Source organism: Pelophylax lessonae (genome assembly GCF_965119305.1).
Source record: "Pelophylax lessonae genome assembly, chromosome: 4".
NCBI lineage: Eukaryota > Metazoa > Chordata > Amphibia > Anura > Ranidae > Pelophylax > Pelophylax lessonae.
In genome coordinates, this window is record NC_138771.1 from 610,667,427 (window position 1) to 610,739,515 (window position 72,089).

The 72,089-nt window shown below is 44.1% G+C and overlaps 2 protein-coding genes across 2 annotated transcripts in view; one reads left to right on the top strand and one right to left on the bottom strand.

Moving 5' to 3' along the window:
* The first annotated feature begins 2,404 nt into the window (after positions 1–2,404).
* Positions 2,405–53,685, top strand: CRB3 (crumbs cell polarity complex component 3). The gene is made up of 3 exons (XM_082254859.1): positions 2,405–2,474; positions 48,598–48,665; positions 52,814–53,685. Exons 1-3 carry the CDS (start codon positions 2,420–2,422, stop codon positions 53,015–53,017), a joined length of 327 nt encoding a protein of 108 aa, XP_082110985.1. The 5' UTR covers positions 2,405–2,419; the 3' UTR covers positions 53,018–53,685.
* A 14,715-nt stretch (positions 53,686–68,400) lies between these two features.
* Positions 68,401–72,089, bottom strand: part of LOC309553575 (DENN domain-containing protein 1B-like) — a 156,409-nt gene continuing 152,720 nt past the window's right edge. The window contains exon 22 of the mRNA XM_082254847.1: positions 68,401–69,479. Coding sequence (XP_082110973.1) covers positions 68,550–69,479 — 930 coding nt within the window. The 3' untranslated portion in view covers positions 68,401–68,549. The remainder of the gene's footprint in view (positions 69,480–72,089) is intronic.

Consider the following 72,089-nt stretch of genomic DNA (forward strand, 5'->3'; position numbering starts at 1 on the left):
CAAACGCGGGGAACATCTGGAAACAGCAGATGTGGAGGAAAGAGAGGCAAAAGTGGAGGGGAAACAAGAGAGACAAAGAGAAGGGGGGAAGTGAAGAAAAAAGGGGGGGGGATAGAGATGGAAAAAAAAAAAAAAAAAAAAAAAAAAAGGGGGGGGGGGTGGTAGCCTTCATCTTTTTACATATATGAGAGGGCTTCAAAAAGTTTCTGCACATTTGTAGTTATTATATTCTATAGTTAAAATAAGTGCAGAAACTCTTTTTGAGGGGTGTGTGTATATGTGTATATAGTATTTCACAAACAAAAGTGAGTACACCCCTCACATTTTTGTAAATATTTTATTATATCTTTTCATGTGACAACACTGAAGAAATGACACTTTGCTACAATGTAAAGTGGTGAGTGTACAACTTATATAACAGTGTAAATTTGCTGTCCCCTCAAAATAACTCAACACACAGCCAATAATGTCTAAATGGCTGGCAACAAAAGTGAGTACACCCCTAAGTGAAAATGTCCAAATTGGGCCCAAAGTGTCAATATTTTGTGTGGCCACCATTATTTTCCGGCACTGTCTTAACCCTCTTGGGCATGGAGTTCACCACAGCTTCACAGGTTGCCACTGGAGTCCTCTTCCACTCCTCCATGACGACATCACGGAGCTGGTGGATGTTAGAGACCTTGCGCTCCTCCAACTTCTGTTTTGCGGATGCCCCACTGATGCTCAATAGGGTTTAGATCTGGAGATATGCTTGGCCAGTCCATTACCTTTACCCTCAGCTTCTTTAGCAAGGCAGTGGTTGTTTTGGAGGTGTGTTTGGCGTTATGTTGGAATACTGCCCTGCGGCCCAGTCTCCGAAGGGAGGGGATCATGCTCTGCTTCAGTATATCACAGTACATGTTGGCATTCATGGTTCCCTCAATGAACTGTAGCTCCCCAGTGCCGGCAGCACTCATGCAGCCCCAGACCATGACACTCCCACCACCATGCTTGACTGTAGGCAAGACACACTTGTCTTTGTACTCCTCACCTGGTTGCCTCCACACAAGCTTGACACCATCTGAACCAAATAGGTTTTTCTTGGTCTCATCAGACCACAGGACATGGTTCCAGTAATCCATGTCCTTAGTCTGCTTGTCTTCAGCAAACTGTTTGCTAGATTTCTTGTGCATCATCTTTAGAAGAGGCTTCCTTCTGGGATGACAGCCCTGCAGACCAATTTGATGCAGTTTGCGGCGTATTGTCTGAGAACTGACAGGCTGACCCCCCCCCCCCCCTCCCACCTCACCCTTTCAGAGTCTGCAGCAATGCTGGCAGCACTCATATATGTTTATTTCCCAAAGACAATTTGGACATTTTCACCTAGGGGGTGTACTCACTTTTGTTGCCAGCGGTTTAGATATTAAAGGCTGTGTGTTGAGTTATTTTGAGGGGACAGCAAATATACACTGTTATACCAGCTGTACACTCACCACTTTACATTGTAGCAAAGAGTAATTTATTCAGTGTCATCACATGAAAAGATAGAATAAAATATTTCCAAAAATGTGAGGGGTGTACTCACGTGTGTGTATGTGTTTATATATATATATATATATATATATTTTTTTTTTTCGTTCACCCCCACAAACCGTATATGCAAGCTGTACTTGGAATCGCATGCTCTAATCCTTAGTACTCAGTGATAAGACCATTTACATAAGCTTATCAAACTCCTATGTACAGCAAAGAAGTGGAAAAGAATGATAAATATTCTTTTAAACTGGCAGGTTGTACACAGTTATTGTTCCAACTTCAATGTGAGACTAAACCCATCGACTTAAAGGTTAAAGTGATTGTAAAGTCTTGTGTGTGTGTGTGTGTTTTTTTTTCTGCTCTGCGCAGTTGGTTTTGCACAGAGTGGCCCCGATCCTCCTCCTCTCGGGTCCCTCTTCTGTGCTCCTGGCTCCCCCGCAGCACCCGAGCCAAGTCCTAGCTCTCTGTGTACATTCAGATGCAGAGCCGTGATCCGCCCCCCTCTCTCTCCTGATTGGCTGACTGACTGGCTTTGACAGCAGTGGGAGCCAATAGCGTTTTATATTGAACCAGCCGATGCTGCCCGGCATTTGGCCCGTGTGTACAGGGCTTTAGAGTTGCTTCACCCTGTGGTCATGTAGTGGAATGACTGGAGGCATAGAATGCTGAGCCTTGTAGTTCTACAAAAGTCAGATCCTTGATTCACTCAATCCAGATATACATAAACTGGTCTGGCTGGGTGTGGTGGAGGTTGCTGTAACTTCTGTTCCTCAGATGAGTGACGGCCAACTATCATTTAGTTCTTATTTGTATTACAAGTGCCTGTAATAAAGTCATACTTAATAGCTCTTCTCCTTTTCCAGCAGCTGCACCCGTTGGCTCAGTTTGTGAACGTCTGTCACTGATGGATCCTCTTCCACTACTGCTTACCGCTGTCACCTACCTGTCTCTGGTCCTCGGTGAGTAATGCAGAGATTACAGACCATTCATTTACCTTTCACTAACCTGGCCTGAAGTGCTGTTGTATTCCCCTCATTTGTTATGAGTGTCATAGGACATCCATCTGTGCTGGGTTTACCTTTCTCACTCATGGCTGTCTGTGTGGCTGCAGTGCTAGAACCAGGGAACGCTTGACTTTTATTATATTACTGGATCGGGTTCAGTACTAAAGTGTTTTTTAAAGATACATTATTTAGGGATCCCTTTTGATCCTTGTTCTACTGCTTAGGGTGTGGAACATGCATGGAAGATGGGGGTGCAGGTATGTCACTAGCTGTAAATGACTGCGTGCTTCTGCACAGGTCCACATTATCTGCGGTGACCTGCATTTTCCACACTGGATAAACGTGGGTCCTGGTTAGGACACATAGAAAACAATTATTTTTGATGTTCGCTGTTTCCACCACAGTGCTGGTGTGATATGGGGAGCACTGCGGAAAAATGCAACACATTTGGATGGCGCAGCACAAGGCATCGCTCTGCTGTGGGAGGACATGAATGAAGTGTCACTATGACACTTCAAATCAAGGTGACAAAACCTTATATGAAAATCGATAAACATAAATTACAAAAAAAGTGACAACGTATGTAGTAGGGCTGTTGAAAATAATCGTTGCATCAATGCATCGCGATGCGGCCACCCGCGATTCTGCATCGATGCGGACCCCCCGAATAATCGATTTCTGGCTCCTCCCCCTCCCTCCCTCTTCTGTCATTGCTGGATAAGACGCATGTAGGCGTCCGCTTCCCGCCTAGCTCTCCTGCGCAACAGCTCTGCTAACTTTCGTTAATCGTGATGCATCGCGGTATCGAATCGTGACCCTAATAATCATATTTGAATCGAATCGTGAGGTAAGTGAAGATGCGCAGCCCTAGTATGTAGTATAGTGTTCCCTACCAGCGCCAACACTGATGCTCTCCTGCATGGTGAAAGGCTTCATTTTACCGTACCGTTGTGTGATCCTAGCCCTATTGATATCTCCACTCCCGCCATCTCACTTTAACCTTTAGGCCTCTTTCACATGGGTCGAACTTCATTATGATCAGCAGAGCAAGGGGATCTGTGCACTGATCCCCCTGCTTAACGGAGCAGAGTGGGTGAATGACAGGACTGAGCCTGATCACACGGACACAGCCCACGCGACTCCATGGGTGGCTGGGAGTAAAGGGACACCTCTGTCTGTTTACACCTGACTGCCCTTTGATCCAGTTTGCCTAGACAGAAAAAGATGGATCATCTTTTGTGATTTATTTATTTTTTAAGTACAGTAAACCCCCCTCCATTGCGGGGGTTACGTTCCGGACCCAGCCGCGAAAAGTGAAAATCCGTGAAATAGAAAAACCCTATTAAAATGCATTGTAGGCATGATTTTTTTACTGTCACTGTACGTGTAAAAGCATTTTAAGGTCTTTAAACACACTTTTAAAACAATAGAAACTAATTTAAACACATAAAAGATACTTAGAGACAGAGCAAGAGTTATGGAAAACACAAAAATATTTCATTTTTAATGATTTATATAGTAAAATAACATTACAAAAAAAACCGCAATATCCCGGGACCGCAAAAACTGAACCGTGATGGAGCGGGGGTTTACTGTATACCCAATCAGATCCAGAGGCAGACACAAGTCCGTTTACACCCAACTCTCTATAGGAATGCATGAACCTTCCAATCACGTCCACCTAAAAAACTGATTGGAGGACCTAATTGGATCGCCCGTGTGGATGGAGCTAAAATCATGGCCTTGGCTATCATTGTAATATTTCCTGTAATTCTACAGTCTCCTGTAGACCTACAGTCAACAGCAGGAAGATCATTGTGGTTCCCTGACATATCGTGGACGTTTGTTCAAGCAGTGAGGAGATTAAAATATCACCCAGTACACACCACACTAGTTGATTGACAGCAATCTATCCGCAGTGAATACAGAAATGTAATTCTACTACATGTCCAAACATGAGGACCTACAAGTGCAGTTCAAACCCACCCACATAGGAATGCTTGAGCAAGGCAGAAAGAGGTAGCCGTGGTCACATGGCTGCTGCTCTTTGTGTAGTTTTTAGGCTGTTTAGTTAATTATTTGGGATAAAGAAGGAAGTGGGTAGCTCTGCAGAGAAGGTAATGTAAGCATGCTGTGGCTTGTGGAATTAATTCCCAGAATTGGACTTTAGCCTGTTGTCATGGCCGTATGCATATATATGGTAGTGGGCTTTAACGCCATGCTGCCATATGTACTGTATACACACAACTGATGTGGCTGTTTTATGCTGGGAGCAAGCTCGGCGGCCAAGCTATCCCCAACAGCTCCCAGTCACTATTTTTATTGGGAGCGAGAACATTAAACCAATAGAAAGTATACTCACTCCAGTGTCTTCACTCTCTTCTGGAGCCACAGCCACCCCTGGAATTTTGCACTTCTGGGTGTGTCGGATGCGGTGTTCCTTGCTGTGCACAGTGGCTTCAGCTGTGGGATGCTATGTACCTAGAGCAGTGGTTCTTTTTTTAAGACTAGATCCCAGTAAGTTCTTAGAAAAAAACAGAAAAAAAAAAAGTTTATACCCCCCACAATAAACTTTGCATTATGGGAATGCAAAATATGTCACACACAGGACACCAGTTTACTGTGACCAGATTCCTCAGACGCATTTAATCCCCTAGTGAGCCTTAACGATTAGGCTCACTAGGGGGGCGAAACGCACCTGAGGGACATCTGCTGTGGGTGGAAAGCAGAGCTGAAACCATCTTGCATTACTGGTTTCGTTTTGGTCCCAGTGAGTCGGTGTCCTGTGTGCGATTGGTTGCCATTTTTGTGTAGCATATTGTAGCCTTTTTTTTTTTTTTTTTGTTTGACTACAAATGGAAGATATGTATTGAAATGCTCTAAGGCACTGGATAGGACTGGGTTTCACTGTGGGGAATATTGAGGTTCTGGAGGGATTTGGAGACCCTGCAGCAGACTTGGTGGCCCAGTAGGGGATGACGTTTTGAGACCGGAGGACCCTTCAGCAGCTAGGAGACACTGGTGGAAGTTGGGGGGGGGGGGGGCTCTACAGCAGGCTGGGTTGCACTGTGGGAGCTGAGGGCTCTCAGGGGGTCTGGGGGCATTGCAGGCAATTATTGAAGGTTGGGGGTACTATAGGAGCTGGGAGATACTGTGGTAGGTTCGGAGATCTGCAGTAAAAGCCCAGGATGCCGGAAACCATGTCCACACCTGGTCCACAGCCTGGTGGTTGAGAACTGACCTAGAGGTAGTGACAAAGAGTTGACCGGTGTACCTACAGCGAAGAGTGGTTGACCAGCCATAATGACGCATGTAGAAGTATTGGAAGCCAACAGCGGCTGTAGCTCCTGAAAAGAACGAATATTGGAGTCTCACCTCCCGGACATGCAAATATAACAAGTACTCTTGTACGGGAATCGAAGGTGATTGGAATGTCTTGTCTTTCCTCTTGGTGGTTTCTGTTTAATGGAAGGTTTGAAGAGTAATTTGTACATGAGTCATTGTAGGGGAGGAGGACTGTAACCCCTTCCCTGACTCTGTGTGTAGGAGTTTTAACAAAACCAGTTGTGTAATCTCCAAATGTTGATGTTGCATATATTTGGCTTTATCGGATCATGACGTCCTCCTAGATGTTGTTGTGTTTTTAAAATGAACCTGCCCTGGCCTAAAAAGTTTCTAGAAGAACAGTGCTGAAGTGTTGCAACTTGTGATATCCATCATATTTAGTCTCTATAGAGACGTAATGCACACTGTGAGCTTCTCATAGTGTGCATTAGAAGCTGCAGCAAGTCAAATAGAGCCCACTTCATTTCCAGACTGGAGGATACCAAGCTTTGTCTAGCCCCTTCATTCTCGGCTTTACTGTCTCTGGCCCACTCCTTTAAATAATTGGATTTCAGTTCTTTCAATCAATCAGAGGCTCAGTGTCACATGTGGGTGGTTCATAGGATGGTCTTCATGCAGATACAGCCTGCCCAGGAATGCCCACTCCTCCAGACTGACATCCACCCATCAAGTGGCCATATTTGAGCAATGTTATATCCCTTTCATTCATTGGGTTTTAATTCTTTCATTCATGGAGGCTGAGCACTTCATGTCACCTAGAGCAGCCTGCTTAGAAATGTTCACTCCTCCAGACCATCAAGGCATTTTGATATTTGCATAATGTTTACCAAGATCCAGCCCACTGCTTGTATGAGGTCTGAGGGCTCATGAGAAGAATACTTTCAGAATCTGTACAGCAGTAGTCGCCAACCCGTGGTCCGTGGACCACTGATGGTCCACGAGAAAAGTTTGGTGGTCCCCAGGGGTTCTGCCGCAAATCAACATTGTGGTGGATGCATACCGCCCAATGTTGTTTCCAGTGTTCTCAGTGCGTACTGATACCTGATGCCTCTTCTGTAGTTCCTGTGAACTTAGAGGGAGGCGCTGGGAGTAGTGCAGAGAGCGGGAGGTGAAAGAGGGGACTTGCAATGGCGGCGCTGATCAGACTGTGGGAGGGAGCCTGGAGCTCAAGCACATAGCTGGTTAAGGAGGTGAGATCCAATGATGAATCTGTGTAAGGCAGCAGTGTGATCCTGGGGGAGTGGGACAGAGAGCCGGAGCATTGTGTGTGTGTGTGTGTGTGTGTGTGTATATAAGGAAGCAGTGTGATCCTGGAGGAGTGGGACAGAGAGCCGGAGCATTGTGTGTGTGTGTATAAGGAAGCAGTGTGATCCTGGGGTAGGGGGGCAGAGAGCTGGAGCATTGTGTGTGTATATAAGGAAGCAGTATGATCCTGGGGTAGGGGGGCAGAGAGCCTGAGCATTGTGAGTATAAAGCAGCAGTGTGATCCCAGGGGAGGGTGCAGAGAGCCAGAGCATTACGTGTAGAACGCCAGTTAGGGCAGAGGGAGCTATACAAGATCCGGCGGATCCCGCTGGATAATCGGGGGACAACCCCGCGGTTATGCCAAATTGTATGAGCCCACGCGATTTTGATACTGGATGTCTGGGATCTGTGCACCAAGTACTGAGGCAATGTTGTATTCTGAAATTGAGATACCTCAATCGACATAGGGGAAGGCTCTGTAGCGGGGCCACGGCTTATCTTTTTTATTTGAGGCAATAGTATTCTGCTAGAGAGCTATTCCACTACCAAGATCTCTAATACGCATCAGGCCATAATTTTGTTTGGACATATATGGGAGGATAATAAACTACCAACATTAGATGGTTGTCCCTTAATATGGTCCTGGCGCCTGCCCAGGGAACACTCTCTGCGTGTGCACCACTCTAGATGGCTACTGTATGGTCTTTGTAGCCCTGAGGAAGCAATTGGTGAAACGTGTTGGCACCGAAGACCTGCACAATATATAGTACTCATTTAATCAGTTACAACAATTCCTTTCAGAGCCGGTTCAAGTCGCCGTGGGTTGTCTGCCATAGATTAGCACAGGACCCGTTCTAATAGGAGCGACACAAGTCGCTCCAACTTAGAAAAAGGGTCCTGTACTACTTTGGGGCGACCTGCATTGACTTCAATGATATGAAGTCCGTGCATGCTGCTCCGAGGTCGCGGTGCGAGCTGCGCACCGCGACTTCACAGGTCGCCCGGCAAAGTCGGGTCGCGCCTATGTGAACCGGCTCTCAAGGAATTGCTTTTTATTCACCTGTCATTTGTGTATCTATTTGTCATTGCGTATTGTTATTTTGATACTTTTTTGATATAATAAAAACATGTATTTTTATCTGATTTTGGAAATCCCTCTATTTGGCCTCTACAGTCCGTTTTTTCCACTTTTTTTTCATATTTATACAATTATGGATGATGGCCACATGTGTCACAGTTATCTTCAATTTAAATTTATATGTGTATAAGGAAGCAGGGTGATCCTGGAAGAGGGGGGGCAGAGAGCCAGAGCATTAAGTGTATAAGGAAGGAGGGTGATCCTGGAGAAGGGGGGCAGAGAGCCAGTACATTACATGTATAAGAAAGCAGGGTGATCCTGGAGGGGGGCAGAGAGCCAGAACATTACGTGTATAAGGAAGCAGGGTGATCCTGGAGGATGGGGGCAGAGAGCCAGAACATTACATGTATAAAGAAGCAGGGTGAGCCTGGAGGAGGGGGGCAGAGAGTCCGAGCATTACATGTATAAGGAAGCAGGGTGAGCCTGGAGGAGGGGGGCAGAGAGCCAGAACATTACATGTATAAGGAAGCAGGGTGATCCTGGAGGAGGGGGCAGAGAGCCAGAACATTACATGTATAAGGAAGCAGGGTGATCCTGGAGGAGGGGGCAGAGAGCCAGAGCATTACATGTATAAGGAAGCAGGGTGATCCTGGAGGAGGGGGGCAGAGAGCCAGAACATTACCTGTATAAGGAAGCAGGGTGATCCTGGAGGAGGGAGCAGAGAGCCAGATCATTGTGTGTGTATAAGGCATGTAAAATTCATATTTGTGGTTCATGGGATTCAAAATTGAGTGTAGTGGTCCATGAGGTCAGAAAGGATGGCGACCATTCATGTACAGCACCCTGCTGGCTCCTCCCGCCAGCATTGATCTGCCTGCATTGCATAAAGAAGCCCTGAGATCGAGTCATGTCACTGGGCCTAAAATAAGGTATGTAATGAAGATAGGTTGTAACTAAGAATGTCATTAGCATGAGGAAGTAGGGGAACCCAGGGAAGTCAAAATGTAAGAAGATAAAACTGCAGCTTGAAAATGTTTTAGGCCAGGTTTGTTATTACTGACTTGTAGTGATACAGGGACTGCTGGAAGGGAGGATGATTAGGAGGAAACGCTGTGTATTTGTTCTGATGATGAGTCCTGAGTCATTTGGAAGTGTCCTATTTTGGTAACCTGTCATCAGAATAATACTGATCTCCATATAATGGAGCTAGCTGCCTGGGGGACGCATTGATCCATTACTGCAGTGTTCTCTGAGTCACTGTCATTGAGGAAGTATGCAGATCAGGAGCTCTGGGTTGTGTGATTTGCATGCTTGTTCCTGTCAGTGTCTCGGAAAGCCCAGAAACCAGCGATGGAGTGAATCATTTCAGAGGGTTACCAATGGCAGCCGCCATGTTTCTAATGGCACTTTTGCACTGCAAGTACCGGCTCGGCTCTACTCGGCCCTGCTCGGCCCGGTTTGCTTTTCCACTGCTGGTACCGCATGGTACGGTGTTGGAACGGTTCGGTACGGTACGGTACGGTACGGTATGGTTTGCTTTTCCACTAAAGTAGTACTAAAGTTAAGTGGGTGGGATAACAATGATTCTCTGACCAATCAGTGGCTAGTAGTGACTGCATGCAAAGGATTGTGGGATATGGTACCAGTATGGTACCTCTTGGAACCACAATCGAGGTGGTACTGTTTTTGAGAGCCGTACCGTTCGGTTCCATGCAGTGGAAAAGCGCCGCCATACCGTACCGTACCTAACCGTTCCTACACAGTACCATGCGGTACCAGCAGTGGAAAAGCACAAAAGCGAGCCGAACCGTGGAAAAGCGCCATTAGTATGTGTTTTATTTAGAAAAGTCTTCTGAAGATAAACCCCTACCCACCCTGACTTGTGCTGTGTACTAGGCACCCTCTGTTATCTTTAATTACCTTCCCCAATGCAGTCCCCAGTCAAGGTGCATATCCAATCGTATATTGCCGTCACACCATGGATCTTCAAAATGGCATCCACGTTTTTAGAGAAAAGGAAACATCCTACACCCCACCGCTTTACCTACCTCCATGGGGGATGGTCTATAGCTGATGTAGCGATCTAGGGATTCCCTTGGCCTGTATCTTTTTTAAATTTGGTCCTAAACCTCAGACATAAAATATGAAAAAACATATCCCTCTATAGTGTGTACTTGTCTCTGTCCAGAGCACTAGGTGTAATTTCTGTCTGTTGCATCATTCCTCTGCTATCAGCATGAAAGGACACGTTTTTCTGACACCAAGAGAAAAAATGGTGAAAGGTGAGTGAGCTCCAGCACACAGCCTACACAAAACTTCAGAACATAATATTGTAGCACTGGTTTCCCTCATTTGGGGTGTATGTTAGCACGCGGCCTGTGATTGACAGCCTCAGCTCTGTTCGTGTGCTCATCTCACTGAGCTATGCAGAGTGTAATTTCTGCTCTCTGCTCCCCCCCCCCCCCCTTTTCTTTTTTTTTTTTTTTTTTTTTGATCAAACAAGTTTTATAAATTCACTCTGAATGGATGTAGAGACGAGTTTACTGTTAGGGTTACAAGATTGTGGAATTCTCTACCACAAGAGGTGGTTTCTGCGGGAAGTATGGCTACTTTCAAAAGACTCTTAGACGTACATCTCAAGAATCAGAGCATTCAGGGGTACGAGAGATGATTACAGCCACACACACCTACACAGGTTGAACTGGATGGACTATTGTCTTTATTCAACCTCATCTACTATGTAACTTATACCTATAGGTATGAGTTATAAGTAAGGGTTTACACTCTCTTTAAGGGATGGCTAGACTGTTCTCAGAGTGGAGAAGTGACCTTTATTCTGAGTCCCGTAGTTTGTAGTAGGATTGGCCTCTGTAGGGTTTCAGTTCTGAGCAGTGATGAGCGGAGTGTTGGGAAATGTGTTTTTAAGTGTCAGATGGTTTATTAATGAACATAAACCAGTCCGCCAGTCTTCCCTCTGAAAGGCTTGGCAGACAGAATTCCACAACGTGGGGGGCTGCCAAGCTCCCAGCGGGCCTATATAAAGCATGGGGCAGGCTGCCACTAAATGACCTCTCTATATATCTGACCCTCTGGGTGCTATAGGAGGACATAGTGAGAGCTCAGGACCCGGGCTGGGACTCAGCATTCATTAATTAAAACCTGCTCAGAGGGAAGAGACGGTGTGATCCTGAGCAGCTATTCACAGTCTTAGTGTTAATCCAGGACTAAAGAACATTGTGGGGGTGGAGGAATTATTCTTCTGCTTGCTGTGGGACGCAGTGCTGCTTCAATTGAAGTCGCTGTAATGGCTTGCATGAAAAAGCATGTCAGGGTTGTGAATGGTGAGCACTACACACTGCACTGAAATCCTGCCAAGTCTATAAAATGATGGCTGTCAGGACCAATCTTCTCCGTTCTCTTCCAGTGACTGGTGGTGTGTACTAGGGATCGACCGATATCGTATAATTGCCGATACCGATATTTTGGTCATCGCGTATTGGTATCGGCTGATATTTTCGTACATTTAAAAAAAAAAACTCCTTTTACAGGTACTGTTGTGGAGGGATCTGGGGGTCTAAAAGACCCCAAAACCCCTCCTCTGCACTTAAAAGCATTAAAAACGCCAAGTTTGGCTGTTTTGAATGCTGTCATTTTTTTAAAATTTGGCGCCGAGTACCCGGAAGGGATGTCATGACGTCTCTTCCGGGTTTTTACATGGAGACCCGATCAGAGCCGAATGCGGCTTTGATCGGGTCTTCGGTGGCGGTGCAGGCAGGTTGCCTCGGTCTCCCGCTGGGACCCAGGCGAGCCGCGGAAGGCAGCGGGAGGGGGGGGGGCGTCCCCTCCCGCTCCTTGTAATGACAGCCGAGTGGCTTCTCAGCCGCATCAGTTGTCATTACAAGACAGCCCACCGTGGGCTATGGACGCTGGTACCGGGGTGATGCCCTCTAGCTGCAGGCATCACTCCGGTATAAGCACTTACTGAAATGTCGGTAATATCGGCCACCTTGGTGGCCGATTCTAATATATCGGGGAAAGTGCATATCGGCCCTCGATATATCGGCCTTGCCGATAATCGGTCAATCCCTAGTGTGTACTATAGAATGTGGCCACCCTGCATTCTCCACCAATCACAGCGTTGTTGGCACTCCCTGTAGGCTGATAAAGGCTGTGCACCAGCGTGCCTACGCTGCCATAGAAGGGTGACAACGCTGCTAGATTTTTAGAAGTGATCTTGAAGCGTTGTCAGCCCTCTCCTGGAAATTACCCAGACTGCTTGAAACCAGCAGGATCATGAGATTGAAATGCAGGATGCCACCCCAAAAAGGTAGGGATCATTAAAAAAGATGCAGGATGGTCATTTTGCTCTGGTTCACAGCGTTCCAGATCATGTGGAATTGCATGTCAAGTAAAATGAGTTTTTATGGAGGCCGTTCACATACTGTATATGCAGTGCAATTCCGATGCGACTTTAAAAAGGGTCCTGTGCCAGTTTAGTGCGGTGTGATTTGTAGCTACATAGAGTTGAATGGAAATCGCACTCAGATCGCTTATCTGTCATAAAATAACAGGATTTCAGTACATTTTCTGCAAGGCTTTGTTTTGTTCCATGTTGGGGAGAGATAAAGACTGACTATCCTAATCACATCTAAAAAACATTAGAATCTATTCTGAAGCGCATCCACTCATGCTGGAGCTGCTCCTTGAAATCGCACTGCAAAGCGGATTCAGCTCACACCACATCAGTATGAATCTAGGCTAAAGTACCACTTCAGGATTGGTTTCACTCGCCACCCCGCTCCCATCCTCCTCCCATCCCCCTCTATATAATCGCCGCAAAGAAAAAAACATTCCTGATCTAAAAGCCTTTATAACACATGCAGTCCACTGCGTTTTTTTTTTTTGCATGAGAAATGCATGGAAAGTAGGTTATATGGTTTTCAATGGCATAGTTCAGACCAGTGTGATCGGTTCTAGTGCGTTACAGTTCCAGAAAAAACAGTACAACATGCTGCTTTTTTTTCTGCACTGAACTGTACTAGAATGCGGTAAAATGCATCAAAAACGCACTGAAATGCAGCAGAATGTACATGTCCCTATTTAAGATGAAGGAAAAGAGGGGAAAATATGCCTGAAAGGCATTAAAAATGCACTGGAAACGCATCAAAAACACGCATTCAGAAATGCATCTGGAACACATCCGGACTGCGTTTCTATGGTGTGAACTGGCCCTAAAGTGGAACTAAACCCATTGATTTAACAGTTTAAAAAAACAGTTACATTTCTGGCATATTTCGGGAATGTACCTCTCACATTTGCTTGTTCTGTCAACCAAACTGTGAAGCCATCCAATGGCTGGTGTCCTAAATGATCACATGTGCAGCTCCATGGCAGTTGAACCCAAGGCCAAGATGGCAGATTCCTTGGCTGAAAATGATAGGAGGGTTTAGTCCTGCTTTAAGTGGCAGTCATGTGACGCTGCAGTCTGATCTTTTTCTTCTACTTAAAGCGGAGTTCCACCCAAAAGTGGAACTTCCGCTTTAGGTATTCTAACCCCCTGACATGCCACATTTGGCATGTCATTTTTTTTGGGGGGGGGGGGGGAGCGGGTACCTAGTTTTGACAGGTACCCGCTCCCACTTCCGCTCGGAGTGCCGCGGCGCCCTGAACGGAAGTTCTCCTCTCCCCCTCCCTCCCTGCAATCTTCTGGGACACGTCAGAGGTCCCAGAAGATTGCCGGCCAATCAAGACGCGCAGCGCGACTCGCGCATGCGCAGTGGGTACCCGGCTGTGAAGCCGCAAACTGTCACAGCCGCGTGCCCACAGCAGTGATGCAGGCGCCGCCGAGACCAGAGGGAGAGGATCGAGGCTTCGGGCGGCCGCATCGCTGGACCATTGGACAGGTGAGTGAAAAGGCTGGAACTCCGCTTTAAATTGTGGAGGGGTCCTTCTTCAGGTATCCACATCAGTGCCTGCATCCTGCATGACATGGACACTTCCTATTGGATGTCCAGAGACTGGGTCCTCTCAGGTTCCAGAATAGGATGACATCATTGGGGACCAGAAATTTATGGAGAGGCATTGCAGCGCTGGCTCACCCCCCCCCCCCCCCGGAATGCGCAGCGGGGGACTTGGGTAAGTGTAGCCGCCTTCAAAACAATGCTTAGTACCATGGTTTACAATGTCCTTTTCCTGCTTGCCATTTTTAGTGAGATACTCCCAAAGGGAAATCAAGTCCAAAGGGATGCAAACTCTGCTGCTTTCCTTATTAGAACCCTGTAGATGCAGCAGGTGATGTGTAAATAATAGTCTGATTGATCATTATGAAGTCATTCACATTCACTTTGCACATGGACACAAACCGCTATTTCTTCAGAATACCAAAAGTAAGAATCTTCAATAAATTTTGTTAAAATCCTTGAAAAGTACATAGATCACCCACAGGGGAATGTTTTTTTACTTCAACAGAAGTGGAGTTACTCTTTAAAGTAGAACTCCAGTTTTGCATGGGCTAGAACCTCTGCCAGTTTCTTGTTGCTGTCTGTAAATTCCTGCACTTGCTATCCTGGTGTCACAACAAGGAGGAAATTTCCTTAAGGAAACCAAAATCAGACAGGGCTTCTAACCCTTCTTCGCTCCTCGAAAACCCTTCTTCGCTCCTCGAAAACCCTTCCTCGCTCCTCGAAAACCCTTCTTCGCTCCTCGAAAACCCTTCTTCGCTCCTCGAAAACCCTTCTTCGCTCCTCGAAAACCCTTCCTCGCTCCTCGAAAACCCTTCTTCGCTCCTCGAAAACCCTTCTTCGCTCCTCGAAAACCCTTCTTCGCTCCTCGAAAACCCTTCTTCGCTCCTCGAAAACCCTTCTTCGCTCCTCGAAAACCCTTCCTCGCTCCTCGAAAACCCTTCCTCGCTCCTCAGAAAAGTGATTTGTCCCAGTTGGAGGGATTCTCTTCATCCACTCCTGTGACACAGCAATCCCCTGATAGGCAACTAGTGGAATTAAGAGGAATAGGGAGGGAGGCTGGGGTTAGGTTTTTTTATTTATTTATTTTTGTTTTAGATGAACAATGCACAATTATTCTAAGGAAAATTTGAATGTGTTTTTGAATCCAATTTATTTGTTGTGTAGCCTTTTTTTTTTTTTTTTTTTAAAGCAGTTTTTTATGTTCTTTTTGTGTCGTAATGATAATAATAATTTATTTGTGTGTGTGTGTGTGTTTCTATGTGTGTACTTTTTTTTTTTTTTTGCAAGACAAAAAGACAAAGGCTTCCCAGAGAATTATGCAGTAGCCATGTAATAGGCCATCAGTTGTCCCTCTGCCTCCAGCAACTTGAGCTACTGAGTTCTGTAAACAGCAAACTTTTTCAAAAGCAAATAATGTGAAAGACAGACAGGTTAGAGCTATAAAAGGCTATATAACATCCAAATGCAAAAAATACAAACAAGCAGTATTTTTATGTATCATTTTATTTCAAGTACCCGTTGACCAAATGAATTAAATTGTGTTGTATGGATGAATGCTCTGCCACTTCAGACAAGTAGATAAGATTTATTGTCATTTGTGAATAAATGCCACAACAAAATTACAAAAAATTAGTAAAACTCCAACACAAAGTCACATCCAACTGCACACCCATATACATAAAACATTTCAGTTGGCCTAATGGGCATTTCTGAGGATGGAGCAGGTCCTACTGAGATCTTTGTATTGCAGACAGATCAGGTCAGACGTGGCCCTTGATGTGTTTGGTATCGGCGCACATACGTTAGAGTCGTGCTGCGAAGCCCTGCTAACCACAGCGCTAACCAGAGAGCCCGTTCATGTCTGTATAATGGATCCCGTCACATGTAGTATTTACATTGGCAGATAAGGAAGAAAATGTAATTTGTAATGAGGCACAAAGTAAACATTCGTCTCCATAAGTGAAGGGAAACATGCCACATCCTGGTGGCTACAGCGTGGCGTCTTCTGTACACTCAGCAATGTGTTTTGACTGGTATGTCTGCATTGGGTGGCCGCTGCAGTGTATTGTCCCTCCCCCAGATGGTCCCTCGCTCTCCGCACGCCTGGCACCCCCCCCCCCCTCCACAGTGGGCGGCGACCTGGCGGCTCGAATCGGATTCGCACGGCGCCGCCGCCACAGCCAGCACTGCAGTGAGAGAATGAGTGAGCCAGGCAGAGCAGAGCTGTGAGTGCGAGCGCGCCCCCCCCCAGATGTTGCGCCTGGTGCGGCCGGCCCCCCCTGCACCCCCCACGCTACGCCACTGAGCTCATGAAAACCCAAAATCCACAATCTCAGTAAATTAGAATAGTACATGCAATCAATAAAACAAGGAGTGTACATAGATCAATATACGACCTTTGAAAAGTATAAGCATGCATATGCACTCAGTACTTGGTTTGGGCCCCTTTTTCAGCAATTACTGCATCAATGCGGCGTGGCATGGAGGCGATCAGCCTGTGGCACTGCTGAGGTGTTATGGAAGCTCAGGTTGCTTCAATAGCAGCCTTCAGCTCTTTTGCATTGTTGCGTCTGGTGTCTTTCATCTTCCTCTTGACAATACCCCACAGATTCTCTGTGGGGTTTAGGTCAGGTGGGTTTGCTGGCCAATCAAGTACAGTGATACCATGATCATGTGACCAGGTATTTTTTACTTTTGGCAGCGTGAGTAGGTGCCAAGTCCTGCTGGAAATTGAAATCAGCTTCTCCATAAAGCTGATCAGCAGAGGGAAGCATGAAGTGCTCTAGAATTTCCTGGTAGAGGGCTGTGCTGACTTTGGACTTGATAAAAAAAACAGTGGACCGACAGCAGCAGATGACATGGCTCCCCAAATACATATGCACGCTTCTACTTTTCAGAGGTCTGCTATTGATCTATGTACACTCCTTGTTTTATCGATTGCATGTATTATTCTAATTTACTGAAATTGTGGATTTTGGGTTTTCATGAGCTGTAAGCCCTAATCATCACAATTATGACAAATCATGGCTTGAACTATCTTGCTTTGCATGTAATGAGTCTATCTCATATATTAGTTTCCTCTTTTTAAGTTGCATTAGGCCCCTTTCACACATACGGTCCGTTTGTCCATTTTTCATCCATCCGTTGACGGATGAAAAACGGACATCAATGCATCTCTATGTAAAAACGGATGATCATCCGTTTAACATTCGTTTTCATCCGCTTCCTTCCATGTCCGTTTTTTGGAATGGATGAATGCCCTATTTTTTATCTGTCAAAAAAAAAGATTGGACGAAAAACGGATGTAAATGGACAAACGGTCCATTTTTCATTCATTTTTGCATTGGTAGTGGATGTAAAAAAAAAAAAAACGGATGCAAAAACGGATGAAAAATACATTTTGACGTGACTGAACTGATGAACGGACCGTATGTGTGAAAAGGGCCTAACTGAAATAAATGATATTCTAATTTTTCGAGTTTCACCAGTAAGTGCTTTACTTGCACTTTGCCTTTTTAATGTGGCCTTCTAGCTAGCCATGGCAATTTTTATATTGCCCAGGAGGCCCGCTATGTACTGCACATGGCACCATTTATTTATTTTTTTTTCATGTCATTTTTTTTTTTTGTGTGTTTTTTGCACAGTGATAAAGGGTGTTGGTCATCGGGGGGCCTGACCTGATGTTGGGGGGAGGTTGTGTGGCCCTCGGGTCTGTTGTCTCTCACCATTTGGAGGGGTCTCTTTTGAGGCGAGCCCCTCACCAGGTACTTTACTTGGTGGACTAACTTCTGCTGTCCCCTAAGGAGTAGGTTTCTACTTGGCTTCGGCCTAGATAGACCATGGTGTACCTTGCCTCTGTCAGGAGTCTTGTACCCTGTGAGGCTCAGTGTTGGATGCGTGCATAGACACGTGCATGCCTGTCTGTATGCAGCACCTGTCATTCCCAAATGGAGAAATACACATGAATTTTACATTGTACAGCCCCAGGGGTTCATGTTATAAAGCCTTAAAGTGTTACTAAACCCAGGACTCTGCAGTCACTATATCTGGTCTCCCATAGTACACAGAACATGGAAATACTACTAAACCCAGGACTCTGCAATCACTATATCTGGTCTCCCATAGTACACAGAACATGGAAATACTACTAAACCCAGGAGCCTGCAGTCACTATATCTGGTCTCCCACAGTACGCAGAACATGGAAATGCAATCATTTTAGTAAATATAAACTTCTAAATACCCTGTCTCATCCCACAATGTATAGCAGTCTTGTGACTTCTAATAATGTCCAGCAGAGCACTGGTTAAAGCTTGCAGGAGGAGATTTTATTTTCTGTCCTATGATGCTGCAGGACCCCTGACCCTCTGTCCCTACAGTGCTGATTGGCCCTGTGTTTATCACATGCACTCTCTCAAAAGAAAAAAACAAAACTCCTCTGCACGTGCTCAGTTTGATGTGTATTGTTAGAGTGCCCCCAGGGCTCTGTTATATCAGCAGATGGATTGGGGACAGTAAAAGAAGGGGAGGACCAAACGGCCTTTTTACACAGTGTGCAGGATTAACCCCTTGGGTTCCACAGTGAGTATAACAAGCATATATTGCATATACAGACTGATTTTACTGTTGTGGGTTTAGAAACCCCTTAATATTCGTCTCAAATGCACTGAAGATCATGTTGCCTTCACCCTACATCTTGAGCTGTAAGTCTCCTGATCTTTCCCCATGTCTCTAGAGCCTCTCTTGGCCCAGATGGGCTGCTGCACAGGTCACAGGGTCTGCGTACCTTTTGTTATTCTGAAGAAATCCCTGTTTTTTTTCCCCTGTGCTGAGTGGGTCTAATAGGAGTGGTTTTATAATTATCAACCAGCTGTGCAGCTGCAGGGCTCTAATAAAGCAAATCTGCTGGTCCTGCATCCCTTTAGACATGTTCCTATTGGGAGTATCTCACCAAAAATGACATTTTTGTTGCAGGGGATGCCAGAAATCTGACTTGTATCTTAGGCAGACTTCTGGGAAAATTGGTGAGCCAATCACACAAGCAGGAAATGATGTTTCTGGGGTGTGGTCAGTATACATTCTGTGTACAGAACACCTCCAGGTCGCCGTATTGCATTTTCAGAAAATTACAGCAGCTGCAGATAAAAAAGGAAAGGTCATTTTTAATAACATTCAATTACAATATGACTTGTCGCAATTGTATAAGCTATATTGTTTTTTCTTTATTTGGTATTTTTTTTCCCCCACGGAAGTGGAGTTACCCTTTAACCACTTGCAGATTTACTGCGGCAGGGCGGCTCAGCTTGGCATAATCACGTAGATCTACGTGATTGTGTATTTGCGGTTTTGGCATGTGCGCTGCCGGAGTTGTGCTCCTGCTGTGATTACGCGATCGCCGCCGACCTCCCGCGATCTTCGGCAAAACTGACAGGAGAGCCGTCTGGTATGTAAACCATGTAAGACGGCTCTCCTGTCAGAGGCAGGGAAAGATTGAGTGATTCGGGTAAGCTGGATCCCAGATCTCTCTGCCCTTATTCAATCCATCCCCCACACAGTTATAAAGCACAATAGGGAACACATTTAACCCCTTGATTACCCCAGTGTTAACCCCTTCCCTGCCAGTGTCATTTATACAGTAACCATGCATATTATTTAGCACTGATTACTGTATTAATGTCATTAGTCCCCAAAAAGTGTCACTTAGTGTCAGATTTGTCCGCCGCAATGTCGCAGTCCCGATTAAAGATCGCCGCCATTACTAATAAAAATAAATAAAGTCCATAAATCTATCCCGTAGTTTGTAAACGTTATAACTTTTGCGCAAACCAATTGTTATACGCTTTTTGGGATTTTTTTTTTTGTTTTACCAAAAATATGTAGCAGAATTCAAATTGGCCTAAACTGATAAAAAAAAATTAGATATTTTTTTTTCAATTCTTTATTGGGAATGTTTTATAGCAGAAAGTAGAAAATATTGGTGTTTTTTAAAAAATGTTAACGCTTTTTTGTTTATAGCATAAAAACGAAAAACCGCAGAGGTGATCAAGTACCACCAAAAGAAAGCTGTAAATCAATTGTATTTGGGTACAGCGTTGCACGACCGCACAATTGTCAGTTAAAGCAACGCAGTGCCGAATCGCAAAAAATGGCCTTGTCTTTAAGGGTGTAAAATTTTCCGGGGCTGAAGTGGTTAAAGAGGAAGTGAACTCCTGTGCATAATTTGTACCTATAGCTAAGGCTTACCTATAGGTATTGTAAATATCTCCTAAAACGTACGCCGTTTAGGAGATATTTACATTCCGTGCAGCCGATGACGTCCTTGGCGCATGCGCTCTGAAGGAACGGCCACCCGTTGGAAGCTGCTTCCTGGGATTACATCGCAACGCTGGAGGGCTTTGGTTTCAGGTAGGTTTCACATAATGTACTAGTTAGTATGTGATGCATACTAGCACATTATGCCTTTTTACCTTGCAGGTCCTAAAAAACAAAAAACAAAAAAAAAAAAACTGTGGTTTACAACCACTTTAAGAGTCGGTTCACACTAAGGCGACACGACTCCTTACTACTTCGGGGGTGACTTGTGCATTACCATGCACCACGACTTCAGAGCGACTTGCAGGGACTTAACATAATGGAAGTCTATGCAAGTCACTCTGAGGTCGCCCCGAAGTAGTACAGGACCCTTTTTCTAAGTCGGAGTGACTTGTGTCGCTCCTATTAGAATGGGTCCTGTAGCGGTCAATGGACCACGAGGGAGCGCGACTTGTCAGGCTGACAAGTCGCCTGACAAGTCGCGTGTGTGGACCGGCTCTAATAGTAAAACAAAACGTAAAGATATAAGTGACCAATTTAACCAAAAGACAAAATGCCTAACTATAATACAATACATACAAGATGAGGTACAGAGTTCACAGGGAATACCAGAAATGCAGGGAAGGGGGGAACCAGGACTGGGATCAGGAACAAGGAGAGCAGATATAAGGCAGCAGGGCAAGAGCAAGATTAGGAGCAGGAAAAATGCAAGCAGTATCTAATTTAGCACAGTAAGCAAAGGATACTAACAGAGGAGAGATTAAATACCCCCCCAGCAACTAGCATCAGTGGGCAGACACTGAGAAAGCTACCGAGAGACACCTGCTGGTGGACACTGGAACTACAACTTTCTGCTCTGGGAAGCACAGTTCCACCATCAGGTGACCCAGGTCCTGACGCTAGAAGTTATTGATTGAGCTTCATTATCTGTTTGCTGTTGACTCAAATTGAAGATGAAGGCACGTGACTGCCTCGTACTCTGATCACCATTGAGTGGCCAGTCTTCCCATGGCCTGGTATTGTTCACCGCCTCTCAGCTGTTAAGGAATCTGAGATGGATGTGCTGACCATAGGTAAACATTCATATATATATTTTCAACATAGGATCAAGTTTATCACAGATCCAACACATTTCGGGGGTCAGAACACTCCCTTCATCAGTGCTTTAACACAAGGGAAAGGTGTGCTAGACTGAATTAGAAGCGCAAGATTTATACAGCACTGGAACTGGACAGGTGTGGGAACACCGGATCTGCCACCAGCTGGTTTGAGCAGGTTTTTATAGTGGTTGACCTGAGGAATGGGACATGTGTAAATATGTCAATTGGGAGGTCATATAAAGGTGGGGGGGATTTGTTTGTTGTGTGCACATTTAGCCTTTAATTACACGTTAATTCTTGGGAAGTTGATTGCATATATGCACAATCCAGGAAGTGGCGGTTTTCTATTTCGACACACCTTGGTGATTTATGACTATCACCACCTGCAACTCTTTGTTGCCTAATTTTTTTTTTGTCATTTTAGTTACGGAGAATGAACTTGTAGAGAGGTTCAACCTTAGTCAAGAGCATCACCTTCCTAAAGTGAACCTCTCACTCTCCTATTAGTTCCAAGCTCTACTTGCATAGGGAAAGCTGGCAGCACCAGGTAGATACGGCCGTTCAGGTGTACAGATGCTGACGGGGGGAGAGAGAAGAATGATGATCACATCAGTCTGGTACTCCACCTTCATTGAACAATCAGGCTGGTGTGGATCCTAGACCAGGCCCAGTTGCTCAATTGCAATGCAACCAGCAGAAAGATCCAGGGTTAGGCTGGCAGGAGCTCCGGATTCACAAGACTGGCTGCACAAAATGACAAATCATCCAGTCTAGGATTTACCTTGGTTGACCTTGGAAAAATCATTTTGATTAGACTGCTTTAGGTCCCTGTTACTCAACCTGCTGCCCAGGGCTGCATGTGGCCCATCACCACTTATTGTGTGGCCCACAGGGCCCCGTATACACTAATCTGTGTTTTCCTATTACCCTGTTATAGTAGTGATTTCAAGCAGCTTGTAATATGTCTCCAGTCTGACTGTTGACTGAATTACGTCCCCAGTCTCCACCATCTTCTATAGCATGTCTACACCCTCCGACCATTGGTTGTATCATGCCTATTGCCTTAGACTATAGCCTATTATCTGTCTGCTGTCTCTGTAAATAAATATAGACTGAATTTTATGTGGAGCCCTTTGGGGATATCCGAGGTGACACTTGAGCCCCACATATCAAAAAAGTTGACCACCACTGCTTTAAGTCAAGTTTTTTTCAACTACTGAAATGTCTACTCGTCTAAAAGTTTTAAAAGGAATTCCAATGTAGATTACCTAGTCCTTCTTGACTTACTACTAGCATCTTCAAAAAGCTTCTTTCACGCTCCAACCCCTGGTTAATTTTGCTCTGATAAAACTAAAACCTGCACTATCAGATGTCAGAATGTCTAGGATACCAAACAAAGCATGAATAAACAAAGTGTTGGGCTGTTATACTCAAAGCAAATAACAAATGTGAAATAAGTCTATAGTAAAAAGTCCCAGAATGATCTTTAGGCATGCATCCGTTTGTAAAGTTCAATGTGATAACCCTCACCAGCCTCTGTGCTCCAACCTCCAAAAGAAGGAACAGCTTAGCATTGAACATAGTATAGGCTGCTCATCCGAGCCAGCGCGAGGACGTCACCACTTGACCCCCGCCTTAACGCATTTCGTCCCAAAGAACATTGTCTGAGGGACATCTGAGAAGAACATCATGTTGCACTCCGGCAACCCTCAGACAATGTTCTTTGGGATAAAACCCGTTCAGGTGGGGTCAAGCAGTGATTTCATTATGCTTTTCCCTGCTATGTTTAATTGCTAAGGTGATTCTTTTTTTATGTCAGTATATAAGCTGTTTTAAATAATCAAGTGGAGTAGCTATACACTATTGGTTTCCTTCTCCCTCCTTTCTATTTGTGCGATACCTTCGTAGCATATGAGGTGCCCTGCTTCAGGAAAGCCATTTACGTCTTTATGAAATAATTTTTGCTTTGAGCCCCCTCTTACCTTGTCTGCCTGATTAAGCTTGACTAGCATATTCCCCCACCCAGCGTTCTCTTGCTGTGATCCACCAATCACCCGTGATGTCCCACTCTGCCATCTTCCTTTTGGACATCTTTTGGAGCGGTCTGTGTCTTCCAGCACAGCTGACCTCCTAAAGGTGCTCACTGCGTAGGTGCAGTATGGCGTAACAGACTCCGAAGCCTCCTGGAATGTGTGGCATGGTATCTCAAAAGGCTGCAGGTGGCTGGGACTATGTAATTCCTACCAGTGCAAGAATTGCACAAGTCCTGGCCAGCTACCAAAAAATCTCTGATTGTGGGAAAGGTTTGGGGAGAGCAATATTACAATTTTAAAGAGATTGTAAAGTCATTTGATGAATTGAATTTGATGAAAGTAATTTGATGCTTTAAGAACTAATGGCACCGCAGAACGTTTGCAAAAGAGCTGTGCGTTGCAGGAAAGAGTGCGATTTTGCGTTTTTCCACTAGTTAGGTGTCAACCTAGCCTCAAATAAGTGAAAAAATATTCATATCCTTTTTACAATGGATTTCCTAATTCACAAAAACTAAAGTGTTTTTATGATTTAAAGAAGCAGATTTTGGAGTACATCGACCATGTCCTGGAAGGTTGTTGTTGTCAAACACAGACCATGAATATTTGGAGCTTTTTATAGAACCCTCATTTTGGGGATGTGAGTGTAAAGCCTCGTACACACGCAACGATTGTCGGCTTGTTAGTACGATGATTCCGAAAACCGACTGCGACTTTTCGGCCGAACAAAATCTGGTGTGCATGCTATAAAATTTTTGTTGGCCGTCACCACAACGGCCGATTTTTCGTCAGTCAGTACAGATTTCGGCAGACAAAAATCAGATGAGCAAGACTGGGCATGCTCAGAGAAGAAAAAACACATGGAAAGTAAACCATCACATGACATCACTTCTGAAGTTGGTTTTCGTTGGCCGAGAAAATTCGTGTGCAGTCTTGAGCACATTTCAACCAACACAACAAGACTGGACAAAAGACGGCCGATCGGTCGGCCGATGATCGTTGCGTGTGTACGAGGCTTTAGCGTCATTCTGTGGGTCCATTGGAAGGAACCTTTCCTAAAGCTCTGGTTGTTGTCTGTTTATACTCTGTATGGCGTGCTTGACTAGGAAAACCTGTTTTTCCTGAGTGGAGTCGGCAATAAACCGTTTCAGTAAAAACCCAACTCCTGCCAATTTTTTGTTTTTACGAGTAGGCTGGAGGAGATCAGGCAATTGGATGAATAAAAAAAAAAAAAACAGGTGAAAACAAGTAAGGGCAATTGTGTTCGATAGACAGAGGAGCATTTATCATTTCTGTCCCAGGACAAGACAACGCTAAACAGGAGCAGTGAGACAGATTTACTATCAGTTCAGTTTCATAAATTTCTCCCTTTGCTGGTGTGAAGTAGCACTGCAACAATAATAAAAAAACGTACCCCTGACTACTTTTTTACGCAGAACTTCACCCAAAAGGGAAAGTTCTGCCTTTCTGCTTCAGTATTTGTAGATGCTCACTTTAAATTTATTTTTATTTTTTTTGGGTGGGGGGCTGAAGCTCCTCTTTAATTGTACATCTGAAGTGAAATCGGTGGTAAATCTGTTTGTCTAGAAGAGAGAAATGGAGGCATAATGGACTTTGATGGTAACATAAACACTGGACATAAACGGGGAATACCAATTTTGTATGTAAAAATATGAATTGATTAAATCACCATAAAATCATTTGTGAAAAACGCAAACACATAAATCATATATAAATGAACGTACATCACATCTGAAGAAACGCTATGGTACTAATACCACGGATGAAACAGCAAAAAAAAGTATAGTAACTGCTGTTTCATCAAAAAAGATTTCCAAAGTAACGGCTTTTGGAAATCTTTTTTGAGAGCTTGATTCAGCATCTAATAAGAGAAAAACAGAATTTATATTCAAATAAAATGACATACAGGACAGCATTTTGCTGTATATATTAGAATATAAATTCTAATATAAATAAATTCTCTTAATATTAGATGCTGAATCAAGCTCTCAAAAAAGATTTCTAAAAGCCCCTGAGGAAGCAGTTAGATTCCACGAAACATGTCAGGCAGAATCTACTAGGATTATGCTCATTGCAGTTACTATACTGTTTTTTGTGGTTTCATCTGTGGAATTGGTACTATGGAGCTTCTTCAGATGTGATGTACATTCATTTATATATGATTTCTTTGTGTTTGTGTTTTTTCACAAATGATTTTATGGTGATTTAATAAATTCATATTTTTATATACAGAATTGGTATTTCCCCATTTACGTCCAGTGTTTACGGTACCATCAAAGTCTATTACGCCTCTGTTTCTCTCTTCTAGATATGTAGATTAGGACGTAGGTACCCCTTTATACAATTTGACTCCCTGGAATTAAATCTGTTTGTCTGCTGGATTCCTGCTGCAAATGCGCAAGTCACACTGCACCTTGTGAATGGTTCTGTACTCTTCTAGGACCTGTGATTTGTCCCAGAAGACTCCGGGGAGCCGAACTTCCTGCTCCACCCTTGTGTACATGCACATATGAATGTAAACACATTCTTTGGGGGTGCCTACAAAAATGTTGCTTGAGCTCCATGTTGCACATTGCCGCGCACGCACAGTGAGATTCTAGGGTCAGTTCTCACGGTTAACTCTAATCTGATAACCTGTAGGAGCCTTTTAAGTGTTGCCTATAAAAAATACAGGGTTCCAAAGTTTGTCATTGAGATGAGAGCAATTTTTAACCACTTGCCGACTGCCGCACGACTATTTAATGCGGCAGTCAGCCCCCTACAGGCAAAGTGACGTAGGGGTACGTCGCTCGCCCACCAGCCAGCGCTGCCTAGCCAGAGCGTGGGACCGGCGGCTCCGATGTCTGCCGGTCACTCGTGATCTCCCTCAGGAGTGGGAGAAAGACAGATGGCTGATGTAAACAAAGCCGTCTGTCATTCTCCCTGAAGTAATGACAGAGGCTATGCGATCCTGCTATGTAGGATCGCATGTCTCTGTGATTACTTCACTAGCCACGCCCCCTAACAGTTAGAATCACGCCCCATAGGGACACACTTAACCCCTTAATCACCAATAAAGTTAACCCCTTCCCTGCCAGTGTCATTTTTACAGTAACAGTGCATATTTATAGCACTGATTACTGTAGTAATGTCACTGGTACCCCCAAAAGTGTCAAAAATGTCAGTCAGTGGTCCGATCTGTCCGCCACAATGTCGCAGTCCTGCAAAAAAAATCGCAGATCGCCGCCATTACTAGTTAAAAAAAAAAAAAAATGACAATCTTTCCCATAGTCAGTAAACGCAATAACTTTTGCGCAAACCATTTAAAATACGCTTATTGCGATTTTTTTTTTTTTTTTTTTTTTTTTTTTTACTAAAAATATGTAGCCGAAAATAAATTGACCTAAAATGTTAACAAAATTAGATTTTTTACATTTTTTTTTTTTTGAGAATTTCATATAAAAAAATGTGAAAAATATTATTTTTTTCAAAATTGTCACTTTTTTTTTTTTTTTGTTTATAGCGCAAAAAATAAAAATAAAAATCGCACAGGTTATCAAGAAAGTTCTGTTTGTGAGAAAATTTCATTTGGGTACAGCATCGCACGACCGCGCAATTGTCTGTTAAAGTCACGCAGTGCCAAATCGCAAAATAGGGCCTGGTCATTGAGCAGCCAAATCCTCCGGGGCTTAAGTGGTTAAACTTGGTGTTATATATATATATATATATATATATATATATATATATATATATATATATATATATTTCTCTATAGCTCATTGACAGACGTAGTCTTCTTGATTCTCAAGAGCTGGGTTATGTTGTCTCCGCAGGAGTAGGACTAGGCAGAATGACAAAACGTTCTGGCTCCACCCTAGGGGCAGTCCCTGAGGGTATATCCTCCCTCTCTCTGCTACAGGGAATCAGTTTTTTTCTGTCTAGTCAGGAGTAAGGACCTAAGTTCCTTGCTGGGATCTTTTGGTCCTGGCAAGACTTTTTTTTTCTTTAAGAAAAAGACATTTTTTAGGTAGTTTTCTCTAGTGTTTTTTTCCTGTGAGATCTTCAAGCAAAAATGCCGGACTGGGCGACACTTGTGGTCACCCCAGCCGGCCTACGAGCGCGCGCAGACCATGGCATTGCGCTTGGTCGGCCGCGACATATTCAAGTAAGTATGCGGGGCCGGGCGACGGGCTGGATGTTGAGATCCAGTGGTCACCCCGGTTTCTGCCTAAGAGCGCGTGCAGACCAGTGCGCTGAGTCGGCCGCGACGGAGTCCCAGTAAAGGGACTGACTTTGCGAGTTAAAAGCTCGCTTGGACGCCAGGTACCAGAGAGTCGAGGCGTCCACAAACCCCCACCCCGGTGGAGAGGGTATTGTGAAGAGAGGGTGCCTGTCGGTTCGGTATGGTGAGTAAACGTTCCCTTTTTTTCCTCATTATGAGGCAGTATATATTATGGGCCCCTCCATATATGGTCAGTATATATCTGATACTTACAAGTCCCCCTTGTAATACAGCATGTGTTTGTGGGAAGTGGACTTGGTTCAAGAGCTAACACTCTACCCAGCAGACTGTAACATTACAGCAGACATAGGAGGTATAATCCTACCTTATGTGCAGTGTATCTCTGTAGATCCATATGTCACCTCTTAGAGAGTGCAGGTGGATGTGCTGGGAAGACGATATCGGCGGTCCGCCGCCATTTTGCCGTAGACCGAATGCATGTATGTCCTCAGGTCACGCCGGCCGCCATGTTTTTGGAGTCTTATGTCTCCTCTATGGGGGCGGCCATGTTTTGTGAGCCCAGCTACCTCGTGGAGGGCTGGGAACGCCGGAATGCGTACACAGGGGGCGGAGCCACGCCTTCTGCCCGGGAAAAAGCAAACAGCTCCTTCCAGTCTGTGTAAGACAGACGCTGACTGCAGTTTGTTGGAAACTGCACTGCATCGGTTGGTGAGCCTTGGGGGTCCCTCTCTCTCTCTCTGGGATCGAGAAGCAGGTACTCTGAGGGGCGCTATTGCGCTAGGGGGAGACACACAAAAAAAAAAAAAAAAGAAAAAGTTTTTTTGTTTTTGCTGGCAAAGGTGTCCTGTATTAACATGGACCCTGCCACTCATGTATCTCCTCCGGATCCCCTCGAGGGGTCTGCGGGATCCTCCAGCACCCCACTGACAATTGAATCTTTGTCAGCTATTATGGAAACTTTTGTGTCCCGGGTGGAAGTGGCTTGTCAGGGACAGGGCGCAAGAAAGCGACCCCCGCCTAACCCCTTATTATCTGAAACTTCGGATTCAGACTCTGAGCCTATTTCTGCAGTTGCAGGTACTTCATCTGGTATTGGTGTCTCGGGTCCTGTCTCTTCAGACAGTGAGGAGGATGTTTCGGCATCCGCCATAGCCCGAGAGGAAGCGTTGGTAAACGCACTCATTGTATCTGTTCAAGAGACTTTAAGATTACAGGGTATTCCATCAGAAATAGCTGAAACTGAGATCCCTTTTTGGACTAAAAAGCGCATCAAAGTGGCAAAGGTTTTTCCATTGCCCAAATGTTTTGGCAATCCAATCGAAGAAGAATGGCGTCTGCCAAAACGCACTTTTAATATTTCTAAACGCATTGACAGGCGTTATCCGTTTGAGGAAACCCATATTAAGAAATGGACAGAACCACCTGTGGTGGATTCACCTATTGCTAGATTGAATAAAGCCACGGTTATTCCTTTAGAAGACGCTCCGTCTTTTAAAGATCCAGTGGATCGCAAGATAGAAGCTATGTCTCGCACCATGTTTTCCTTGATTGGATCAGCTTTCAGACCAATAATTGCTATTGGTCTGGTTTCGCAGGCTGTAACTGAATGGACCAAGTGGTTACGCCGGGACTTAGAAGAAGTCCCTCAGGCGGTATCAGATTTGTTGGAACAAATGATACAGGGGTTACAGTTTGTATGTGATGCGGCGTTAGACGCCACTCCATTAATGGCGCGAGCATCAGTCTCAGCAGTGGTTCTCAGGCGTACACTGTGGCTAAAAGGTTGGTTAGCCGACCAAGGTTCCAAAAAAGCATTGGCTAATATCCCCTTTTCAGGAGAGCGTCTATTTGGAGCCAACTTAGATGAGATCATTAAGGATCTCACCGGTGGAAAAAGCACCTTTTTACCGCAAAATTTTAAAGGTAGAGGAACTCGTCAAAGACGAGGGCCTTCTTTTTCTGCTCACAAGAGGTTTTTTCGTCCAACGGGTGAAAAAACTAAGTCCTCCAAAGCTCCTGCAGGAGGCGTCAGGGGTCGTTGGTCGGGCAAGCAAAAGCCCGCCCCCTCCAGACCTGAAGATAAACCATCCAAAGCCTGAAGGTGCGCCCCCACCCATAACTGGGGTGGGGGGACGTCTTCGCCGGTTCCCGGATCCATGGCTTTCCAGAATCCCGGACAAATGGGTTTGCGAAGTCATAAGGTCAGGGTACAAGATCGAGTTTCGATCTCTCCCACCGGCGCGATTCTTCCCTTCCAATATCCGTCTATCCGCAGATCGTTTAGAAGATCTGCGGAGAGCAGTCACAGATTTACTACAACAAGGAGTGGTAGTCCACGTTCCTTGGACAGAACGGTTTCAAGGGTTTTATTCAAACCTGTTTACAATACCCAGGAAAGAGGGCAAAGTGCGTCCAATTCTGGACTTAAGGGCACTCAATTCTTTCGTCAACATAAGAAGATTCAGAATGGAGTCCATTCGCACGGTAGCAGCCTTCCTGCATCCAGGGGATGTCCTAGCGTCCATAGACATCAAGGACGCCTATCTTCACATTCCCATTTTCGCAGGACATCAGCGTTTTCTACGCTTTTCCGTAGAGGAGAACCACTATCAGTTTGTGGCGTTACCTTTCGGTCTCGCCACGGCTCCGCGGGTCTTCACAAAGGTGTTGGCCCCAATGTTGGCACTTCTGCGCCAAAGAGGTATATCGATTCTAGGTTACCTAGACGATCTTCTGCTTCATGCAGAGTCTCCTCAGACCTTGCTACAAAACATAGAAATTACTATGATTTCTTTACAGGAATTCGGGTGGCGGGTGAACCAGCAAAAGTCATTTCTGGTTCCCACCCAGAGGCTCGAATATCTGGGTCTAATTCTAGACACAGTCAGGACGAGAGTTTTCCTTCCGGTAGGGAAACTTCGAAAGATTCAATCAGCAGTCCAGTTGTTACTGTCCAACAGCTGGTCTTCCCTTCGGACGTGCATAGGGTTCTGGGGTTGATGGTGGCTTCATTCGAAGCAGTCCCATTTGCCCAGTCCCATACCCGAATTCTTCAGCAAGAGATTCTTCTCAGATGGAATCGGAATCCGGAATCCCTGGACAATCAGATACGATTGAGCAAACAGACCAGAGAGTCTCTGGTTTGGTGGCTTCGGTCTCCAATGCTCAGCCAGGGAAAGTCATTTCTGCCAATATATTGGACGATAGTGACCACGGATGCCAGTCTATCCGGATGGGGAGGAATTCTCGGTCAGTTATCTGTCCAGGGACTTTGGTCCCCGGAAGAATCCAGGTTACCGATAAATGTATTGGAACTGAGAGCGATCAGACTTTGTCTGATTCACTGGACCGAGCAGCTCCAGGGCAGCCCGGTTCGGATCCAGTCGGACAATGCCACGGCCGTGGCTTATGTCAATCATCAGGGGGGCACCAAGAGTGTCCGAGCGGCCAAAGAAGTGGCTTGCATTCTTCGCTGGGCGGAACGATTTGTTCCAGCAATCTCTGCGGTGTTCATTCCGGGGGTGGAGAATTGGCAGGCAGATTATCTCAGCCGTCAGACCCTGGATCAGGGGGAATGGTCCCTCCATCCAGACGTTTTCCACCAGTTGTGCCTACGGTGGGGCACCCCGGATGTGGATCTGTTGGCATCACGATTCAACAGGAAAGTTCAGAGATTCGTGGCTCGCTCCCGCGATCCTCTAGCAGAAACCGCAGACGCACTGATCGCCCCGTGGGGGCAATACCAGCTAATATATGCCTTCCCTCCTCTCGCGTTACTGCCAAGACTTCTTCGCAGGGTAGAGGAGGAAGGAATCCCAGTAATCCTGGTAGCTCCGGACTGGCCTCGTCGAGCTTGGTAAGCCGACATGGTCAGACTGGTGGCGGACGTCCCATGGAGACTTCCTCTCAAGGAGGATCTACTGTCTCAGGGACCGATCTTCCATCCTGTTTTACGATCGCTGGCTTTAACGGCCTGGCTATTGAGACCCAGGTGCTGAAGGACAAAGGTTTGTCAGCTTCAGTTATTCCTACTCTAGTTGAAGCAAGGAAAGCGACTTCCAGAAAGATTTATCATCGCACATGGAAGTCCTACATTGCATGGTGTGAACCTTTGGGGTTCCGTCCTCGGTCTTATTCGATTAGTCGAATATTGGCTTTTCTGCAACAAGGGGTTGAGCAGAAACTGGCCTTGAGTACTATCAAGGGTCAGGTCTCAGCATTAGCCATCTTCTTTCAGAAGCCTTTGGCTACTCATTCCTTGGTGCGGAATTTCATCCAGGGGGTGCGACATCTGGCTCCGCCAGTGCACGCGCCGTTACCCCCCTGGGATCTTAATTTAGTGTTGTCGGTTCTTCAGAAACCTCCCTTTGAAGATATTAGGGAGATTCCTCTACCCACGTTGTCCCAGAAGGTGGCCTTCTTGGTGGCTATTACTTCTGCACGCAGGGTGTCAGAACTGGCCGCATTATCTTGTCGTTCACCATATCTGGTGGTTCATAGAGATAAGGTGGTTCTTCGTCCGAATCCATCCTTCCCACCAAAAGTGGTTTCAGAATTTCATCTGAATGAAGAAATTGTATTACCTTCCCTGTGTCCTAAGCCCAGTCATCCTCGGGAATTTGCTTTGCACTCCTTGGATGTGGTCCGGGCGATCAGGGTATACTTGAAAACGACAGACTCGTTTCGCAAGACGGATTCACTTTTTGTGATCCCAGATGGACCCAAAAAGGGGTTGCCTGCATCTGCCGCGACCATTTCCAGATGGATCAGACAGACGGTAGTGCAGGCTTATTCTATTAAGGGTCGGGAGCCCCCGTTCCCTGTTAAGGCGCACTCCACTCGGGCACTTAGTGCGTCATGGGCCTTTCGCCATCAGGCGTCAGTGGTCCAGGTGTGCAAGGCGGCTACCTGGTCGTCGGTGCATACCTTCTCTAAACATTATAAAGTTGATGTAATGGCATCGTCTGATGCCTCATTTGGCCGCAAGGTTTTGCAGGCCGCAATTTGAGGAGACCAGTGGTCTACCTCGAGGGTTTTTTTCCGTTGGAAAATTTTTTCTTTAGCCTCATTCTTTGTTTATAATGAGCCTTTAAAACTTCTAGTTTGGCACCGGTTGGGCCTTCTAGATTGGATTTGATTTTGTCAATCCCACCCCTCATTTGTGGCACTGCTTCTGGATGTCCCAGCTCTTGAGAATCAAGAAGAGAAAAATTGATTTTTGTAAGAACTTACCGTAAAATCCTTTTCTCTTAAGCTCATTGACAGACGTAGTACCCGCCCCTCTATCATTGAGTTGGGTTGGGTTAAATTCTCTGTACTGCTTTAAACAGAACTGATTCCCTGTAGCAGAGAGAGGGAGGATATACCCTCAGGGACTGCCCCTAGGGTGGAGCCAGAACGTTTTGTCATTCTGCCTAGTCCTACTCCTGCGGAGACAACATAACCCAGCTCTTGAGAATCAAGAAGACTACGTCTGTCAATGAGCTTAAGAGAAAAGGATTTTACGGTAAGTTATTATTATATATTTTTTTTTTTTTTAATGGAACTCATTTTTTTTAATTTTACCCAAAAATTGGATGAATGTGTTTTTTGTGTGCCCTAAATTTTTTTTTTTTTTTAACTGAAAATTTGTACTGTGTCCCATGACATAGAAAATTGGAACTCCCACCATTTTGTTCTCCAGGGTGTCTACTTTCAGAAAATGTTTGGGGGGGTTTAGCTAATTTTCAGGCCTAAAATGAGTTTTAAAAAATGTGTGATTAATTTTAATAATTTTTTTTTTTTTTTTTTTATCCCCCTCCCCTCCCTGCGTTCCTTCCCGCTATGCTCTTTCCTTTCCCTCCTCTCTCTCTTTCTTCTCCTCTATACCTGCTTACTTTTTGTTAGCACGTTTCGCCATTGCTTCACTGCTTTGACCTTGTTTCTTACACAAAATAACATAAAGAAAATGGGGCACGGTGGGAAGACCTCACTTTTTTAAAATGTAATTATTATATGGAATATGTTTTGTATCACTTGATGCTTACAACAGCCAAATGTTCTGGAATTGTGGACATCTTACGTTGTTTTGTTCTCCCCACCCTGTGCCTTTAATAAAGTTTATATTTGGAAAAAAAAAAAAAAGTGTGATTAAAAAAAAAAAAAGAAAAAAAATGCAAAAACTGCTCTGCCAGCGAAAGGGATGAACTTATTCTCTCTGGAGAAGAGACGCTTGAGAGGGGATATGATATCAATGTACAAAGACCATCATGGTGACCTTAGCATAGGGAACAAACTTTTCAGAGAAAGGGAATTCAATAAGACACGGGGCCACTCACTAAAACTAGAAGAAAAGCGGTTTAACCTTAAACTGCGTAAAGGGTTCTTTACTGTCAGAGCGGTAAGGATGTGGAATTCTCTTCCACAAGCAGTCGTATCAGCAGGGAGCATCGATAGTTTCAAAAAACTATTAGATGGGCACCTTAGAGACCACAACATACAGGGGTATACAATGTACGGTTAACAGTAAACACACACACACATCATAGGTTGAACTGAATCAACTGGTGTCTTTTTTTTTTTTTCAACCTCACTATGCAACTATGAAGTGCCAGGTACACCTTGGGTGACAATAATGGGCAATGATTTATCTGTTTCTGTACTCGCGTCGTGTTGAAGTGCTGTGTGTTGATTAAATAAAAAAAAATGTGCTTTTCAAAATCTTGGAAAAAATAAAAAAGAGAAATCAATAGCCCAACAGTGGTGACAATGAAAAGCAACCTTCACCCTGAAGAAGCTATATAATGTTTAACACTGCAGTGTATGGTTTAACCTTCCCATGTTCTCAGTGTAATATTAATGAGGTTGTTTCGCAGCATTGAGTTCAGCATAACATCCCTGGACTTTGGAACGAGGCATCTGAGCGCTGGGCTGAATTTTTTAGTTTGCTGAAAAGTGAAACTGCTCTATTTTACATAGTCATTGATGTATCTATAGAATCCTGGTCCTGGGGAAAAATATTGTAGAATACAACAAATCCTGTATAAAAAAAAAAAAAAAAAAAAAAAAAATCCACGCTTGGTGCAATAACCCCCAAAAAAGTCAAATTGAAAAAAAAAAAAAAGGGAGAATCTGTATGCATTATACTGTGATACAAGATATGTATATTCATATACACTATATTACCAAAAGTATTGGGACACCTGCCTTTACACGTAAATTAACTTTAATGGCATCCCAGTCTTAGTCTGTAGGGTTCAATATTGAGTTGGCCCACCCTTTACAGCTATAATAGCTTCAACTCTTCTGGGAAGGCTGTCCACAAGGGTTAGGAGTGTGTCTATAGGAATGCTTGATCATTCTTCCAGAAGCTCATTTGTGAGGTCAGGCGCTGATATTGGACGAGAAGGCCTGAATTGCAGTCTCCGCTCTAATTCATCCCAAAGGTGTTCTATCGGATTGAGGTCAGGACTCTGTGCAGGCCAGTCAAGTTCAGCCATCCCAAACTCGCTCCTCCATGTCTTTATGGACCTTGCTTTGTGCACTGGTGTGCAGTCATGTTGGAACAGGAAGGACCATCCCCAAACTGTTCCCACAAAGTTGGGAGCATGAAATTGTAAAAAATATCTTTGTATGCTGATGACTTAAGAGTTCCCTTCACTAGAAGTAAGGGGGCCAACCTTAACCCTGAAAAGCAACCCCACACCATAATCCCCCCTCCACCAAATGATTTAGACCAGTGCACAAAGCAAGGTCCATAAAGACATGGATGAGAGAGTTTGGGGTGGAGGAACTTGACTGGCCTGCACAGTCCTGACCTCAACCCAATAGAACACCTTTGGGGTGAATTAGAGAATTACATTTTAGCTTTTGAAAGAGTAAGGAAGAATTAGAACCCCTTACCTCAGAAGTATGGTAATCAAAAAAACACAAACTAACCTCTCTATGCAGCAGCATTGGTGTAATGCTGCAGCATATCCGCTTTCGCTCTGACCGAGAACTGGGCGGTCAAATGACCATTGATCACTATGCTCTCGGTCTTCTCTGAGTTCTCCGTTCTCCGCTCTGCCACTCCAGCACTCATTGAAGTACCAGACTGGAGAGGGGATGGGCAGAGCTGGCTTTGACTCTGTCACAGTTGAGAGCTGGAGCCAGCTGTCAATCAGGCACCTGGGTAAATCCCGACAACCTGATCGGGATCCTTCTGGAGCCTGGAAACGGCTCTGTGATGTCAGCGGACAGTGGGGGAATAGTGTGCTAGAAGCTGAATATGGGTCACAGGAGAGAAAAAATAAGTGCACTGCTGTGGCCTAGGAGAAAAGTATAACCGAAAAAAGCTTTGGCCATTCTTTTTTTTTTAAATTTTTACTATTCAGAGCTGCCTCACTCACAAGAGCTTCTGAATGTATGCAGGGTTTTGCTGGCAGCTAGAGGATCCTGCATAAAAAGCTGTCCTTTGTGCATCTGAGATCATACGTGCAATGCATATACACACTTATGCCTGGATGAGCCGAGATGTGTATGTGCTTACACTTTATTGTTAATATATCTACCTTAGCCAACCCTGACAGACTCCAATGAGTTATTCATTAGGCGGCACAGGGGATAAATGACTGAAGGCCAAGGTCATTTCGCACCTGCACCCCCGCCACTGCCCACACATTGTTTTTTCCACTGGGCCCTGAATCCACTAGGCAGTGGGGCAATGCAGATTACCTGTTGCATTTACATAGTTCACATGTAAGTGTTCACAACAATGCCTAGGCAGTGGTGCAGAGGCAGAAATCCTTCAGCCTTTTACCTCATTCTTCGTTTGCATCTTCCCCCGGCCCTGAATTTACTAAGCAGCGGTACATTGCTTTGGTCTTTTGCCTGTGCTGCCTTCTCATTTTTTGTTTACATCTCCCTCTAGCCACAAATTTACTAGGCAGCGGCATAGGCGCATAAAGCCTTCATCCTTTAGCCTGTGCTGCTGCCGCCTTCTCATTTTTTGTTTACATCTCCCTCTTGCCACAATTCGATTAGGCAGTGGCATAGGGTACATAGTGCCTTCGGCTTTGTGCCTGTGCTGCCATCTCATTCTTTGTTTACATCTTCCTCTTGCCACAAATCCACCAGGCAGCGACATAGATACATAATGGCTTCAGCCTTCTGCCTGTGCTGCCACTGCTTTCTCATTCTTTACATCTCCCTCTTGCCACAAACTCACTAGGTAGTGGCATGGGGTACATATAGGCTTTGGCCTTCTGCCTGTGCTGCCCTCTCATTCTTTGTTTACATCTTCCTCTTGCCACAAACTCACTAGTTAGTGGCATAGGTGCATAATGGCTTTGGCTTTTTGCCTGTGCTGCTTCTGCCTTTTAATTTTTTGTTCACATCTCCCTTTTCCCACAATTCAGTTGGGCAGTGGCATAGGGTACATAGTGGCTTCGGCTTTTTGCCTGTGCTGCCACTGCTGCCCTCTCATTCTCTGTTTACACCTCCTTCTTGCCACAAATTCACTAGGTAGCTGCATAGTTGCATTATGACGTCGGCCTTTTGCCTGTTGCCGTCGCTGCTACTCTCATTCTTTGTTTGCATCTCCTTCTGGCTCTGAATATGCTAGTCAGCCACAGCAGCGCCATGTTCACATTCATGATATGCATGTAATCGATCACACAAACATGTCCTGCGTTATATATGGTCAAACTTAGACCGTGGACACAGTTGTGTGAATGGGCCAACTGCCTAAATTTCTACCACGTTCATATCCGTAAAAGGGCTCATAAAATATGCTGCATTTAGATCCCTATTACGGATATGAACGTGGTAGATATTTAGGTGATTGGCCCATTCACACAACTGTGTCCATTGTTGCTGGGGTGACCACACTTTTACCAGACAGAAAGTGAGGTCACAGGTAGCAAGTTCCAGTACACTACCCATGCTGCAGGGGCTATTTCCCATTCGGGTCTATAGGTGGTTAGGATAGGCAGCCTGGCACTAGATTTTTACAGGTCTGCCTGCAGGCAGAGTGAGATGCCACACCCCTCGTATTGGGTAAACAACAGAGCTGCTAACATTGCCAGTGCAGGGCATGGGTGGCTCTTCTGGAGCTTCCTGTGCTTGGTCATGTTGTATCAGATCACTAACCTGACCAGCTCTACTTTGGAGGTTTGGAGGACCCAGCAGTTCGCAGCTTGACTGTGACCGTTGTGAGTTTGGTTCCTACACAGCGACCATTGTTGTAATACAAACATTGGCTTCTCCCCCCAGCATCCCTCCAGATGAGTAAGACTCTTGGCAAGCATGTCACCAAAGATGAAAGGCTCGCTGTTGTAAACTTCAAACCCACCACAAATCTTTGCAATACAGTCAGTGTGTGATGGAGAAAAAATGCATTAGTGTAGGTCACCTTCAGGAAAAGTGCTTGTCAGAAAGGTTCTATGCAGTTAAAGTTGAATGCAGATCTTGATTTATCCTGCTACATTTTAGCCTGTTAGTGCCCTTTCCTGCCTCCTAAGCACAGTGAAGCAATCTATAACTTTTTAAAGCTGAAATCCCAGCACAAGAAACTTACCAACTTTTAATAATTTGCTTATTCAGTTGCCTAAAAAAACTATCCCCGTCCTACTGACTTTCTTCTACATCAGGCAAAACTTTGCATGTATGGGCTGCAGGTCTCTGGACTCCAGTGTGCAGTGTTGCAGTTGTAGCTCTGCCTCCGTCTTCTCCAGGTCATTCTCAAAATGGACAAACCCAGGCTACATGAGCATCATGCCTGTTGGTTTTAATCTATTTGTATTGAAACACCCAAAAACAAGTTTGTTGAAGTGTTACTAGCACTGGGCTCAAATAATCCCAAATTGTAGTTCTGTACTCCTTTTTTTTTTTTTTTTTTTTTTTTTTCAGATTTTGGCACAAATAAGTTGAAGACCTTTTGTAGCATATCAACCCTTTTTTTTTTTTCAATTCTAATGACCTAAAGCAGTGCTTTTCAAATAGCAGCCTGTGGCACTATTCCTCCCACTGATTTAAGGCACTATTTTTCCCACTGATGCCAACAGTTAGGAATAATTATTTCCGGAATATTTCTTCCCGTTGACACCAACGATGGGACCTATTTCTTCCCATTGACACAAACGATGGAACCTATTTCTTTCAACTAATACCAGTAATGGGGCAATATTGCTGCTCCTACTGACCACAGGCGCTATGTGACCCCCCCCCCTTCATGCTAGGCAGCCACAGCAGCGCCATGTTCACATTCAAGATATGCATGTAAACGATCACACAAACATGTACTGCGTTATATATGGTCAAAATTAGACCATGGTCGTAGTTGTGTTAATGGGACAATCGTTTAAAATTCTACCACGTTCATATCTGAATAGGGATCTAGATGCAGCATAGGGATCTAAATGCAGCATATTTTATGAGCCCTTGTTGCTGGGGTGACCACACTTTTACCAGACAGAAAGTGAGGTCACAGGTAGCAAGTTCCAGTACACTACCCATGCTGCAGGGGCTATTTCTCATTTGGGTCTATAGGTGGTTAGGATAGGCAGCCTGGCACTAGATTTTTACAGGTCGGCCTGCAGGCAGAGTGAGATGCCACACCCCTCGTATTGGGTAAACAACAGAGCTGCTAACATTGCCAGTGCAGGGCATGGGTGGCTCTTCTGGAGCTTCCTGTGCTTGGTCATGTTGTATCAGATCACTAACCTGACCAGCTCTACTTTGGAGGTTTGGAGGACCCAGCAGTTCACAGCTTGACTGTGACCATTGTGAGTTTGGTTCCTACACAGCGACCATTGTTGTAATACAAACATTGGCTTCTCCCCCCCAGCATCCCTCCAGATGAGTAAGACGCTTGGCAAGCATATCACCAAAGATGAAAGGCTCGCTGTTGTAAACTTCAAACCCACCACAAATCTTGGCAATACAATCTGAGTGTATGATGGAAAAAAAAAATGCATTAGCGTAGGTCACCTTCAGGAAAAGTTCTTGTCGTAAAGGTTATAGGCAGCTGAAGTTGAATGCAGATCTTGATTTATCCTGCTACATTTTAGCCTGTTAGTGCCCTTTCCTGCCTCCTAAGCACAGTGAAGCAATCTATAACTTTAAAGCTGAAATCTCAGTTCAAGAAACTTACCAACGTTCAAAAATTTGCTTATTCAGTTGACTAGAAAACTATCCCCGTTTATACTGACTTTCTTCTACATCGGGCAAAACTTGTTTCTGTCCCACTTGCATGTATGGGCTGCAGGTCTCTGGACTCCAGTGTGCAGTGTTGCAGTTGTGATCTGCCTCTGTATTCTCCAGGTCATTCTCAAAATGCACAAACCCAGGCTACATGACCAGAATGTCTGTGGGTTTTATCTATTTGTATTAAAACACCCAAAGCCAATTTTATTAAAGTGTTACTAGCACTGGGCTCATATAATCCCAAATTGTAGTTTTGTACATCAAATCCCCTCTGTAATAGAACAATAACTGCCCATGTCTGTGTTATAGAAAAAAATATGCATATCTGTACCTAAATCAGAGTGGTTCCCGGCGCTCAGCTGACTCCTCGGCTCTCTCCTTTGCCCGGCTGATAGCTCCAGTGGGCAGGGCCGATTACTAGAGAGAGAGCCGAGCAGTCGCGTGATTGCAGAGAGACCACAGCGTGCCCCCTTTGAATGCAGAGAGACCACAGCGTGCCCCCTTTGAATGCAGAAAGCCAGTGCACTTACCTGCAGTGGCGGCTTCCCCTCGAGTCCTCCCGCCTCCTCGACCAATGGCATGTGTTCGCGTTTTGGCCAATCAGGAAGCGGGTCTCGAACCCACTTCCTCATTGGCCAGGGGGAGGCTCCGTGTGACAATAGCGAATTTTCATTCGCTATTGTCCCACAAACGGATGGGCACGGGCGCACTGCTCTGCGCCCCGGGTCCTCCCTTTTCTGAGACTCGCATTGTCAGGACGGAGCCATCGGCTCCTTCTGACACAACGGCATCGGGGGGGGGGGGGGGTTCCCGGATGCAATGATTGTGCGACCGCAGGTTCCCCACCCCTGCATTAAGGGAACAGGATCTATTGTTTTTTTTTTTTTTTTTTTTTGAGTAACAAAAGATTTAAAGCAGTGCATTTCAAATGACAGCCTGTGGCATTATTCTTCCTACTGACGCCAATAGTTAGAAATAATTATTGAAACCAACGGTGGTACCTAACTCTTCCTATTGACACCAACGGTGGGACCGAATTCTTCCCATTGACACCAACGATGGGGCAATATTCCTCCTACTGACCACAGGCGCTATATGATCCCCCCACCACCACAACCACCACCACCACGGCACTGTCCACTCCTACTGATGCAGGAACCTTTCCTACTTCTGCTGACCGCAATCCGGCCTCCCTTAAGTCTTAAGGATTGTAAACTGGCTCATTGTTTAGAAAGTTTGAGGACCATTGACTTAAAGAAATTACTAGAATAGTTTACCAAATATCTTCAGCATACGCCCTCTTGCACACGGGGCATCTAGATGCTGTAATGAGTGGCACTCGGATCTAGGGCTCTATGCATTCAGGGAGGAAAGCCAGGAACACGGATCTTCTGCAATCCGAGAATTCATCCCTGAATTGATAGGACCCTAAACGCGAATGCCACTCTGTGCAGCATTCAGCCCCATCAGGCCACAGCCTGCCATAGACTTTGAGGGGCTGCAGACAACAGGGCTGGATGCTGCACTTGTCCCTCCTGGAATAATGGACTCCTAATACCAGCTGAGCATTATCTGCATGTCACAATGTACATTAATGTTGCTGATAATGTGCTCATCTTTGTGGGGACTTAATGGGTGTATCTAATAAGGTGGCAAGGAGTGTAAATACAACTATAAATAGACTAGTGTCACTTTAAGTACTACCAGAAACAATACCTCCTAGCAGATTTTGTTCTTTGTTTCCTCCATGCCCCATGGTTTGCATGGTACATGACTTTACCTGTACCAAGATTGCTACATATGCCCCCTGGGTATGGCGTCTGGAAAGGTTAATGATATTTAGAAACATTGTGTTCTGGAAGGAATTGCTGTGTTGCTCCAAGGAAGAGTAGAGACTTGGCAGTCCTTGTCAAGGTCACCCATGATTAGTAAAAAGATGGGGACTGGCATCTTGGGGTTGGACGGCACGTGAAAGGCCCCATTGCAATACCATCACATGTTTTCAGCAAGTTTTTATTTTATGATGTTTTCTCTGTAATTAAGTTTACCTGGTTTGTATATTCTGTTTGGTTGCTTTGTACTATTTGGCAAGACAGCCCAGTTAAAAAGTTGAATCTGCCTACCCAGGTTCCTCTTTATCAATATGCTGAGGAAATTATTAAAAGAACGCTTTCTCTTTTCATTATATAACTTATTTTAAACCCACCGATGTCACTGGGTCCCTGTGCTTCTCTGTGAAGTGCAGGCAGATCAGAGCTGGTGGGAAGGGCCTGCAGGGGGCTTCTTGAAAACCGGAAGCTCTGGCAATGCCCTTATGTGGTGCTGAGCCTCTATAATTAAAAGAACTGAAATCCAATGAGTAAAAGGTGTGGGCCATGGAAAGTTAAAGGCTGGGGAGGAAAGGGCTAGACCAGGCATGTCCAACCTGCGGCCCGGAACTGCAGGCAATGCGGCCCACTGCCCCCTGACAATTTTTTTTATTTTTTTTTGCTGGGGAGGTAGGAAGTCGAGTCGGGGGCATGGCCACAGAGGCAGCCTTGGAGGGGATCATCCACTAGTTGTGTTAAATTAGTGCTGGGGGGTGGCGCGGCGGCACAGGAAGGGTGCGGCGGTGTTTTATTACTTATATATCTTAACTAATAGTATATATTTTATATGCGGCCCGAGAAAATTTCTCTACACTCAATGTGGCCCAGAGAAGCCAAAAGGTTGGACACCCATGGGCTAGACGATGCTGAAAGCCCCCCCAGCCAGAAAATTAGGTGGGCTGTATTTGACTTGCTGCAGATTCTTATACACCATGTAAGAAGCCCAAGGGTGCATTCTTCCCAATGTTGACCAATGTAATAGACGTTTTTCACACTAGCATCTCAATTAATTGGTTTTAGCTGGGGTTTCCTAAGACCTGAAAATGATTTCAAGGGTTCCTGGGGGGTAAAAAGGTTGAGAATGTTCCGGAACATGTTTGTATTGTCAGACGAGGGTAAAGCGCTCTTGGAAAATGAATCCTGGAGACTGAAGTCTTCCTTCCCTTGCTTGCTGTGGCACACATGCACCTTATCACTACCTTGCATTTTCTATATCTCGCTTTATGCTTCCATGATACTTTGCAGTACTATTTTATGTGTGTTCTCGATTCTGTATGGTTATCCTCCTGTCGGATGCTTTATTCCGTTATAAAATATAGAATTTGTGAAAAAAAAAAAAAAAAGGTTGAGAATGGCTGGTGTAGACTTTAGCAATCTTCCTATTGGTTGGTTCGTTACATTCTATCAGACCTGCATCTGGAACAGTAATCAAACAATTGATTAGCACAGCCAAAGGCCATCTAGGGACTAGCAGCAAAGGAAAAACCCCCCTGGTAGGGAACGGGACTTTAAAGGCCAAAATAACACCACAATTGTAAAATTTAAAACATAATTTTAATGGATAAACATAAAATCAACATAATAGTAGAAAAAAAACACATATATCACGATAAAATACTTGTAACGATGAGACAAGGATATGATAAAGTGTCGGGTGCCCATTGGAAGTCTATGCTTTATCATATCCTTGTCTCATCATGACAAGTATTTTATCGTGATATATGTGGGTTTTTTTTTTTTTTTCTACTATTATGTTGATTTTATGTTTATCCATTAAAATTTATGTTTTAAATTTTACAATTGTGGTGTTATTTTGGCCTTTAAAGTCCCATTCCCTACCAGGGGTTTTTTTCCTTTGCAGTTTATTTGGGATGTCGGCCAAATAACACCTCGCTCTACCTAGATGAGTGCTTTTCCTTATCTAGGGGCCAGCAGGGAGGAACATGCTCATCTAAAGGGAGGCCTAGGATGTGTTTTTTTCACACTGGCTCAATACTTGTCATCACACTTTTTTAGTCTCTGCTTTCAATGCATCTAAATGAGTGGCAACAATGCTAAATATCAAGAGACACAAGCATGTAGGACAGTGGTTCTTAACCTGGGTTCGACTCGGGTTACAACTCGGGTTATACTGCCCTCTACAGGAGTAGGACTAGACAGGAAAGAAAACGTTCTGGCCACACCCTAGCGGCAGTCCCAGAGGGTATATCCTCTCACTTCCTGCTACAGCAAATCAGTTTTTTTCTGTCTAGTTAGGAGTAAGGACCTAGATGCCATGCTAGGATCTTCGGTCCTGGCAGGATTTTTTTCTTAGATTTTTTAGACCGCTCTTTTCTCCAGTTTCCTGTGAGATCTTCAAGCAAGTAAGCTGGAACTGGGCGACGGGCTGGATGTTGAGATCCAGTGGTCACCCCAGTTCAGCCTACGAGCGCGTGCAGGCCATAGCTCCGCGCTGGGTGGGCCGCGACATAGTCCCACTGGACAGGGACTGACCCTGCGAGTTAAACGTCTCGCCTGGACGCCAATGACCAACAGAGTCACGGCATCCATATTGGTCGACAGCCCCCCCACCCCGGTGGAGAGGGGTTCTGTCAGGAGTTGGCGCCCGCCTGGTTCCGGTATGGTGAGTAGTATGTTCCCCCTCTCCCCTTGTCGGGTTTGTGGTGGACGCTGGCCCCTCTCTGGGATGGTAGGATGGATCTCCCCTCTATCCTATAATAAGTCACAGATCCCCCAATTTGAGTGTGATTTTTGTGTAAAATAACCAGGAGGCTTGGTTTGGGAGCTGACGATCTAAAGTCATTGTAAAACTGTAAGGATGACTGAAGTCAGTGGCAGCACTAAAAGGGCGTTACTATTGAAGTATAAGGTATCCTACCTGTCAGAGTTGGAAGTCTTATATTGCGTGGTGTGAATCTCTTGGATTTCCCCCACATACCTATTCGGTGACCCGAATCTTGGTCTGTCTGCAACAAGGGGTTGAGCAGAAACTGTCCTTGAGCACGATCAAGGGTCAGGTTTCAGCGTTGGCAATCTTCTTTCAGAAACCTTTGGCTAATCATTCCTTGGTGCGGAATTTCATCCAGGGGGTGCGACATCTGGCTCCGCCAGTGCGTACACCCTTACTGCCTGGGATCTTAATTTAGTGTGGTCGGTTCTTCAGAAACTTCTCTTTGAAAATATTAGGGAGATTCCCTTGCTTACATTATCCCAGAAGGTGGCCTTCTTGGTGGCCATTACTTCTGCACGCAGGGTGTCAGAACTGGCCGCATTATCTTGTCGTTACCCATATCTGGTGGTTCATAGGGATAAGGTGGTTCTTCCGAATCCATCCTTCCTTCCTAAAGTGGTTTTCAGAGTTTTTATCTGAATAAAAATATTGTGTTACCTTCCCTGTGTCCTAAGACTAGCCATCCTTGGGAGTTTGCATTACACTCCTTGGATGGGGTTCAGACAATCAGGGTACACTTGACTACTACGAACTTGTTTCATAAGACGGACTCCCTTTTTGTGATCACGGATAGCCCTAGAAGGGGGTTGCCTGTGTCTGCCGCGACCATATCTAGATGGACCAGTCAGACGGTGGTACAGGCTTATTCTATTAAGGGTCCGAATCCTCCGTTCCCTGTTAAGGCGCACTCTACTCGGGCGCCTAGTTTTCTTGGGTCTTCCGCCATCAGGCGTCAGCGATCCAGGTTTTCAAGGCGATGACTTGATCGTCGGTTCATACCTTTACATCATTTTATAAAGTTGATGTGATGGCATCGTCAGATGCCTCTTTTGGCCGCAAGGTTCTGCAGGCCGCAATCTGAGGAGACTGTTGGTCTACCTCAAGGGCTTGTTGGGTTTTTCACTTAGGTCTCATCTTTTTGCTCGATGAGTCCTTGATGCTTCTGGTTGGCTCCGGTTGGGCCTTCTGGATTTTGATTTCTGTTATCCCACCCCTCATTTGTGGTACTGCTTTGGGACGTCCCGAGTTGTTATTAATCAACGAGGACTACGTCTGTCAATGAGCGACAGAGAAAAATTAATTTTTGTAAAATCTTACTGTAAAATCCTTTTCTCTTAGCTCATTGACAGACGTAGTACCCGCCCCTCTGTTTTTGAGTTGGGTTGGGTTAAATTCTCTAAACACTGCTTTGTGACATAACTGATTTGCTGTAGCAGAGAGAGAGAGAGAGGATATACCCTCTGGGACTGCCCCTAGGGTGTGGCCAGAACGTTTTCTTTCCTGTCTAGTCCTACTCCTGTAGAGGGCAGTATAACCCGAGTTGTTATTAATCAACGAGGACTACGTCTGTCAATGAGCTTAAGAGAAAAGGATTTTACGGTAAGATTTTACAAAAATCCATTTTTATTTTTCCAATTAAGAAGGGTTCGGTGAATGCGCATATGAAACTCGTGGGGTTCAGTACCTCCAATAAGGTTAAGAACCACTGATGTAGGACATGAATGTAGATGGAGATCTTTGGAACAATTCTTTTTGTGGATGACACAAAGATATGCAGGGCAATAACTTCTCATCCAGATAAATCTTACAGAATGACCTGAACAAAATAAGAGTGGGCAGCTACATGGCAAATGATGCTTAATGTAGAGAAATGTAAGGTATTACACTTGGGGGCTAAAAACATAAACGCAAAATACGCTTTGGGGGGGAACATCTGGGGAAATCCAGGATACTGAAAGATCTGGGAGTCTTAGTAGAAGATAGACTTAAGCCCCGTACACACGTACCGATCGTCGGCGAACGATCGGCCGTCTTTTGTCCAGGGCTGTCGGTGTCTGTTGAAAAGTTCAACAAGAATTTTGTCCGCCAACTACAGCCGACTGCAGAAGTGATGTCATGTAATGGTTAACTTTCCCTGTGTTTTTCCTTTTCTGAGCATGCCCAGTCTTGCAAATCTGCGGTCTGTCGGCCGAAATCTGTACTGACTGGCGAACAATCGGCCGCTCTGGTGTCGGCATACAAAAATTTTAATGCTTGCATGACAGATTCTTTTCGGCCGAATGTGCGCTGTCGGCTGTCGGAGGCATCATACTAACAAGCCTACAATCGGCAGATCGGTCGTCGGCTGAAGCTTTTCGGCCGACGATCGGTACGTGTGTACGGGGCTTAAGTAATAGCATGCAATGTCAAGCTGCAGCTGCCAAAGCCGGCAGGATATTGGCTTGCATAAGGAAGGGGATGTATTCCAGAGATAAAACTATAATCCTACCACTTTATAAAACTCTGGTCCGACCACATCTGGGGTATTCTATTCAGTTCTGGTCACCAATCCTCAGCTTACGTCTTCTCTTCGGGCGTGCAGGATGGTGGGACGGGAGACCTGGGTGAGCCGCGGGAGGGGCGTCCCCTCCCGCTCCTTGTAATGACAGCCGAGCGGCTTCTCAGCCGCATCGGTTGTCATTACAAGACAGCCGACCGTTGGCTATGGACGCCGGTACCGGGGTGATGCCATTCTAGTGATCGGTCGATCACTAGAATGAGCCCTTAATTATATTTTTCTAACCTTAAAAACTGATATCTCCAGCGTGTGCTGTCACTTCTAAGAGGAATTCCATCTTCCTCTGGCCTTCTCTCTGTTTTTTTGGGTTCCTGCGATGATGTTACTCACGCATTCACGCTGATGTCTTGGTCACAGCACAGCTCTCTTGAAGGATGGTATGTCATCCACTGACAGCAAGGTGCACATGTGCTGGTGCTATCACCGGTTGCTACGTTTAGCAGATATTCACTGTACCTACAGGTAAGCCCTATTATAGGCTTACCTGTAGATACAAGACAAAAAACTGAGTTTATTACTGGCAGATCAGTTTGTAAATGGTTAAATAGAAGGAGTTGATACATGGATGCAGAGGGAACGGACAGTGAAGGGTAGAAGTAAAGTTGCATAGGTCAGTAAGCAGTCTGCGGGAGAGGAGTGGGAAGCCTAGCTACATAAAGCACACTAAACTGCACTGGGACAAGAGAACAGGCAGCTATGGAGCTGGTGTAACAGTAAATTCTTCCCCACTTGGGAATGCAGCTGATCAGCTGTGACTGTGTCAGGAAGACAGAGCAATGGGGAAGCGAGATGAAAAAAATATACAGGCTGGGACAAGGAGTATAGGAAGAACTGCAGGGAGAGAAACAAAGTTGCATAAGAGATAAACTCAGGAGCAGAGCTGGGAGGGGGCCCACACAGGGAGGAGGATTAGTGAGGAATAACTGTCTTTCTCAGCAGATAAAATCTGGTAGCAGGGAGAGGGGGAGATAGCTTTCAGCTGCTGGAGGAAGATTTCTATAAATGTCTTTCATCACAAATCCCCCTCCCTGTGTGGGCCCCCCCCCCCCCCGTGCGCTCGGGCCCCCTACAAGAGGACCAGTGGTTCCTCCCTATCGGTGCCCCTGGACAGGATTGTCCCTATGTAGCTGAAGCAGAAAGACGTCCCTCTCATCTCATTAAAGAGATTCAGCAACAGCGATTTGGGTCAGCGACAGAGGCCATCTAGCTGTGTGTGTCTACAAAGGGAGCGATTCTATAGGGACACACAGCAGCTTTTTTAGCGATCCTGCCGCTGCCAGTCTGTCTCTAGCGGCAGAATTGCACATATTTCATCAGCTGAAGTACTGGAGGGTAAAATCTGGTTTGCTGCTGTGGGGATTCCCCCACTTCTCATGTCATCATATTTCTGATTGTACGTTTTGGTTGTCAGCGTTCTTATAACATCTTTGGTTTCTGTGCAGCTCAGGATGGCAATGGCACGGCTACTACAACTTCCATGGCTACCACTTCGTCACAGAACCGGCTAACGGTAAGTGGGGAGTCCTATCAGCGGGATCTATATTTATACTTTTATCTTCAAATGGGAGCTCCACAATGAAGCCGAACGTGAGCCAAGCTATGGAAATTGAAGTATTTACACATTTTTATTAAGCATTAAATGACTTTTAGCCCTTTCACTACCAGAGCAGTTTTTTTTTATACACTTTTTAGGCCTGAAGATTATTTAAATTTCCAAAACATTTTAAAAAACAGAAAACCTGGAGAATACAATGATGGTAGCTTTGTTTTTAATGCACTCAAACTCAATATAATGCCCAATTTTTTTGGTCAAATATAAAAGATGAGGTTGCTTTGACTAAATAGATGGAAACATTAAAGTAATTCTGAAGGCTATTTTTTTTTTAATTTTTTTAAGTGTGTGTGTGTGTATGTATGTATGTATATGTATATGTATATATATATATATATATATATATATATATAATATACTTTCCTGCTCTGTAAAAACGATATGCACAGAGCGGTTTCTTCTTCTTTTGCCTCTGTAACTTCAGTAAATATAGAGAAATTCATCCATAATGTTCACAGTTGTTGTCCAGGTTGTTTTCTCTGCTCCCCCCTCCCAAAAGTGACTCGGCAGCTCCTTTCACCTTGCCTCCCCCAGTGACTGGACAGTGAAAGGTGAAGCAGAAGGCTGACTATCCCCATCTCTCACTCTCACTCTCTCTCCTCCTATCTGCATGATCTCTGTTCGTGAAAGCCTACTGGCTGACTTGCTCTTTGTGCTGCTTTTCCCACTCCCAGTTGAGCTTTGCTTTGCAATGGACAGCAAAAGGCTGATACCACATTCAGGTGCTTACATCTACATTTAGGGCTCTTTCACACGGGCGTTCCTTTTTTTTTGCCCGATCAGGTCCTTTTTTTTTTCTTTTGTAACGGACACGGATGACACTTGTGTCATCCGATCCGTATGTCCGTTTTTCATCCCATCCGTTTGCGGATGAAAAACTGACATAATGTATGTCTATGTAAATACGGATGTCTGCGGATGACACCACTGACATCCGTTTTTGCTTCCGTTCCGTTTTTTGAAAGGAAGAAAAAATAGGGTTCTCTTCCGTTCAAAAAAACTGAACTGACAAAAAACGGATGTCCGAGGATGATCATCCGATGACATCCGTATTTACATAGAGATACATTATGTCCGTTTTTCATCTGCAAACGGATGGGATGAAAAACGGACATACGGAACGCCCGTGTGAAAGAGCCCTTAGTGATGTGTTAATGATTACAGAGCTGGATTAACTATTCCTTTAATCTGCCTGGAATTCAGCTTTAAAGTGGGGAAAGTACAGGACTTTTGTTATACCATTCCCAGGAATACCACTGATGCCATCCAGCCGCTATGCTCACATTTATTTGATTTTTCACTCCCTAATAGGCTCACATACAGGCATACCCCGTTTTACGTACACTCACTTTACGTGCACTCGCGAGTACATACATGCTCCGGTCCCATTGCGTACTTAAAAGTGGGGTATGCCTGTATGTATCATGAAGCTACCTTGAAATAAAACCAATTTTATTGTTCTAACACAGGGGTCTCCTCTAAACTTCCAAAAAAAGGGCCAGTTTACTGTCCTTCAGGCTTTTGGGGGGCCAGACTGCGGCCAGTGGGAGTAGAAAATCTCTCAGGCTTGGTAGTCAGTGGGAGTAAAAAATGTACGTAGCACCGGTAACCAGTAGGATAATTAGTGTTCCATCATTGGTATTCATGGGAGGGATAGTGCCCCTTCATTGGTATTGGTGGGAATAATAGTGCCCCATCATTGGTACTAGTGGGAGGAATAGTGCCCCATCATTGGTACTAGTGGGAGGAATAGTGCCCCATCATTGGTACTAGTGGGAGGAATAGTGCCCCATCATTGGTATTAGTGGGAAGAATAGTGCACCATCATTGGTATTAGTGGGAGGAATAGTGCCCCATCATTGGTATTAGTGGGAAGAATAGTGCACCATCATTGGTATTAGTGGGAGGAATAGTGCCCCATCATTGGTATTATTGGGAGGAATAGTGCCCCATCATTTTTATTAGTGGGAAGAATAGTGCACCATCATTGGTATTAGTGGGAGGAATAGTGCCCCATCATTTTTATTAGTGGGAAGAAGAATGCCCCATCATTGGTATTAGTGGGAAGAATAATGCCCCATCATTGGTATTAGTGGGAAGAATAATGCCCCATCATTGGTATTAGTGGGAAGAATAGTGCCCTTTGATTTTTTTTTTTTTTTTTTAGTGGGAAGAAAAGTGTCCCATCATTTTTATTTGTGGGAGAGTTAGTGCCCTATTTTTATTATCGGGAGAAATAGTGCCCCATCATTTTTATTAGTGGGAAGAATAATAGTGCCTCATCATTTTTATTAGTGGGAGGAATGGTGCCCCATTATTTTTACTAGTGAGGGGAATAGTGCCCCGTCATTTTTATCATTGGGAGGAATAGTGCCCCATTATTTTGATTAGTGGGAGAAATGGTGCCCCATTATTTTTATTAGTGGGAAGAATAGTGCTCTTTTTTTTTATTAGTGAGGGTAATAATGCCCCATCATTATTATTATTGAGAGGAATAGTGCCCCATCATTATTATTATTGAGAGGAATAGTGCCCCATTATTGATATTAGCTGGAGGAATAATGCCCCATCATTTTTATTAGTTGGAAGAATAGTGTCCCATCATTTTTATTAGTGAGAGGAATAGTGCCCCATTATTGACATTAGCTGGAGGAATAGTGCCCATTATTTTTATTAGTTGGAAGAATAGTGCCCCATTTTTTTTTATTAGTGGGAGGAATAGTGCCCCATTATTTTTACTAGTGAGGGGAATAGTGCCCCATCATTTTTATTAGTGGGGAGGAATAGTGCCCCATCATTTTTATTAGTGGGGAGGAATAGTGCCCCATCATTTTTATTAGTAGAAGATCTAGTGCTCCATCCTTGGTATTGGTGGGAGGAATGGTTCCCAATCATTTATTTCCTTGGGAAGAATTGTGCTGCCTTAATGGTGTCAGTAAAAGGATTAATGCCCCATCCTTGGCGTTACTGGGAGGAATAGTTCCCCACTGTTGGTCTAAACAATGGTGCCTCATTAGTGGTGTTAGTGGGAGTAATAGTGCATCATCTCAATGGGAGGAACTTGCTTTTATCCAGCCCTAAGGGCTGGATAAAAGCAAGTAAAGGGCCCTTATTTGGCCTGGGGGCCACAGTTTGGAGACCACTGTTCTAACACAATCTCAGGATGTTCCACCCGGGTCCTTTCTTTGATGTGTTTCCCCCTTAGTGGAGCTTATTCTTTGCTCTATGGCAGTGGTCTCCATACTGCGGCCCGTGGGCCGAATGTGACCCTTTCCTTTCCTTTATCTGGCCCTTAGTGCACTGTTTCTCTTACTGATACAAGGACTATTCCTTCCACTGACAACAACAGTGGGGCACTATTCTGCCCATTGTCACCACCAATGGGGCACTATTCAGTCCACTGATACTAAAGATGAGCATAACTCTTCCCCTGATATAAACAAATAGGCATTGATACTCCCACTACCAATTATGGGCATTAATTCCTACTGACCACAGGTGCTATTTTATTACTCCCATTGACTACCAAACCTGAGACATTTTCTATTCCCACTACTTAATGGTTCTGTAATCAATTTTAATTTAAGTTGTTTCTTACTGCCTCCTTGTAACATTCTCCATGAGCTCCAGAGCCTCTGCTTCTCCCACTCACTTCCACTCACTTCCATTTGTTCTGGAACAAGCAGTGTGCGTTAGTTGCAGTCATGCTCACTGCTCTATGCACAATACAAATCCTATAGTCCCTAGTCAATTTCGGGAATGAGCAAGAGAGGGTGGCTACATTGCTATGTGCAGTGGGACCATGGAGAACAAACACTATCCAGTGGCTGTAAAGCCTCTTGGATCACTTTTACCTGAATACCAGGACTATGGTTGTAGCCTCAACCATGATCCCGGTATAGCCAGTTAAACCTTAGGTCGGCCTAAGGCTGGGAAGTGGTTAAGACTGACCTTGAGGTTGTTTGAGTGAACTCAGCTTGGCACAGTTGCCCTATTTTCCAGGTTGACTTGTTTTTGGATTATTTTCTTTTCTTTAATTTTCACAGGAATCTGAGCGACTGGCAGCCATTATTGTCCCATCGGTTGTGGGCGGCCTTATCTTAATCGGCATTCTCATCTTTATCATCGTGAAAGTAAAGGAGAAACGGCAGACAGAGGGGACATACAAGCCAAGCAACGAAGAGCAGACCGGATCCAGGATACCACCCAACAGTGCCTTGAAACTTCCTCCCGAGGAACGGCTGATATGACCGGTTCCCCTCCTCTGCCGAGAACCGACTCTCAATTCTAGGAGGTGACCGACACCCAGAGACTCTTATTGGCCCTAGAGAGAGACTCAGTCAGTTTGACTTTGCTGCTGAGACCACTGGATCAAGCAATACCCACCTGATGGCTGCAGACCATCAGAGGTCTACTTTCTGCATTACTTTGTTCTGATAGCACCCATCCAAACCACTGCAAGCCATGCAGATAGGGATTTATCATTAACCTGTAAGAATGGTTTGTATACGTTCGGGTGGGGTTTGCTTTTTCACTGCTTGGGCCAGAAAAGGTTTGTTACCATCCGTGTCTTCACGCCCCTATGAGCTGGTTTTATCAAGAATACTTTCCTAGCATCCAGCTGGTCGCTGCACCCTCTGTGGGCTTTATGAGAGAACTGCAAGTCTTCACCTGGGTTTGTCATCAACCAGTATTTAGGAAGATGGTTTGTAGGGGCCAATACCACAGCCACTTCTTTTTTTGGAGGAAAGGAGAGTTGACTACTAAGTTTACTAGATGAAAGAGCCTTTCCATCCTAAATTATTTTCCCTGTCTTAGGAGGAGTGGAGTAAGTTTGACCCTCTGCCTTTACTACTGTGTGGGACCTTGATGAAGAGCGCTCCCCGTACCCCCTTCCTCTCTCTACCCGCTTGACTTTCACTATATATATATATATATATATATATATATATATATATATATATATAATATTACAATGTAGTGTCTGTTAGATGTCACACAGTACAGTATTTTTATGCACTGTGCCCTCTTGTGGATCCTCTCTATGGAAATCCTAAAGGCCAGTGACAACAGTGGCTCAGCTGAAAGCCAGGCTTGGCCTATCACTGAGGTGGCCGTGACATTGAGGTGGCTGTGACATTGATGGAGGATGGTATTCCTGTCCAGGTTAGTGATAAAAGCTGTTACAGGGCACCCTGTACAGTATTTCTATACGCTGTGCCCTCTTGTAGATCCTCTTTAGGAATGTATGGAGATCCTGTAGGACAGTGACAACAGAAGCTCAGGTGAACAGCCAAGCTTGGCCTGCCACTGAGGTAGCTGTGCTGTTTATGGAGGATGATCAACTCTGCTCCAATCTACCTGAAACTGAGAAATCCATCCATAAAATGTACCCGTACAGACATGGCGATCTCGCGAGCTGAACTGAACACAACTACTTGGCCTAGACACCCATACTGTAGGTTGAGTTAGTATTATGAGATCACAACCTATCAATCCTCTAAATGTGCCTTAAGGACATATTTGAAGTTTAAGTGCACTTTAAGATGAGAGAAGTGCCCTTTTTGCTCCTTTGCCCTGACCCAATCCACCTTAACCCTCTATAAATGGGTACTTGCCATGCTTTCAGTGTTTGTTTACATCTAGCAGTGCAAGTCTTCATGGTACAAAGGGAGATGACCCCATAGACGTTTATAGGGATGTAATGTACAGGAGTGACCAGGATGGTGAGACATGTGGTGCTGGATGTAAACAAATGCCAAAGGCAATGGCTGTGAGATCGGGACAAATATGCATCTGTGGAAGGGGGGTCAGGGTTGTCTTAAAATGCACATATGCTTTAAGAGAAATTTCATGGAAAAACTGGAAATTGTTCTTTATGCTCTTGCTGTGCATTATTGTAGAACAGGGGTCTCCAACCTTTCAAAACAAAGGGCCAGTTTACTGCCCTTTGAACTTTAGGGGGGCTGGACTGTGGCCATTGGGAGTAAACAATGCCATACGTTTGGTCAGTGGGAATAAAAAAAATTGGTGTCAGAGGGAGGTATAGTGCCTCTTATCGGTGGAAGGAAGAGTGGCTCAAGAGCCGGATATAGGCAAGCAATGGGCCATGTGCGGGCCGCAGTTTGGAGACCCCCTGACGTAGAAGATCCTCACCATCACAAACTCGGAGCTAGTGCAGAGCCCCCTGCTGCTAACATCCAGTAATGCAGAACAGACATAAATTGTACTGATTTTTCTATGGGAATCCATGTATGGTTTATGGCCAAACCTAAGTGTGCTAAGCACTACAAACATCAGGATATAGGGTTGGGGGTCCTGAAGTGTACAAATGGTGCTTGGCAGGACTTCTCTGTGTTCCACAGCAGAGGCAGGGGGGTCCTAGGCCAGTAGAGAGCTACAGTTTTTCTAGGAAATCACCTTAAGGGATATACTAGGATAGTTTCAATGGGCTACCTACATAACCACATCCCACCCATCACTGAATGTGGAGCAGTAGGCCACTCCAGCTTAAGCTACTACCTATTGTAACTTCTGCTCCATCATGACCCATTACACTACATTTAAAGTAAACCTGTCCTAAAGCAATTCAGAGTCATTATAATTAAAAAATATGCCAGCAGAGGTTACTTTCAGAGAAAACCAATTGTTGAAATAGTTTATAAATTCAACCTTCTGATAGGTTCACGCATGAGCTTCTTCAAGCAGTTTTGTAGCGTTTTTTAATGCACATTTTATTTTTCAGGCAATTTCCAGCTTGAATATTTTTATTTTAGCCAAAAGCTAGATACTAGGAGAGGCAAGAAATCACACAAACATGCATTATGCACCTTTTCAGGCATTTTTAGGTGATCCTATTAAGGTCTACAGGGACTAAAAATGCCCCAAAATAGGCTCCTGTACTTTTTTCGAGCTTTGAGTGACACAACCCTCAGGTATTCAATATATTGAGACCTTTTAATGACCGTAACCTCTGTGTATACTTTTTATACATTTGTTCTGTTTGCATTGCCAAGGTTTGTGACCGGTTTCTTTAATAGTCTTGGGAGATTTGTGCTGGCCTGGATACCCCCGCTAAAAATTTATCTTCATCTGTGATACCAAATAGCTTGTGAATTGACAAATTGAAGTCGGCTCACCTCACGCTGTGGCATTCCTTATTGCCAGTGTCTGTGACTGGTACTCTTTTAAAACTTTCCCCAATTTTTATATGTGTTTTGTTAGTTGAATATTACAATTGTAGATAGCATAATTATTTTTGTATTTATGCACACAGAAAATCAAAGTATTGATGCTAACCTATGGAAATATAAATATATTTAATCTTAAAATTTTCATTTTATAATAATAAACACTTTTCATGACCGATTTCTAGTTTTTAATGCACATGTGAGATATCAACTAGTAGGAGAGGGCTGATTTATATAACACAACAGCATAAACTCTCATCAGTTGAGGGAGAGCCGTGTCCGTTATTGCATCCCTTTGGAGCCATGTTACACTCTAAGTTCATTGAAATTGTCTATTTTTCCAATAGCTGATATTTGTACATATTAAGGTTTACCAAACAATTTTCTATAGGGTTTACCAAACAATTTTCTATAGGGTTTACCAAACAATTTTCTATAGTAACAGGTACATATTTGGGTAGAAAAAGGCATATGTCTATCAAGTTCTACCTTTTTGAGTTTGAAAAAAAAAAAAAAAAATCACCGTAATACTTCTAGCAAAAAGCAACAGCAACATGTAGATCTATGCTGTACCCACACAGGAAAGTGTAGCATAAAACTGAACATGCCATTGAAATGGCTGGCACTGGGGTAAAAAAAAAAAAAAAAATGCAAGCACCCTGTAGAAAAAAATGTTTGACCCATTCAAGTTCTTACATCTGTATACCCAGAATGAACCAGAGAAATCTTTACATTTATTCTATAGGCCTGTTTATTCAGTGATAACTTTATTACAGTAGTACCGATCAGTTTTTTTTTTTTTATGCAATCTATATATAGACATGTAAGAACACTAATAAGTAATCTACTTTGATAAAAAAAAAAAAAAAAACGTGTTACTGTAGATGAAAAAAGTATACATTTTATATAAATATGAATATTTTATATAAATTTTATTATAAATATATGAATATTTATAATGAATATGAATTATATGAAATAATTTGTTCTGTTTAAAATTATGATTCTAGTAAAAAGCATTGCAAAGTTATCTACAGATTTCAATTTTTTTTTTTTTTCCAATTTTGCACTTTTTAATGCAAATTTAGTAAATTAACGTGATATTAAACCTTTATTATTTTTTTAATAACATTTAAAATACGTAGGGAGTTCTTTACTGTCAGAGCAGTAAGGATGTGGAATTCTTTTTCACAAGCAGTGGTATCAGCAGGGAGCATCGATAGTTTCAAAAAACTATTAGATGGGCACCTTAAAGACCACAACATACAGGGGTATGCAATGTACGGTTAACAGCAAACACACACACACATCATAGGTTGAACTGGATGGACTGATGTCTTTTTTCGACCTCACAAACTATGTGACATACATATCATACTTCCCTGCTCTGTGTAATGGTTTTGCACAGAGCATCCCTGATCCTCCTCTGCTTGGGTCCCGCCTGGCTCCTCCCTCCCCCCTACCGACTTGCCATCATAGCAAGCGGCTTGCTATGGAAGCACTTGTGTGGGCTCGCTCCAGAGCCAGCTCTGTGTGTCCACAGACCAGCCTGCCCATAGGTGGATTGAAATTTGTCCGGTCCCTGCTGAACCAGCCAAATTTCAGACCATTTATGGCCAGCTTTAGGAAAGGGTCCCATAAAAGTCTAAGCTCTCCCATAGAAGAAAATGGGAGGTCAGCCCAGGAACCTGCTGCCCGGAAATTTGTGTCTACGTCCGGCCCCTGTCTTTCTGTTCTACAGGCCCACATCTTTCTTTTCAGTTTAAAAAATGTCCTGTCCATATAATGATCTTTTTCTTTTTTTATTTCTTTAAATTTTTTTTTTTTTTTTTAATTTAGTCTAGGTGGGTCTTATAGTTGAATTGCCCTTCCCTGCATTCAATTCACTTCCTTTTCAGATTACAAAGGAAGAAATCTGACTACTCTGTATGGGAGATATTGGATTTATGATGATCTTTTTGCACACATCTAGACTCTGTAGAGGATTTCCTACAAGCAAGTCAATAAAAGTTTCAATTCTAAGTCACAGTTTTATTCTGCATTCACTGATGAATACGCCATTATTGCCACTACTTAAAATTCCAGCAAATCCACGTTCTTCTGCATTATGATGATTTTTCTGCACCGCGTTTTTCTTTATACAAGTCATGCAGGGAATGCAGTATAAATGTATTATCTTAAAAAGCAATCACTTTTACTCTGAAAATGCATATTGGCATGAAAGCTTGTTTGTAAAACTTAGAGTGGCTCTAGCCTAAGATACATATTTTTATGTTAAGTGCAGGATGCTTAGCATTGTGTAACATTCCTGAGTTTGTGCTACCTCTCACAGAGAATACAGTACTCCCCCACCCCAACCATATATTTGCAGCTTCTCTTTCCAAAAGAACGGAACCATCCTTGCTCAGGTATTCTACAGGACAGTGGCAGCTGGTGCTCCATGGGCCGGGGGGAGGGGAGGGGGTGGCAGACGGACCACACCAGCCTGCACACCATACCCCCCCCAGCTCACTCACCCTGGACTGACATGTGGAGGGCAGGCAGCGGCGACGGCTTCCCCCTCAGTCTCCTCCATTGGTCGGGCTTCCCCTGCATCTCCTCCCTCCTCCTTGCCCGATAGCATGGCTTCTCCTTTCGGCCAATCGGGGAAGGGGTCTCAGGTACCCGCTTCCTGATTGGCCAGGAGGAGAATCCGTGTGACAATAGCGAATATTCATTTGCTATTGTCGCACAACTGGGTGGGTTCAGGGCTCAGAAAAAAAAATCCCCCATTGGAATCCATGCGTCCGGAGCCCAGCATGTAGATTAGTGGGCCGGATGCATGGATAAGGGGGGGGGGTAGCATCCCCAATAGACGCACTGCCACTGCTACAGGGTCACCATCCAATTCCTGAATTGAGATGTTGAATAGGGCCTCGTACACAGAAGCGTGCCTAAGCGTACACCTGTGCGAGCGCTGTGCTTGCCCGCATAGGGATGCAGAGGGGTTTTGTGCAGGCAGTCCCCTTTTATGTCAATTTGGATGCATCCGATGCACAGATACTGCTGCTGCTCCCAATATGACTGTCAGGTGAATGCATGATTGCGCGGGCTTCCACACGGCCATCAAATGGGGAGTAGCAGGTTTGTCTGTGGTGCCACTGCATACCAATTGACATGGATAGGACTTCCTATACAGGGATTCATGGAACACATATACATCCCAGTGCGGGAAAACGCCGGCCTCACATGGGTGTATGCTTAAATACACCTGTGCCAACAAGGCTTTAGAGATGATAGTTGTATAAATTGGGGTGTAGTTCTTAGCTGCGCTTACACGCATTGCGACAGCTTCTCACGGCACAGGGATCTGAAGAAAGCGGACATTTCTTTAGAGCGCATGCGCCGATGACGTCATCGGCTGCATGCAATGTAAATATCTCCTAAACGGTGCAAGTTTAGGAGATCTTTACAGTACCTATAGGTAAGCCTTATTAAAGGCTTACCTATAGGCAAAGGTTATAACGGTGGGTTTACAACCACTTTGATTGAACAAGCTGAAGGTAGAAACTGATTGGCCACCATGGGCATTTGCACCAGATTTTGCACTCCCCAGGTTTAGTAAATCAACCTCTTTTGTTTCTTGTTACAATGAGCAGTCAGACATTGGCTAGAGTAGACTGAGGAAATGCTTTCTACTGCCTGCAGCAGACTGACGACATCATCTCCGCATAGGCAATGTCACAAGGTTGGAGATCTAGAAGTGTTTTTATTGATGCATGGTGAATTAAAAAAAAAACGCTCCTGTTGTATATTGTGACATGTCAAGAATTTATTTGAAATGCTTGTAAAGTTACAGAAAGGGTTCACTTTATAGTGTAAGCAGCTGTCATCTCTCCAGATCGAAGTGGGCATTGCATAGGCTGAGCCAGTATTATGAGAACATAGCCCATTGACCCCACTAAGAGCTGGAGACTGCCGAATGCCCTTCATACTATAGTTTCAAGTAGCCTAATAAGGTTCTCCTGCTAATACCAAAATTACTTCCTCACCTCTGGTATTGGCAGCACCCAGCGTTGCCTCTCCCATATTGAAACTACTACTACCTATACGTTTTATTCTTGCGTGCCTTCACTGATCCATGTTAGGAATTTTACTAATTCTAGATCTTTATCTTCTTTCTTGCCAACTCTTTTCTATGATAAGATTGATGCCGAACTTGTTTTATACAGATTTTTAATTGTAAGGTCAATAAATGCAACCATTCGTAATATCCCTTTTGTATTATTTTATTTGTGTTCGGTGAAACCCTTCGCTCAAACTATGCTATTGGGGTTGGTCTTAAGCTGTAATTGTGCAGATTAACCTGTTGCTGCCCACATAACACAATTTTAAGGCAGCAAAGAGGGTGGGCTTTAACACCCACACACTACACATATGTGTCTCTGTGCTGCAGAGGTTTCTGTGCTCCCAGCACAGAGACGGCTGCCATAGGCAGCTCCCGGTCTCTAGTAATGATCGGGATGGTGGGATCTGATCATGTGACCATTGTGACAGCCAACCACAGATCTTCCCACCCCCTGGGTGTAAAAAGCCAACATAAAAGGACAACAGGGTTGGGCGGAAAGAGGTTAATAGACACTCATCGGCCACTTTATTAGGTACACCTGTTAATTTGCTTGGTAACACAAATTGCTAATCAGCCAATCACATGGCAGCAGCTCAATGCACTTAGGCATCTAGACGTGGTGAAGACGACCTGCTGAAGTTCAAACTGAGCTTAGGAATGGGGAAGTAAAGGGAATTTTAAGTATTTGTAAACGATCGCCTTGTAAAACAACCCATTCAGTTTAAAACTGAAATGAAAGGCAAAACCTTTGTGTCCAGATATAAAAAAACATAACTACTTTTTTCCCCACTTTTTTTTTTTTTTTTATAAGTGATCACATTCCCTCTGTTCTCAGCTGCATAAGAGCTGGGGAGAGGAGAAGCAGTGGCACACTGATCTTCCCAGTGAATGGCTGTGCTGCAAGGGTGTGTTGAGGACTCATTGGAAGAGAGCAGTCTGAGTTCCCAGCCTAGCTAGAGAACTGACTGCGGTGTGGTCAGTTTTTAATAGGAAAGCAGAAGGACTGTCAGGAACACCTGGGATTTCACACAAAGGAATCAATACTAAGAGAACAGGATACTTTCTCATACAAGTACATGGTACAGCAGGCACATATCAGGAAGATGAAATACGGGGGATACAAACACTTTAAGTGACTTTGAGCATGGCATGGTTTTTGGTGCCAGGTGGGCTGGTCTGAGTACCGTATTTTACGGCGTATAAGACGACTGGGCGTATAAGACGACCCCCCTAATTTTTATCTACCGGTAATACTTCTACTTAGGTTACCTTGGAGATATTATACTCGGCGTATAAGACGACCCCCCATTTATGGGGGATTTTTTTGAGGTTCAAAAGTAGTCTTATATGCCAGAAAATACAGTATTTAAAAAAAAACTGCTCATCTACTGGGATTTTCAGACACAATCATCTCTCGGGTTTACAGAGAATGGTCCAAAAAAGAGAAAATATCCAGTGAGCGGCAGTTGTGTGGACAATATGCCTTGTTAATATCAGAGGTGAGAGGAGAATAGACAGACTGGTCAAAAATGATAGAAAGGCAACAGTAACTCAAATAACCACTCTCTACAACCAAGGTATGAAGAATACCATCTCTGAACGCACAACACATTAAACCTTGAAGCATGGGCTACAGCCGTAGAAGACCAGACTGGGTGCCACTCCTGTGCGCTAAGAACAGGAAACTGGCTACAATTTGCACAGGCTCACCAAAATTCCAGAAAAGTTTGGAATAATGTTGCCTGGTTTGATGGGTCACGTGACATTCAGATGGTAGGGTCAGAATTTGGCATAAACAACATGAAAACATGCATCCATTCTGCCTTGTATCAACGGTTTATGCTGGTGGTGGTGTAATGGTGTGGGGGATATTTTCTTGTCACACTTTGTACTAATTGAGCATCGTTTAAATGCCACGGCCTACCTGAGTATTGTTGTTGACCATGTCCATCCCTTTATGACTACAGTGTCCCCATCTTCTGATGGCTCCTTCCAGCAGAATAATGCATCATGTCACAAAGCTCAAATCATCTCACCACTGGTTTCTTCACCATGACAATGAGGTCACTGTACTCCAATGGCCTCCACAGTCACCACATCTCATCCAATAGAGCACCTTTGGGATGTGGTAGAATGGAAGATTCGCATCGTGGATGTGCAGCAACTGCGTGATGCTCTCATGTCACTATGGACCAAAATCTCTAAATAATGTTTCCAACACCTTGTTGAATGTATGCCACGAAGAATTAAGACAGTTCTGAAGGCAGAGGGGGGTCCAACCTGGTTCTAGAAAGGTGTACCTAATAATAAAGTGACCAGTGAGTGTATATAAGATTTATGTTGGCCCTTTTATTCAACTTCAGTAATGCCTCGTACACACGCAACGATTATCGGCCGACCGATCGGCCGTCTTTTGTCCAGTGTTGTTGTGTTGGTTGAAATGTGCTCTAGACTGCACACAAATTTTCTCGGCCAACAAAAATCTACTCAAGAAGTGATGTCATGTGCTGGTTTACTTTCCGTGTGTTTTTTCTTCTCTGAGCATGCCCAGTCTTGCTCATCAGATTTTTATCTGCCGAAATCTGTACTGACTGACGGAAAATCGGCCTTTCTGTTGACGGCCAACAAAAATTTTATAGTCTGCACACCAGATTTTGTTCGGCCGAAAAGTCGGAGTCGGTTGTCGGAAGCATCATACTAACAAGCCGACAATCGGCCGATCGGACGTTGGCCAAAAATTCACGGCCAACAATCATTGCATGTGTACGAGGCATTAGTTTTCCAAATTTGAGTGTTCAGGTTGAGATGGGTAAAAGGTCCCCTGAAGCCTTAGAGTTTCTGCCCTGCCAAGCACTGACCTCACACTGCTCCTGAGTATGTATAATCTGGAAGACTTGTGAAATCCTTTTATTAAGGTTGTAACTATGAAACCGTACACAACTTCTGGTCCCTGAACCTTACAATGAAGAGTATAAACTCATGCAGATGGGTACATTCATCCATACAGCGTAAACATGCTGCGTATTTTGGTGTCCACGATCTCCTGGTGCAGTATACAGCCACCTGTGGAAACAAATGGGTTGAAGATGGCTTTACGCAGCTTTTGGCGCTTGGGTGCAGATGTAATAACCCAAAAGCAGGTAGTGTGCATTTGCAAAATTACATCTCTGTTCATGTGCCACTTTATGCGAGTAGTGACACAGCCGCCTTCACCCATTCGTGTCTATGGGCATCTGGCCATCCCAGGCACCAAAATACGTATTGTGTTTACGATGTACAGAAGAATGTGCCCCATGTGCATGAGCCCTAAAGCTGGCCGACCAAGAGAAATCACTTGATCCCACCAATCTACGCTGAACAGAGTGGATGGAGGAACCTACAGTGCCAACTAATGTATTCTGACAGCACCCATGGCTGTCAGAATACCCAACAGTTCCTGCATCTGACTGGATGCAGGAACTTCTGGTCTGACAATTTTCCGCATGGGTCTTTCAGCAAAAGTCAATTTAAAAAATCTACTTTTGTCGAGCCAGGTGGTGCCACCAGGGCTACCTACGGAATGAAATTTGATTTATGTAGGGCTAGCTTTTAGGTTTAGAGTAAAGAAAAGTAAACAGACATATAGAAATCTTCCTGGTTGAGGATCACATCCTGTCCACTTGTGCATTGCTCTGTTGTTGGCCAATCCGTAAGCTTTGTTAGTATAATTAAAGAATATCATTCCTCCATGAGCCCAATAATCATTGGTGTTTCTCCACCAGCTTTTCCCAACCTTTAAAAAGAGATAAAAGCAGCGCCAAAAAATTGATAAAACGTCCAATGAAATACAGTCCAAAATGTCCAATACGGTATATGGAGAGGGAAAGATCAGAGCGAGATCCCAGATACTAATGGTGAAGTCAGGAGAAGTATGCACCCAGTCGTGATGATCACACAAACTGCTTACCAGACGGTGGTCAAAGAGAAGCGATGTAAGAATCTCAAACAGATCAACCAAGGGAAGTATATGCCACTAAATCTAATTGGGTCGAACCTTTCCACTCAATTCCAAATATACCTCAAGGAGCAAAAGAGGACAATAGTGTAGACTGTACAAGTAGACGTTTATTAACCGGTTGCCGACTGCTCACAGTATATTTACTGCGGCAGTCAGCCCCGGCCAGGCAGAGTGACGTAGGTCTACGTCGCTCGCCTGTCACTCCTTTTAGAGCCAATAGCGGGCGAGCGCGCGCCCGCCTCGGCTCGTTCACAGAGGAGTGCGGGCGTGTGACCGGCGCACCCGATGTCCGCCGGTCACACTACGATCGCCGGTACAGCGGGAGAAAGACAGAGCGGCTTATGTAAACAAGCCGTCTGTCATTCTCCCCAGTGTAAAAATGAAGATCAGACGGTTCTACTATGTAGAACCGTTGATCTTTGTTTTTACACTAGGAGACCTGTCCCCCTACAGTTAGAATCACGCCCCTAGGACACACTTAACCCCTCCCTGTCCAATACAGTTAACCCCTTCCCTGCCAGTGTCATTTTTGCAGTAACAGTGCATATATATATAGCACTGATTACTGCAGTAATGTCACTGGTACCCCCAAAAGTGTCAAAAATGTCAGTCAAGGGTCCAATCTGTCTGCCGCAATGTCGCAGTACCGCAAAAAAAATCGCAGATCGCCGCCATTACTCGTTAAAAAAATGACAAAAATCTTTCCCTTTGTTGGTAAACGCGATAACCTTTGCGCAAACCAATCAAAATACGCTTTTTGCGATTTTTTTTTACCAAACATATGTAGCGTAAAACAATTTGGCCGAAAATGTTAAAAAATTTTGATTTTTACATTTTTTTGGGGGGGAATTTCATATAAAAAAAGTGAAAAATATTGTTATTTTTGCAAAAATTACGCTCTTTTTTTGTTTATAGCGCATGATCAAAAAATCGCACAGGTGATCAAATACCACCAAAAGAAAGCTCTGTTTGTGGGGGAAAAAAGGACAAAAATTTTGTTTGGGTACAGCGTCGCACGACCGCGCAATTGTTAGTTAAAGTCGCACAGTACCGAATCGCAAAAAGTGGCCTGGACGTAAGACAGCAAAATCCTCCGGTGGTAAAGTGGTTAAAAGAAATCTCTCATAAAAGAAAAATAATGACTGCCATTGCTGACCTTTCCTTCTGACAATGCTAACTGCCTGGCTGTCATGTTGACTTATTTGCTTCAATACTCTATGTCAATGACATGGAGTAAGTGTGCAGATACAGTAAGTTCTTATGACTGTTCTCCCAACTGTTATGCATACTAGTTTCAAGTCTGAGACTCAAATAGCACTGAAGTCAATAGGCTAGAATAATAGCCGGGTGGTTATCATTCACCCTTCCATTCTCAACCGGTTTTGAACACAGAGGAACCTCTGAAATAATTTTCATGTCTTGGGGAACCCCTGCTAAATTATTACCTCTCTAACTCACTGACCATGCCAATATACCAGGAGTCAAAGGAAAAAAATGTGGAGTACCTAGCAAACAGCAGATAATTGTTTTTAGCATCCCCCCACCCCTCCCCGTTCTATAACAAAAAATTGTAAATTAAAAAAAAAGTTGAAATGGTACAAATAATGTCCAAAAAGAAACACCAATAATGAAAATTGTAGTGCCCCTCACTTTGATGGTCAGGGAAAATGTGCTGTCTCACATTGGTAGTTGGTGTAATGGTCCCATACATTGGTGGCCAATGGGAGAAAGAACCCTTAAATTAGTGGTTAGTGGGAGAACTACGCACCTATATTGTGGATCAGTGGGAGGACTGCCCCCCCTTTACGGACAGGTAAAATTATAATTTACATCAACGAGAAAGAAATTGTTAATTTATCAAAGAACCCCCACCAACCTCTAGAGCAGTAATCCTCCCACAGACACTAAAGATAGGGAACCATTCCTCCCACAGAGAGCAATAATGGGGCATTATTCCTCCCTTGAAAACCAACAATGGTGCATTATTCTTTCAACTGCTGCAAACAATAAGGCACTATTCTTCCTTCTGATACCAAAAATGGGGCAATATTACTCCCACTGATACAAACAATGGGACATTATTCCTCCAGTTGACTCCAACAATGGGGCACTATTCCTCCAACTAAAACCTATGATGGGGCATTTTCTACTCCCACTGGCAAAAGTCTGGCCCTCCTACAGCCTGAAGGATAGTAAACTAGTCCTTGCTTTAGACTAGAGGAACTCGGAGGTTCCAGAGAACCCCCTTTTTTAAAAAAGACGGTTCCAATGTAAATTCAAAGCTGAAGCTCCAGGAGATGGGAGAAGGTTGAGTTGAGCTGCTGAGAGAATGACTTTGGAGGACTTTGTTTCTGACAACAATCTGAGGATATATTGCTCCACAATTCTTGCAGATACTGAGGGATTGACTTAAAGCTCATTTACTGAGTGTAAATTGAAATTGGAAATACTTGGATTTCCAAAGTCAACCACATCTTTTGTAGTAGCAATGCTACTTTAAACTAAAGCCTCGTACACACGCAACAATTATCGGCCGACCGATCGTCCGACTTTTGTCCAGAGTGGTGTTTTGTTGGTTGGAATGTGCCTAGACTGCACAGGAATTTTCTCGCCCGACAAAATTCTACTTCAGAAGTGATGTCATGTGTTGGTTTACTTTCCGTGTGTTTTTTCTTCTCTGAGCATGCCCAGTCTTGCTCATCAGATTTTTGTCTGCCGAAATCTGTACTGACTGACGGAAAATCGGCCGTTGTGTTGACGGCCAACAAAAATTTTATAGCCTGCACGCCAGATTTTATTCGGTCGAAAAGTCGGAGTCGGTTGTCGAAAGCATCATACTAACAAGCCGAAAATCGGCCGATCGGACGTTGGCCAAAAATTCCCGGCCAATAATCGATCCTTGTGTACGAGGCATAAGACACCTGCTTGGGAACCAGATGCCCCACCTCCCACACTGCTCCAGTGTAGCACCACTTTGATCGACAGCTTCATAGGTCAATAGAGGGGTGCAGATAAAACAGCTCTCATATACACTATATTACCAAAAGTATTGGGACACCTGCCTTTCTATGCACATGAACTTTAATGGCATCCCAGTGTTAGTCCGTAAGATTTAATATTGAGTTGGCCCACCCTTTGCAGCTATAACAGCCTTAACTCTTTTGCAAAGTCTGTCCACAAGGTTTAGGAGTGTGTCTATGGAAATGTTTGACCATTCTTACAGAAGTGCATTTGTGAGGTCAGGCACTGATGTTGGTTGAGAAGGCCTGTCTCGCAGCCCACGCTTTTATTCATCCCAATTCATTCCATCAGGTTGAGGTGCAACTGGATTTCACATTTGCAACTCCCCTTGGATGACGGCAGACTCATGGGGATGGCAGGAACAGACCTCTGGACAGGCATTTCTTCTTATTTTTCCCTTTCTTCTTCTTCAACCTTTTCTCTAGCTTCCTTTCAATACTTATGTCACTTCTCTTTCTTACCAACAATACAGTACTCTTTAAGCCGAGTTCTGTGCTCAAACCCATATGCCAATGGGACATTTTGTATGTAATTCTTGTTCTTATAAGGTGTTTATGCTTTCCCCTCTTTCATCAAGAGTGGTTATGCTCTGGGCAGGTCGCTGTGGCGACTCCTTTTTTTAAATTTTTAATTGAAATACGTCAGTATGATTATGTTTACCATGGTTTTACCTAATTTCTGGAAGAGAAAATAACACATGCAGTAGGATTTTTTGCTAGAAAAAGCCATTGTCAACTGCCTGTTGTTCTCCCATTGATTGTATGCTGTACAATGTTCCACTATTGAGCACATTCTCAACATTCTTTTCTTTTTCTTCTGTAATTTTTACCACTGATTTGCCTTTCTTTATGAAAAACTCAGAAAATATTATAACAAAGATAATGTTGTCCCATGGGGGTGGGAACAGAAAATGCCTTATTTTACCAGCATTGTGTTAAAAATACGCTCATTGAGAATGTTTTTGTCAAAGACATGTAGCTAAATATATTTTGGCCTAAATATATGACAAAAATGGAATATATTGGATATTTTTTAGTTGTCAAAGTAGAAAAATATTGTTATTTTTTAAAAATTGTCGCTATTTTTTTATTAATATCGCAAAAAATGAAAAGCGCAGAGGTGATCAAATACAACCAAAAGAAAGCTCTGTTTGTGGGGGAAAAAAAAGACGTAAATTTTGTTTGGTTACAGCGTTGCACGACAGCGCAATTGTCAGTTAAAGTCACGCAGTGCCAAGTTGCAAAAAGTGGCCTGGACGTAAAGCAGGAAAATCCTCCGGTCCTAAAGTGGTTAAAATTGGTCAATGTTTTTATAATATTGCAGCATATTAATACATTTTTATTTACAGTTAACATTCATTTAATTGACAAAATTGCTTCTTATGTGCAATATAGTTAAGCTATATGTGGTGTATAGGTCATTAGGGCAGTATATCGTGTACATTGTATTACTAAAGCATACCATCTTTACTGTAAAGAATCAAACTTTTTCTTTAGTTCAGAGACTTTAGGCAGAGGTGATCCCTTTAACTCTGAAGACACTGGAGAAGAGGCCATTTCGTGTTTCATATCACTACTATTAGGAGTTACTGGCGTTAAGCCATCCTGTGCCCCAGCAAAGGGTATGGTGGTATCAGATATTGGGCTTTTGGGTATTTCTAATTTGGGTGTACTCTGGGTCCTAAGAAATACAGGGCCAACACGATGTACTGAGCTGTTGGGTTTTGGGATGCTGTATACCTGAGATTTAGGTCTCTGGGTATTAAAAGAGCGAACGTTGGGTACGACTTTCTCTGCTTGTTCAGAGTCCTTCTTCGTCCCTGTCCAGACCATTCTGGGGTCCAGAGTCCCTGTCTGAAAACGAGAGATCACTGATCTCACACAGGGTCCAGATACGATATGTGAAGGTTTTCTCACCAGTGTATCCTCTTGAGGCAGCAATGGCAAAACAGTCTTCAGTTTTTCGTTTTCATCTTTCTGGGTAAGACAAATTTCAGACTCTGGAGATGGCAGAATTATTTTAAGCTCACTTGTGCCTGAAGAAGTCTCTAAAATGACTTTGGGAGCAGCAGATACAAATTCTAAAGAGGATACTGATTTTTCTGTGATGAAGGAAGAGACATCAGCCTTCTGGAAAGCGAAGTCTACAGATGATGATGTAGGGATGTCTTCTTTGGTCACTGAAGTGGTATCTGGAGTTGTTGATGCCGTATCTGATGCTGCCACATCCATAATCGGTGAAGCATAATCTGAGGCATTTGATATGTTGTCTGGAGTAGAAGAATTGTCTTCTGGAGATTCCAAGTTATCTCCGGTTCCTTCATCAACTTCTGGCAGGTACCACAGGTCTGAATGTCTTGGCTGGCTCAAGCTGAGCCGCAGATCTTCTTCGCTAGACTGGTAATGAAAAGGGGAGAAGACCGAAATGATAAATCAGTGTGTATTTTATTATATATCAGTAAACAGCTGTCACAAGACATGCAAAGACTTAGAGTTACAAAACCCACAACAGTACAATCAGTCTGTATATGCAGTAAAGCATTCTTGTTATGCTCACTGTGGAATCTAAGGGGTAATCCTCTGCATTGTGTAAAAAGGCTGCTTGATCCTGACCCCCCCCCCCCCCCCTTATCTACGCCCCTGAGTAGTTTACTATATAAGTACTATTTTCTCCAAGTGCTAATTTTTTTAAAGGGGTTCACTACTCTCAGAAAATAAATTTACAGTGGGTACGTAAAGTATTCAGACCCCCTTAAATTTTTCACTCTTTGTTATATTGCAGCCATTTGCTAAAATCATTTAGGTTCATTCTTCTTCCTCATGAATGTACACATAGCACCCCATACTGACAGAAAAACACAGAATTGTTGACATTGTTGCAGATTTATTAAAAAAGGAAAACTGAAATATCACATGGTCCTAAGTATTCAGACCCTTTGCTCAGTATTTAGTAGAAGCCCCCTTTTGATCTAATACAGCCAGGAGTCTTTTTGGGAAAGATGCAGCAAGTCTTTCACACCTGGATTTGGGGATCCTCTGCCATTCCTCCTTGCAGATCCTCTCCAGTTCTGTCAGGTTGGATGGTAAACGTTTGTGGACAGCCATTTTTAGGTCTCTCCAGAGATGCTCAATTGGGTTTAAGTCAGGGCTCTGGCTGGGCCATTCAAGAACAGTCACGGAGTTGTTGTGAAGCCACTCCTTCGTTATTTTAGCTGTGTGCTTAGGGTCATTGTCTTGTTGGAAGGTAAACCTTCGGCCCAGTCTGAGGTCCAGAACACTCTGGAGAAGGTTTTTGTCCAGGATATCCCTGTACTTGGCCGCATTCATCTTTCCCTCGATTGCAACCAGTCGTCCTGTCCCTGCAGCTGAAAAACACCCCCACAGCATGATGCTGCCACCACCATGCTTCACTGCTGGGACTGTATTGGACAGGTGATGAGCAGTGCCTGGTTTTCTCCACACATACCGCTTAGAATTAAGGCCAAAAAGTTCTATTTTGGTCTCATCAGACCAGAGAATCTTATTTCTCACCATCTTGGAGTCCTTCAGGTGTTTTTTAGCAAACTCCATGCGGGCTTTCATGTGTCTTACACTGAGGAGAGGCTTCCGTCGGGCCACTCTGCCATAAAGCCCCGACTGGTGGAGGGCTGCAGTGATGGTTGACTTTCTACAACTTTCTCCCATCTCCTGACTGCATCTCTGGAGCTCAGCCACAGTGATCTTTGGGTTCTTCTTTACCTCTCTCACCAAGGCTCTTCTCCCCCGATAGCTCAGTTTGGCCGGACGGCCAGCTCTAGGAAGGGTTCTGGTCGTCCCAAACATCTTCCATTTGAGGATTATGGAGGCCACTGTGCTCTTAGGAACCTTAAGTGCAGCAGAAATCTTTTTGTAACCTTGGCCAGATCTGTGCCTTGCCACAATTCTGTCTCTGAGCTCTTCAGGCAGTTCCTTTGACCTCATGATTCTCATTTGCTCTGACATGCATTGTGATCTGGAAGGTCTTATATAGACAGGTGTGTGGCTTTCCTAATCAAGTCCAATCAGTATAATCAAACACAGCTGGACTCAAATGAAGGTGTAGAACCATCTCAAGGATGATCAGAAGAAATGGAAAGCACCTGAGTTAAATATATGAGTGTCACAGCAAAGGGTCTGAATACTTAGGACCAAGTGATATTTCAGTTTTTCTTTTTTAATAAATCTGCAACAATGTCAACAATTCTGTGTTTTTCTGTCAGTATGGGGTGCTATGTGTACATTCATGAGGAAGAAGAATGAACCTAAATGATTTTAGCAAATGGCTGCAATATAACAAAGAGTGAAAAATTTAAGGGGGTCTGAATACTTTCCGTACCCACTGTATATTTAAATGACCAGCAAAAGGGGTGCCCAATGACTAAGGGTCTCTTAAATTAAGATTTCCACCAAGCTGCTTTTTAGATTCCCCTCTGGAATAATATTAAAGCCCCTTTCACACATATGAAAAGCAAGTAATGTACAGTAAAATGTGCACGGTATTGCAATTATTTCCGAACTCCTTCCCAACACACAAGTACAGAGAGCCTTGCTTTATAAACTTGCTTTAATGGCTGCATTCAAGCCAGTAGTGGTGAAACGTATCAAGGAGGGAGGTAAAATGTTTTTGGAAGAACTGGTGGGTGGCCCTCATTCATTAGTGACCTATATGCATATAAAGTTTAAATAAAAAAAACAAAACTGGGAAAATTGCAATTGGAATATTCATTATTTTACCCATTTGAGTACAGTACCTGTCACATTTACTGGCAATTTGGAGTCCTGATGAAGGGGAAACCTTCCAAATTCTCAAAGCCCTGATGAATTTTATAATTTACATGAACACACTTGGACTTTCAAACATCTATTGTGAAACGCCTGTACTTTTGAGGGGAAATGGCTTCTGCTGTGCTTTCTCCTTAGAAAAACTATAATGCTCTGTGACACCAGTGTCATGGGTGAACTTAAACAGTCAAAAATGTACATACATTA

Coding starts and splice junctions, on each gene's coding strand:
- CRB3 (XM_082254859.1), top strand. CDS start 2,420: ATGGATCCTCTTCCACTACTGCTTACCGCTGTCACCTACCTGTCTCTG. Junction 2,475..48,597: donor CTACCTGTCTCTGGTCCTCG/GTGAGTAATGCA, acceptor GTTTCTGTGCAG/CTCAGGATGGCAATGGCACG. Junction 48,666..52,813: donor CGTCACAGAACCGGCTAACG/GTAAGTGGGGAG, acceptor TAATTTTCACAG/GAATCTGAGCGACTGGCAGC.